At 35.4% G+C, this 67,581-nt stretch overlaps 3 protein-coding genes across 5 annotated transcripts in view; all 3 read left to right on the top strand.

The window, feature by feature from the left end:
- The first annotated feature begins 16,656 nt into the window (after positions 1 to 16,656).
- Positions 16,657 to 26,878, top strand: LOC121237349 (iron-sulfur cluster assembly protein 1). Its single transcript, XM_041134055.1, has 4 exons — positions 16,657 to 17,041; positions 25,703 to 25,757; positions 26,503 to 26,682; positions 26,721 to 26,878. Exons 1-3 carry the CDS (start codon positions 16,735 to 16,737, stop codon positions 26,660 to 26,662), a joined length of 522 nt encoding a protein of 173 aa, XP_040989989.1. The 5' UTR covers positions 16,657 to 16,734; the 3' UTR covers positions 26,663 to 26,682; positions 26,721 to 26,878.
- Positions 26,879 to 35,290: 8,412 nt separating this feature from the next.
- Positions 35,291 to 56,096, top strand: LOC121236951 (pantothenate kinase 2). Of its 2 annotated transcripts, none has more exons than XM_041133476.1 (23): positions 35,291 to 35,505; positions 36,194 to 36,564; positions 36,923 to 37,135; positions 37,375 to 37,430; positions 38,054 to 38,170; positions 39,065 to 39,184; positions 39,283 to 39,377; positions 39,494 to 39,587; positions 39,795 to 39,926; positions 45,503 to 45,615; positions 45,779 to 45,971; positions 46,990 to 47,198; positions 47,969 to 48,013; positions 48,169 to 48,217; positions 52,494 to 52,576; positions 52,725 to 52,841; positions 53,477 to 53,540; positions 53,814 to 53,960; positions 54,071 to 54,229; positions 54,555 to 54,638; positions 54,931 to 55,125; positions 55,322 to 55,393; positions 55,737 to 56,096. In XM_041133476.1, the coding sequence occupies exons 2-23, from the start codon at positions 36,276 to 36,278 to the stop codon at positions 55,824 to 55,826; spliced, it is 2,736 nt and encodes a 911-aa protein (XP_040989410.1). In that variant the 5' UTR covers positions 35,291 to 35,505; positions 36,194 to 36,275; the 3' UTR covers positions 55,827 to 56,096. The 2 variants fall into 2 exon arrangements, with proteins under 2 accessions (XP_040989410.1, XP_040989409.1); XM_041133475.1 differs by having other exon boundaries at positions 35,291 to 35,564.
- A 10,577-nt stretch (positions 56,097 to 66,673) lies between these two features.
- Positions 66,674 to 67,581, top strand: part of LOC121236515 (serine/threonine-protein kinase ATM) — a 4,305-nt gene continuing 3,397 nt past the window's right edge. For both annotated transcript variants that reach the window (XM_041132959.1, XM_041132958.1), the window contains exons 1-2: positions 66,674 to 66,886; positions 67,086 to 67,581. The exon at positions 67,086 to 67,581 is cut by the window's right edge and continues 1,171 nt beyond it. In XM_041132959.1, the coding sequence (XP_040988893.1) occupies positions 67,150 to 67,581 (432 nt within the window). In that variant the 5' untranslated portion in view covers positions 66,674 to 66,886; positions 67,086 to 67,149. The remainder of the gene's footprint in view (positions 66,887 to 67,085) is intronic.

The following is a 67,581-nucleotide window of genomic DNA, read 5'->3' as shown; positions in this document are numbered from 1 at the left end:
CTAAGTGGAGGTTGAGGAAGAGGAGAGGGAGGAGCTAAGCTCCGACAAAGATTTATGATGGAGGGTCAGAGAGAGAGAGAATGTTCAAGTATTTTGGGTAAACTTTGCAGTTAAGTTGATGCTAAGATATTAGCTACAAAGATAGCTCTCTGCATAAGTTTGAACATGAATTTTCTTGAGGATGATGCTAAAGGTGCTTAGATCCCTCAAAGATTGGCAACACTTCCCGATTAAATTGAAATATCAACCTGCCACTGTTGGAATGAGACAATCCTATCATATCCGTCTTCTTTTAATGGTTGTGTTGTTCTAAAAGTAACCATAACTTTCAAATAATTTAATGAGTTTAAAGCATTTTGAACTCTTTTATGTATTAGTGTAGATGGGTTTAGGGTTATTTCAAGCGTTTTGGGTTTGAGAGGTTTTCCATAATCTTTCATTCTATTTTTTTTTTACTAGCAAGATCATTTTATTAGTAAATAAAAAGAAATCCGTAAGGAGGAGGCTGAGATTTCAACAAACACCCAATGCATTAAATACAGTGCATGAGTTAACATCTAATTGAGAAATGACACCAACTAATTGGTCTAGTCCCATTACTAGCCATCGCGAATAGGCCTAGACGGCAGGCCCCCAAAATTTGACCCACTTGCCCAATCTGCCCAGCCCGCAAGTGTAATGGGCGAAAAATCTACCTATTAACTCAGTGGGCGAGCAAGTTTCATTTTAAAATTATGAAAGCGGGTGGGGGGTGGGTTGGGCTTTAGCCCGCCCGCCCGCCCGCTTATTAGAAACACACAGACACACATACACATACTTAAGAAAACCCTAAAGTTCTAAACCTAATTCACATCTCCCAGCCATCGTTTCTCTCTCGTCCTCCTCCTTCTTCTTCGTTTCTTCTTTTCTACTCCTCACCCTTATCTTCTCTGCACCCTCTTCTTATTTTTTTGGCTTATCTATCTCTCTTTCAAAATTCTCCCATTTGTTCTTCTTCTTCATTTCTTCTTTATTTCTCTCTCTTTTTAGGTTAGGTTCAATTGGCTAGGTTTGGTTCGATTTTCCTTGGTTATTTGGTCGGGTTTTAGTTAGTTGGTTGATTTGGTTTTCATTCAACTTTGGGAGCAAAGGGGCGATAGAGCCACGGATTTGGTGGTTTCTGTGCATGGAGAGCCACGGTCATGGATCTAGTGTTTTCCACCAAATCTAAATTAACGGTAGTACATAGGGACTAGGATACAGACGATGGTTTGTGCCACCCATTCGCCCATCAAATGGACAGGGCTAGGGAGCATACGAACGGGATAGGGTGTGGGAGGGGTGGCTGCCCGCCCATGTAGGGCAAGTAGCACCACTAATTGCAAAGATGATTATTGAAACAATCCATTGGTAAGATTACTTGAAACATCAATTGTAAGAAGATCCCCTAATAAGAAAGTATGCGCTGACTCTCGATCTCCATAAGACAATCTAATGAGCTTTATTTTGACAAAAGCATGATTCATTCATTCTTACTTTCCTTTTCAAAGATCCAGAAGATGAAGGCATAATTAAAAAGCAAGACATCGATCAAGCATTTGCTCATTAAAGAATATGGAGAACTAGAGTATACATGAAACTAATTAACTAACAAAATATATATGTTACATGGATTATTGTTATTAAGAACTCTAACTTAGTGCTAACATTGTAACGTACAACTAACAAAACAGGGAGTACGAGAGTAGTACTAATTTATCTGCATGCATGCCCAATATCAAAGCAAAGAAAACTAAATACGTACTACCTGTACACACACACACAAACACAAACATATTTAAGAAAAGAAACACTTCGATAAAATTACATGGATACGTGAGGAAATGCTAATTAATTACCTGTTTAATACTGGTTTTTGCATCAATGCAAAACTTTTGGAAGTCCTTTTTCAGTCATCGACTTGGTAATTAATTGTGTACATATATATATATATATATATATATATATATAAAAAACATGAATTCTTGTACTCGAACATGAAATTTTGGTGAGAGAAACTAATTAAGTCACGATCTTTTTGCTTCCAACCACCTGCATGCATGCAGTAGCGCGCATTGTACGTGTTTAATTAGTTTGCTTTGGGTTAATTGGTATTGTTTATACGTTTTGGATGTCTTCTTTGCTTACTTGCACTAATGACTATTTATATATATATATAAGTTGTGTTGGTCTCAAACATAATTCAAGTACGTAGTAGTGAGAGTTTTTTTTTTTTTGTTAATTAATATATATATATATATATATATTTGTTTCAATCGATTTGTGGAAAGTGATCATTGGATTTAAAAGTTGTCGTCGGGATTAATATTCCTCATCCAAGATAGACACAAAGTTGTTTAAAAAGTTGCCCAAATCATCCGAGTTACTCGATGACTATTAATTAATGAGTAATGTTATAGACAGTTGTGGAATGTGTAAGCGTTGTGCAGTCGTTTTGAAAAAGAGTACTAGAGTCCACTATTAAAAAATTAATTTTCTTTTCACGTGAGTCCTGTATTTATTCACTTTTTTCAAAATGATTGCATGACGCTTACACACTCATAATTGCAACTATTATTTCTTTTAATTAATTAATTTTGGCCAAAAAATCATGATCAGTTTTAGAAAAAAAAAAAACATAGCATGCACTCATTTTAATCTGTTCTTGCATGGCCATTAATTACCTTCTTATCCAATAGCAAGAGTGATCCATTAATTAATGTTTGTTAAACAGGTCAGATATTAAGGTAATTAACATGACCCGATTTGGATACATACATACATATATATATATATACACACACACTAGAAAACGGCTCCGGGTACGTTAGTCCCGGGATGCAACTGATATAATAATTTAAATCAAGAAAAAGTGAAAAAGTAAATAACTTATTTATCTTGGAAAATAAAATACAAATTTAAAGAAAGACAAAAAATAAGATTAAAAAAAATATAAATTTCAGCAAAGTATGAACATTGGTCTGTATCTATATTGGATTATTTACTTACTCTTTCTATAATAATAAAATATTATTAATTTTTTATTTAAAAAAATTGAAACAAAAAAAGAAAAGAAAATGAGTACATTGTCAAAATAAAAAGGACATGAAAATGAGACATCAATTCATGTGCGCCGCAGGGATATTAAGAGCTTTTTAGTAAAACATGATATTTCATTAAATTCTACAAGAGAAATACACGTCAAATGATCAAGGGTCTTACGGACGTTTTGGTAAAACAAGATCCTTTATTAGATTCTATAAGAGAGCTACACGTTAAATGATCAGAAGTTTTAAGGACCTTTTGATAAAACATGACTTAACGGACTTAAAGGAAAAACAATAAAATTAAGTTAACGAAAAAATAAAAAAAAATTATTATTCACAGTTAGATAGTCACTTATTATAATAAATTAGATATATAAACGTACGGTTAAATGACCGTTGATCAAATCGGGAATTAATAGGCGTGTCGTGTACGTTCATGTGTACTTAAAGTGATTGACTAATTTAATTATTCGTGTAAAGTTTGTGTCAAATAGAAATGAACTCTCCTACGTACGTACCTGAATTACTAATTAACACAACACGACGCAATTGACAATTCCCTTTAAATATTATCACTAGATGATGATCTATGAAATTCGTGTAAGGATTTGGCCTGTAATTTAGTCATGTGCAAGAAATTAATTCTTTAGAGGCCGAGCCATGAGCAGGGCCACGTACGTACGTAGTAATTCGCAATTTACACGAAAGAATAATAGAAAGAAAGGATGAACTGATAATCTTTTGATCTTTCTCTTTCGGGAAAAAATGTGTATTTATGTGCATCATGTTCATGTCCGGCCGGCCATGTCGTGTGTATATGTATATATTATTTTTTATATATTGCTGCATTATGCATGGTTACATCATACTAAAGTGATATCATGCATGAGCTTAATTTAATTAATGGGTGCAAAGTCTAGCAGATTAAGACGTTTGTTTATGAAAAATTAGGTCATGTCCTAACATATATATTAATGGGTCCCCCAATTCAAATAAGATAGGAGTATAAAAGTTTGATACGGGACTCTCTCTTTTTCTCTCATGTAATAAAATAAGGATGCATTTTTGTCTTTTACACGAAATTAATTAAAGCATCATGTATCTTATAATAAAAGGAATATATATGGAATATAATATGAATCGTATAAATATTTTGATTGGATGGGGCACCTAAAACCAGCCTCAAATATCACTTTCAATTGGTTAAGGATGATCTAAGATCACCCCCCCTTTTTTTTTTATACTATATCTTTTCATGTAACGGTACTACTCGTGACTATATATGCATATGCATGCACGCTAACCTTGCTAGTTGATTTGATCTTCTATCTTCTTCTTTCATGTTGTTTGACTTTGATTCTTTGATCAATAACTGTGGAGAAGTGAGAAAAAATTGCCGCCCCTTTTTCACTCATTTGCCATTTATAATATATATATATATATATATATATAACGTCGTATACTCCTTTAAAAAAAAATAAACAAATATGATACCTTTATAAAAAAATATTTTTTTAATAATAGACTTCACTTTTTTTCAAAATGAAGGTGTGGCTATTGCGCACTTTATGACTATATCTAACATTACTATATATATAGTAATGCATTTCATCATTTTTTAATCGCTTATTGATCATATGATCATATCAAATAATTGGAATATTATTTGTTATTTTTTCACTTAATTATATATCAATTATCTAGTTTCACTTCACGGGATGGTGAAAGGATATTTGATAGTTAGAAAAAGATGAATATTATTTTTTATATTATTAATTGAAATTTTGTATTCATTATTTTTTTCACAATCATACATATATATATATATATATAAGAAAAAACTATCTAGAACTCTATATCTGGATTTTAGATCTTGGATAATAATAAATATTGTAAGACTTAATGCTTCATGTATCTATTTTCCTTTAATTACTTCCAACTCGAATTCTAAATAAAAATTTGAGAGAGTCATGATCCCTATATATATTATTAATTATTATTAAAATATACAGAATTATTGGCCTTATTATTCTTGCTATTGATAAGCATGTTAATTGGCGGGTGTCCTTATGGCGCAAAGTCTTGATCATCAGTCACTTAAGCATGCGCATGACGGCATGTGGAGGAGAAAGCTCCTTTCATCACAAGTTTTAGAAAATAAAATATAAAGAAAAATATTTGACTTTTACCAAAAATTAAAAAAAAAAAATTTATAAGCTGACGTAATATAATATATATTATATTATTATTATTATAAAGTAAATCTAATAGCTGATGCGTGGCATTATTCTATATCAAATTTTAAATTTATATTTTTATAACATCTCGTTCTCAAATTATGGAGAAGATATTTTTTATTTTTTATTTTTTTTAGGTAGAGATATGCTTTTTTGAAAAGGTTGCATTGTGAAGGAGGTTAGGTCAATGGTTTATTTTCTATATTTTTTGCAAGGAGCCCATCTGGTGATCTGTTGGAAAGCTACATTAATGATCCTTCCTTACTAGATATAGTTATATATAAAAATACTCTAGATCTTTAGTTAAGTCATGAGTAATGAAATATAAAACATAGAACAGGTTTACGTTGCTCTCATGGTTTAGGACATCATATCTTAAATATTTAATTAGTATTGATGACTGATTCAACAACAAGACATACGTGCAGTGATTTTTTGGGATGAAAATTTTTATTTTAAAAATCCATTTCACTTGTATTGTGCATTAAAAAGTAGAGGATTGGAAGATACAAAGATTATATATAAACACACGGAGCTGTGTTAATTTGGTACCTGCGCTTTTAATTTGGAAAATAATTTGTACGTACAATTCTAAGGTATACAAAATTTCCGTACTCATTTTTAAGAAAATGGATAAATTTATGATCCACATGAAAAATAATTTTTAATCGTAGGTTTCATTATTCAGAAATGCTTTCGGGACCCAAAAAGTATCCCGAATGAAATTTTTTTTGTTTTACTTAATGATTAAGAAAGTATTTTTTAATGATATTGTGAATTTTTTATTTTTATTTTTTAAATGATTATGATGATTAAAAAAATACATGAAAAAAATAAAATAAAATAAAATGTACTATTTGGTGAAGTGATTCGGGCTCCTTTTTCGATACATGTAGCAGCGCTCTTCATTATTTTTTAAAGAGAATAGTGTGCAGACTTATACACCCTAAAACTGTATCAATAAGTACTCTTTAATTAATTGTGTATTTTGTGGTCATGCATATATATTAATGGTGCTTAATTAGTAATTGTTGTATATTATATTTTGAGGTTATGCATTATTAGAGTATATTGGTGCATGCTTGTATATTAGTTAGATAATGTTCAGGTTGTGATTTATTTGACTCATGCTTTTCTTATATTCAATAATTCAAGCCTCCTTTCTTTTTATATTTAATTTTCTTTTGAACTTTTAGATTTTTTTTTCCCGTCACTTTTCTCTTATAGGCTAGGGTACTAATTATTGATTTTACTATTTGGGGGTCAACTAATTAATTATATTACGAAGATTGCATTTCAGGATAGAGGAACAAAACAATGAAGATCATGCCTATATGCATGTGCGTGTGTACATATATATATATATATATATATATATAAAGAATTATGTTATAATATTCAGTCACTTTTATATATTCTTTTTGTATTTTATTGATGTGATTGATTAAAATAATTATTTTATATTAAAAAATAATGATACAGTCAATTATATTAATAAAGTGTATAAATAATACGTAAAGTGCACGGAAAAGTTTTGATATATAAAAGATGAGCATGCATGATTGTTGTTATAGTAGACAAATTACTTAATATAATATATGACAATAATAAGCTTAATAAAAAAAGTGACATGTATAGGCATCGTACGTCTAATTAATTTTTAATTGATACTAATTTACTATATTATTTCCTTGTTTTCCGTACGTCAATTTCTTGTAGAATTGGATCAATGATTTTACTATTAGAGGGTGGTCAACACCCTTGAGAGGATAAAATGATAAAATCCCTCTTGCACGCGCGCGTGTATATATATATATGTATGTAGGTTTGTATGGAAATAATTTAAATAGTTTTAAGAGGTATAAATCTCACACCTTAAAATTATAAGGACAATGCTAGGATGACTACCAAATGTACCTACCAAATGTACAACTGAGTTTTTTTTTAATCATTTTTTAAATATCCTTAATTATTCAGAAAAAAAAATGTATAAATTTATTAATACTCACTTTCTTAACTATTAAGAAAAAATAATAATAAAAAAATATGAATGGACACATTTGATAGATATATTTAGTAGTCATTCTATCATTTTTTTAAACTGTAATTAACTGACGTTACTCTTATATAGTATATGAAAGATGTATATATGCAGCATATATAGTTGCAATTCTTTATGCATGTTTTCAAATTCTCAATTATATGATAATTACAAGCTGATCGATCACGAGAATTGCAAGGTAGAGGTAGAATACTAGAAGATGATTGCAATATGGCCCCCCATCAATAATACAAACGGGGACGTCAATGATAAATGATGGTGAGTGCTAGCAACACATCATGCATGTTGTTATTGTATGCCCTCGATCTCCACACGTATCATTTTCCACCGTACGCACGTGTTGATATTCATCACTCTCATATGTCTATTCAGGCATGCAATCAAAGTTCTAGTCCTATCTGTACAAATTAATTGGCATCCATCTATATTCTTTCTTGGAAAATGATTTTTCTACAACATTTTGTACAGTATATTATACAACAATATGTTAAATAAAGAGTATTTTTATAAAATTATGTTATTTTTATAAGATGTTTTATAAAAATACCTCTCATTTAACACATTATTGTACAATATGTTTTACTCTTATCCCTATTATATTGCAGAACCCAACCCAATTAATATTGCATGTGAAGAGAAAAATACCAATTAGCTGCGGTCTCTACCATAGATTAGAAGAGTTTAATTTGAACAATACTTTAACTGATCTCATAAAAGTAAATTCACATATTAACGTTGTTTTTTATGATACGTTAGATTGTAAAATTATTTTATTATAAAATAGATCAAACATATCATATGAAAATATGTCAGGACATGCAATAGATATATAGCATAAAAATCCCATGTATATTCGTATGTATACATGTAGGACAAGATCATGATCATCATGATAATTAAAGAAGATTATCATTTAGATATATATGATCTATATATGGGGGGTACTGCTTGTTTTACTTTTTCATGGCCAACTGCATGCAGATTTCATTTCACTTGTCTTCGTTATAATTATTAATTATCAGATTGACTTTCTCTTCATGCATGCGTATCCAACTTCCACTAAAAGAGATGCAATTAAGGCCGTATGTAATTAATTTTCTTTACATTGAGCCAAACAGGCCGCTAGCTAGCTAGGACAAAAACATGTATACACTGACAAATTGATCTATATATGCATCAGTTATTATTTACTTTTACAGTTCACACTTGTAGCTTTTTTTTTTCATAAGGTCTGGAGGTATTTTTCATAAAGTGTGAGGTGTGTGATAGTGAATATATAATGACTGATGAAAATAATTTTTCTATATGTATATATATATATATATATATGTATTTATACACACACATACAGCCAAACATGAGGAAGGAAGAGTACTGTCATGATCAATAAGTGAAGGCATGCATTCGCTTTGACTCGCCAATCTCGCCATTAGGTGAAGAAACTAATGCATGCAAAAAATGTTCTATTAAAAAGTTATTTATTTTTTTGGTAAATATACACTTAAAAGCGCTGTTAAAGTTAGTTATGGTGATTTTTAAAATATTTAGCATTGTTTCTGCGATCTTTTCGACAAAAACTTCAATTTGACTCTTTTTTAAAAGAGTAGAGTTTCAGATTTTTTAAGTGCTTAAAACATTTTTTATAAATTTATCAAGCACACAAGTTTTTCTTTAAGAGAGTTTTTAGACTTTAAAAACTCTTTTTAAACTCCCAATTAAACTCAAACTCAAACTCAAACAGACACTTAATATTGTAGTATATATATATATATATATATATATATATATATATATATAGAATATGGAACCTCATGGATTAATTTGCATTTTCTATTGATCATCTTTTACACGAGAAATTCACTTTTTGTATTCGTGCTTATAATCATGTTCATACAAGGATATGTCTCTCCTTTAATTACTAAGATTATGACTCAGTGTCCTTGTTTTGTTCTTAATTAGCATTTTATGTAATTGAAACATCATAGGGAATATATTTATTGTGTCAGAATATATACAAGTCGAATAATTAATGTACCTTTTTCCTATCAACTTAATTAATTTTTTGGATGATCAATAAATGTTGTAGGGCCCACCTTATGTGTCAATCTCTATTCCATTTGAAACCCTAAAGTTTAACAACAACTCGAGAAAACATTGATCCGATATAAAAAAAGTAAAGCGAAAGATAAAATCAATCATACATAAATACAAAGTTTACATGATTTGACAACGTGCTTACGTCTATAAAGTTACAGATCATTTTATTCTTTTGAAAGTCAAATACATTGTACAGCAATAAAATGTGCGGCCACGCAAAAAATTATATATACATATATGTATGTATGTAGCGGAACCCTAATTAGTAGTGCGTAAACCCTAACTAGGGGTCAAGTTAGACTGATTTAAGAGTTAAAACCTCAATGTAAAATCCACTAAGAATTGGGTTAAAGCCTATTGGTCCAGGCTTGCGCTCCATTGCCCAAGTCTCATTGAAAATCCACAGAAAAATTGCAACGAAATCTTGTCGGATTGGATTGGGTCATCAAATCAAGCGCCACAAAACAAAATCAGGCTTCACAAAAAGCCCAACACAATGACCAGCCCAACACAATGACCTAAAACCATTGGCACACATGGGCATGCCACCTCTGTGCTAAAGTTTCTAAATCCTATTGTACCGATTTTTTGTTTACAGCCCCCTCTATAGGTACTATCTTAGCCCAATTCTGGTCAATTTGTTTTATTTTATTTCATTTTTCTTCATTTTTCGCCACACTTTTTGTACTAATGCCAAAAGTTTAGATTTGTTTATGTCTGTCCACCTATAGCCACCATGCATTCCTCCTTAGGTCTCCACATCCTCTATCGCTTCGCAACATGAAAGTGGGATCCACATACAACCTATGTGTAGTGCATGGGTGCCATGCGCATCCACCATTGGTAATATCTTGACGGTTTTCGTCTTCCTCCAAGAGACTGTTCATTGTTCTCTCTTTAGTCAGAAGCATGTGTTTGTCTTTATATTCTCTTCTAAGGTTATAAAAGATAAAAGTGTGGATTGTTTTGTTAGATTTTTCAAATTAGTCAAGTTCGTTGAATCATTATTTGTCACAACTTTTCAGCCATAGTATCAAAATCCCTCGTTGTGATTGCAACAAAAACCATCTTTTATGATTATCATTTTCTTGGTAGAATTGAAGAATATGGCTTGAACCATATCTTTGGTACCATTCTCTTTTGGCATTTATTTGTTCAATTCAATGAAATTTTGATTCAACCTCTAAGAATCTAATGACTTGAAATAAAGTCCAACTTGAACTTGAAAATTAGGGGTGTATATTTACCAGTCTAAATCGGACAAACCGCCCGCACTGAGTGGGTTTGGTTCGGACCGATAAGTATATTGGTCGGTTTGGGTCTATATAACTTTAGAATTTTGATTTTTGGTCTGGTTCTGGGGTATGGTTTTTTTGGACCAAATTAGACCGGACCGATCGAAGTGTGACGCCTCCAATTCCCCGCTTGGGATGTAACGGAATCTTGGAGCATCGAGACATGTAACACAAGGTTACATACCTCTGTTCAAGACAATTAACATGCAATACATCTTAGAATTCAATTAGCTGTATGCAATAATTGCAATAGTATAAGGGTGACTAAATATAACTCATACCAGAATGAACTAAAATGTCCCATTAGCATTAATATTCATCATGAGTTCAAACGATAAGGTAGTATATCCTCAATAAAAATACTTCAAATGATAAATTTCCATGATTAGATCAACTCATTCATACGCCCTAAGATATGAAGGGTTAGAGTTATGAACATCAAAATAAGATCTAATCTTTAATCAAGGTTCAGCTCTTCAATCAGTAAGATCCATTGGTCCATCCTGTCCATCATCATCTGGTCCTGATACAACTTCCATCATTCCGAGTGGAATGATGGTAGGTCCACAATGAGTGAGATTTCCTAGAAATCTCAGTAAGTTAGCAACCAACGTGCACAAAAATAAACTATGCATAATAAATGATAAATATAAAATACATGCTATGTAGAAAATCAGTATTTGTCTATCATCCAAATTCCTCAACTTTTTCAAAAAAACTTTGATACATAGTTTCGTACAGAGAACACTTTCAATTCAACTTTAAAAAAACATAACATTTCACCATCATTAAGCATCATTAACGATTATATTAACATTAACATCATAACGTATGGTATCACCACAGTTCCCCATATGCACTGTGAGTACCTGCTGGTGAACCATAGTATAATTCATGTTGAAACTACGTTATTTGCAGACTCGTTCTCAATACATTGTTAACATAACATTATTATCATAACATCATAATATATACACCCACAAATTTTAGGTATCATAAAATTATGATTTCGCTCCGGCATTTCTTAAAAAGAACTCATTCGAAATCCGTTGATTGTTTTTCGTTAACTCAGGAGTTACCACTCCATTTTTACTCACTCCAGAGTGTACAGAGGAGCTTCATTGGGATAAATCTTCATCTTAGCCTTTAGGGTTGTGAGAAAAATTAAGTTTTCATGATATGCTTGAGAATATTTTTCATGACATGCGCTTGTAAATATGTTTCATGTGAAAATGACAATTTTGTATAACATGCTTAAATGATGAAAATTGCACATGTCATATAAGCAAGTAGTCATGTACTCAATATATCATATAACATGATGTTTCATGCTCAAAGGACATTTATGTCATAAATGTCACATTTATCAATAAATCATAAATAATTATCAAAGTGTAAGTTAGAAGTCAACTTACAAACTATTTGAGTTTGAAAAATCGCGATGGTTGTAAACAAGGTTATACTAAGTTGGGATTTGAGCTTCTAAGGAATATGGTCATAATCAAAAGGGCTAAAAAATTGATATTTACAAAAATATCCCTAAACTTTCCAAAATTGTCACTAAGGCTCTAAATTTTTACTATTTGTAAATGAGCCCCAAAATTTACCCAACTTCGTAAACCTCATATTTTCTATGCTCTAAAACCATCTAGGCCCTTATAATTTTAAAAATCAAAACGTAACCAGACTAATCACACCCAACCTGTGGCATACATTCTATTAATGCCTAAGTGTGATTTCAACTAATTAACCCCGTGGATGCATGTGTACTCAATTTCATCAAGTGCCATCAATAATTAAAATTTTAATGACAAATTAAAAACTTAGATTCAGGTCATACAAGTTTATCTCAACACTTGAACATGGCTCAAAACCTTAATCACTACTTAATCATCCTTTAAGCGCACGTGATGTTTCTAGCTTTATTCACCAAGAGATGTTTTAAGAACTTAATCAAATCATGCATTCTCATTCTTATCCTAATCACAAGACTTTTCAAAATGCACATATTCAAGCCTAGGTAAATTAATCAAAACTTCCATAAGTTAAGCATAAACTAATCAAAACCGATGCATGGTTAGATGATCAACACAAGATAGAATTAAAGTCTATTATGGCATACTTCTAACTTCAAAATTAAACTGTCAAGATTCATTCTAAGACATTCTTGGATCATATAAAATTATTCTAAGATATGCCATAGCTAAAAATTCAACTTAAAAAATAATTTATGAAATCAATGATCCCAATTAACCTGGTTTTGAACTAAGCATGGTAACCTCAACTAAAATCAATTAAAAACTCATTCCCATGGCATAAATTAAAGCCTAACATGCTATGCTAATACTAAACAAAAATTAGGGCAAGGTTACTTACCAAGATTCGTGGTCTTTAGAGCTCTCAACACAACTTTACTCAAGCATACTCAAGAACTTTCAAGAACTCACTCGGTTTCACTCTATTGCTCACTAAGGGATAAATGCTCTCAAGACTTAAGATAAGGCTTGGAGGAAAGGTGTGGAGAAATGAGAAAGTAAGATAGGTATTTATAGGCTTCAAGAGGGGAGGAGGACGTTGGCCTTGGATGAAGAAGGGCTTGGTGAATGGTTGAGTGGGCGGTAGGTGAATAGTGTCCTAACCTTTCATGGCTTCTTCATTTCAAGTGCTGCAAAGTGCTATGTGGGTGCAGGTGCTGCCATGGTATAGAAATAAAAATGAAAAAAGACATGAAGTCATGCCATGATGTCATTGAGTAGGAGTCTAAAAATCTGGATAGATTTTCATCTCATGCTTGCATCACTTTTGTATTTTCTTCATGATTGATTTGTGCAGGTATAATGTCACTCCTTAAAGGCTTTTTCAGCTGGTGGAAGTTTCTTTGCCTTTTTTGACATATGTTGGGTTAAGATTAAACTTCTAATTTGGCCTAAGAATGATGCAATTTAGTAAAAAAAAAAAAAAAAAATTCAGATAAAAAATGTGGGAAATCATTAAAAGGAAAATAAAGCTTAAAATATAGTTTAAAGGTCACTAATCATGTATAACTTGATTAAGGCCCTTAACTCAAGATAGAAGCTTAATTATGGTCAAATGTTGACCTTAGGGCGTGGGATACTTCTTGGGCTTAAGGAAAACTGATGGTATGGTGTATATGAGCTTTAATTCGAAGTGTAAAAATGGAAGACAAGGCTTTTGGGTCTTGTTGGGCTTGTAGGGCTATTTGTGCAAGTCTCTTGGTTGTGGGCCTTTTTTGTAGGTCAATGAGTGGACCTGATGTCCAGATTTGAGGGCTCAAATAAGAACTCAAAGGTCTTCCAAGGTTGGGTCAAAATGGCATGTCTTTCTAAAATTCGGCCAAGGGCCTCTATTATTACCAAGTTAGGCCCAAAGGCTTCATGCATTCTTCATGATTGGGCCTAATTTCTAAGATTTTTCAAGAAAGACCTAAACTTCTTAAATCCACATGTGTCTTGATTTATGGCATCTATCATTAGCCCATCACCTCCTTAGTGATTAAGGGCCCTGGATAAAACACTATAGGGCTCACACCTAAATTCATCCATACTTAGCCTTTTGCTTAGCCCAATAATAATGACAAGTGTCATTCCACTATTGATTTTTTGGCAATAAAATATAATACTAGAACCCTTCCAATAATTATAACTAAAATAAAAAATGTGATTCTCATGCTAAATTTTTTTCCCCAACAATAGTATTAAACTATCACTAACTAAGATTAAGGAAGCTAATGGTTAAGGCTGTTTTTAGATATTGAGCTGAGTTGAGCTTTTTATAAATAATAGTGAGTTGAGATGGTAGAGTGAGTTTTGTGAGATCCACTTAAAATGAGTTTAAATGTGTTTGGATGTTAAGATGAGTTTGGATGTCTTTCTGGGAAGTTGAAAAAGTTGTAGGTCTATGTTTAAAGAAATGTTGAATTGAAAAGGGTTGTGGGTCCCACGTGTAAAGATGTTTTGAGTTGAGATGAGTTTAGTAATTTGAAAGTTGGGTGTTTAGATGTTAGACTTAACTTAAAATTAGAGTGAACTGAGTTGAACTCAAATGAGTTTAACAACCAAACAGTGCCTAAGTCTTAACAAGCTTTTTAGGTGGGGTGTCAGATCCTCCCCCCTTAAAATAAGATTTCATTCTCAAAATCGGGGTCATAGTAAAAACATAATCATACAACATACAATTGCTAAGCATAAGCTTACCAATGACTCTAAGGCTCGGAGCACGAAGATGGGTATTCGATGTCATCTTCTATGAGCTCGTCCTGCGTGCTAAAGCAGTAGGCATTCTCTTCGGAGTCGTAATATGCATTGGCTCGTCCCTCATTGATAATTTTCTCAACTTTTCTTTAAGCTATTTTAAAGAGAAAATTGTGTAAATAAAGTTAAATAGTTGATATTCAAAAATAAAAAAATTTGAGTTTTTTTGTATAGTTGGGTTGAAAATATATACTAGAAGTGATTTTGGATTTTTTGTATGTTTGACCCATTTTGCACTTGGACCAAATTGGACCGACTGGGGAATAGATAATGGTCCTGTCCGATCTCGGTTCCGAAAATGGGTATGCCGAAATTTTCAGTCCAGTCCAAAAATCCCTTCATGGACCGACTGGATCAGACTGATTACATCCCTGAATGGAATCAATGACACTCCTCGCCCTTCCCTGACCATAATCCTTTAAGGGCTAAATTAGGTATGCCTTCAATTTAGGACAACAAAAGATGTTTTGATTTGACCTCTAATTTTAGTACTTAAACTCGAATCTACTTATTCAAAACTGATAATTCATGTTTTTGTTAGATTTTATAATATGTCAAGTCGGATTTGTCTTGTATATAATTCAAACTTAATCCTACTCTTTAATGAAGCGTGTAAGATCTCTCAATTCTAATTCGTTAATTTCGTATCAAATTTATGCGTCAACTTAATTCGACCTATTTAATTATTCGACTTAAACCTTCAATCCTAATCTGTTAATTTCATGTAGGATTTGCGATTCGTATAAAAAAGTTATCAATCCTAAACTTGTTTAGTGCCACAATGTTAATAAGATGGATTTGAAACAAAGTTGAAAACAAAATTTAGTATTATAAGATGAGTAATGTTATATACAAACCTTACATAGACAAGCTTCATACAAGTTCTTTATAAAGAAGTAGGTTCTACTCGTAAATAATTGTTTTTTTTCATTTTTTTTAGGTAGGGTTCAATTTTTTACAAAAACTTAGAAGTTTGTCTATTTGAGGTTTGTACAAATCATTTGTTTTATAAGATAGCATGAGATGTATGGGTTTAGGACTTCATAATAAAGGTCAATCCAGTTTTATTCGGCCCATTGTTAATATGGGCTTAGGCATATACAACTCTGAACTAATGCTTTTTCTTTGGGTATGGTTTGTGTTTGTGGGCCGAACTCACAATTATGAAGAAGGATTGTTGGACAGTGAAAAGGACCATAGTCCATCGTACTTTTTTTATTTTATTTTTATTAATTATATTATAATATTAATCTTTAGTCACTCTTTAATGTTATCAGGATAATAGTCTAGATCTTAATAAATAAAGCTTTCCAAAAAAAAAAAAAAAATCTTTATAAATAAATAAATAATTATGTTAAAAAAATGGATTTTTTGAAAAGAAAAAAAAAGGAAATGACATGGCAAGAACAAGATCACGAGGCACTGCAGTAGAAGAGAAACCGTACTGATATAGAACCGGAGAGAACCAGAATCAAGCTGGTCCAGTAATTTTACTTCCGGGTTTTTTATGGCCTTTTGGGAAGTCCATTTCAAAAGAATCTCGTCTGTCCACGTGTCCCCGATCATTCTCATCCACAACGCACCGCCTTCAAAGCTAATACTTAAACCACTAGGAGGAGGAGGAGGAGGAGGAGGAGGATTGATACTTCGGGAACGAAAGCGGAAAAGAGAAGCGAAGAAAAAGAAGAAGAAGAAACAGTGTGAAAAATGCAGAGGCTCGCATCGAAGAGGCTCGTAGGGCTGCTGCAAGCCTCACTGAATGTGACGTCTCGGCCCGCACAGGTCCTGCCAGGCCGCCTCTATCATGAGAGGGTCATCGAGCACTACGACAAGCCCCTGAACGTCGGATCCTTCGATAAGAACGATCCCGCCGTTGGCACCGGACTTGTCGGTGCACCGGCATGCGGTGACGTCATGAAGCTCCAGATCAAGGTCGACGAGGAAACCGGCAAGATTGTCGACGCTCGCTTCAAGACCTTCGGTTGTGGCTCCGCTATTGCGTCCTCGTCTGTAGGTTGGTGTTTCTCTCTCTCTATGATTTGTTTGGTTTCTGTGGAATTTTAGTAAACAAAAATAAAAATCGACAGGGAATTAGGATTTTGTTTTCGGAGAATTATTATTATTATTATTTTTTTTTGTGCTTATTGCTTATATTTTGTTTGGTTGCTGAGAAATTCTCCAAGGGCTGTTGAGGTGTTTGTTTGACCGGAAAACTGAGGGAAGGGTAAAAACTGAGCTATTTAACTTTTTTGCCTTTTGGGTTTTGTTTAGGGGGTGGGGATTTTATGGTTTGTTTGGTGGTTGAGATTGTTAAGCAAAGGACTAGGTGATAGAAGACATTTACTCTCTGAATTTTTTAATAGAGCCATAAGGAGACAATAAATGAAAGCTTTTATTTTGCGTGGTGGTTTGTATTCTAGGATACGTTTCTGATTATTAGTTAACCAAGACCTACACAGCTTTGGCAGATCGCTTAGCACCGTTCATCTTCGAAATTTTGTAAAATTTAGTCGTTTAACGTCGTTGGTTACATCTTGGCATCAAAAGTGCTTAAATTAAATGATTCTCTCTCTCTCTCTCTCTCTCTCTCTCTCTATTTGGTGATCCGGCAATTTGAATTAGTTTATTGGATTGATAGATTAAATTATGTCAAATTCCATGCATAAAATTATGAGTTCTGAATTTTAAAGTGCATGTTTCTGTTATATTTTTAAGATACTCATAGTTGTTGAGAAAATATAGTTGGGTGAGTAAATGATATGGTGCCACAATTACAGAAAATTGTATTCTCCTCGGGAATCTTTTTTTTTTTTTTTTTTTTTGCCATTCTGATATGGACTATCTACTAAAACTAGTGTGCGGAATATGCATCTTGTGTATTGCCTTGACAAATTATTGAAGTAAGTTTTTTTTTAAGTTGTTTTTTTTAGGTTTGCTAATTATGAATATATCTAATTGAATGAAGAACATCAGGTTTTTCATGTTTTGATATTATTTTCATCGTGGGGGACATCATGTTTTGTTTCTTTGCTCAGCAACCACAATTCCATCCAATCTGCATCCTTCTACTTCTCTCAGTCCCTTAAACGTTTCCATGCCTTCATGTAACACCCACTTCCTGAGTGGGTTCAGAATGTTACATCATTAGGTTCCATAGCACTGGGTAATGACAGTTCCATAAACTTTTAAGAGTTTTAAATGGCAGTGAAAAATTTCTTAGACCATGAAATCTCAATGTAATCCAATATGTGGTAAAACTTAGGAGAAACATAATTTCTGGGTTTATGTTAAGGGAGGAGAAGGGCTGCTATTTTGTGTGCTAAATTGAAGTTCTGTGGGTTGAAAAGGGGCATCAGCATGGACAGATTGTGGTAGGGTTGAGATTTGAGGGATTATTATAATCTATAGATGAGGAAGCTTAAGAGTTTTGGGCTGGCTGCGTTGATACTGATGAAAATGGAAAGTTTTAGACTACTAATGCTACTTGATGTCCTTAGAAAAGCTTTTTAATCAACTCTTAACTTCCCTAAGAAAATATGGCAGGAAGTTTTGAGTCTGTCTATGCTCTGACCCAGCAAGTGATAATTGAAAAACAAACTTTCCTTGCCTGCATTAACAAAAAGGAATCCTAAATTCTAGGGTTTGCTAGCCATAAAATTGGTGGTGGATCTAATCTAGGTGGAAAATTCTTGTTCAACAAGGATTTCTAAGCTTTCTTGGATTTTTTTTTTACTATTTCTAAGCTTTTTAGGTTTTGGTGGTATGCTTCCTCCAAGTCTTAAGGCTCAAACACTTGGGTGCAAACAATTTCTAGGAACCATTGGATTGAGGGGATTTTCCCTTGAATTAATCCAGGTTCAATTACTGGAAACTCCTTGTCGGGGCCTTGTGTACCCTTGGAATTAGTCGGGGTTTTTGTTCCTAGACTAATTCAGTTCTAGGCACTAACAACTTCTTTAAGACATATTGAGCCGTTAAGAATATAACTACAAAGGTTTAAAAAGCTGAAGTTAAACATATAAATTAATGAAGTTACTAAATTACCTCCTAATGAATTTTTGGCAGTGACCCGCTGTTGTAGGATATGGTGGCCATAGAAAGTTTCTGGAGTTGGAGTTAGAATTTGCTGATAGCACTGGCACCAGAACTTTTAATGCAAGCATTTAATAGCAAGACTGCATATCAAAAGGTTTGGAACCCAAGCTTACCATAAATTATGACAAGTCCGAAGTCTGAGAAAGGGTAGTAGGTGTAGGTCTTTCCAGCTATATTCGTTAATGCAATGGAACTTAAATTATGATGCTTTGGCATGGGTGATGCCTAGAGAGGTGGTTGATTTCTTTTTTCTTTTTTTTTTTTTTTTCTTTTTTTTATTATTAAGAGTAATTATGTTAATACGAATGAAATAGGCATTGCTGTGTACATAGGAAGTATACAAAAGAACACCTAAATACATTCTAAGATCAAGAGAATAAAGAGAAGAAGTCATGCACATTGTTTCCATTTAGCACAATGGCTGAAAACCAAAGCATTAAAGTGTGTAAGAAAAAATTCTGTAGTTCCGCCATTGTGCGCTCCCTATCTTCAAAGCACCGCTCATTTCTTTTTGACCAAATACACTACATGATGCACAACGGAATCATTTTCCACACTGTTGCCACTTGAGGATAGCCCTGAATCTTCCTCCAACAAGCCAATAAATCCACTACCCTCGAAGGCATCACCCATACAACGTCGACTCTTTTAAAGATCTCATCCTACAACACCTTTGTCACCTCACAATGTAAAAGTAAGTGGTCCACTGATTCTCCATCCTTTTTTCATAAATAACACCAATTTATCACAACGCAGCCCCTCTTTCTCAAATTGTCCGTGGTCAATATCTTTCCAAGAGCAACTGTCCATACAAAGAATGTCACTTTAGAAGGCACACGAGACCTCCAGATAGACTTCCAAGAGAAATGTGCTTCAGCTTGTGATATTAATATTTTGTAGTACGCCCTGGCTATACATTTCTTGTTGCCATTAATCCTCCATTGCAGCTTATCCCCCTGTGCCGTAGTGTTTTCCGTGGCATGTATCAAGCTTAAGAAATCCGAAACAGTGGGCAATTCCTAATCATGAAAATCCCGGTTGAAGAGTACATTCCATTGAGGAGGGCCGTGAGGGGATCCCTGCACATCTGCCACAGAAGCTTCCCTGTTTGCTGCAAGACTATAGAGGGGTGGAAACACCGTGTTAAAAGCCCAATCACTACACCAAACATCTTGCCAGAACCTAATTCTTGTACCCTTTCCAACCACAAACCTAGTATGGCTTACAAAACTTGACCACCCTTCCTAATGAATTTCCATAAGCCCACACCATACCCTCCCCGCACTTCCTTGGAGCACCAACCCCCTCCCCCCCCCCCCCCTCCCCAACTTCCGTGTAAACAATAATTTCCCTCCACAACGACTCCCCTTCGAGTGATACCTCCACAACCATTTCCTCAGCAAGGCTTTATGTAAGGTCCTCAGGTTGCATACTCTCAATCCTCCATTCGAAATTGGGGAGCTAACTTCGGACCAATTGACGAGATGGATTTTCTTTTCCTTCCCCACTACTCTCCCCCCCCCCCCCCCCTTCCCAAAAAAAATAAGAAGGCCCGAAATAGTTTTTCAATCTTGTTCGCCACTCCTGTAGGCAAAGGGAACAAAGATAAAAAGATATGTGGGAATGTTAGTTAAGAGTACTCTTAAGAAGTGTGAGCCGACCCCTTTTTGATAAATACATCCGTTTCCAACCAGCTAGCCTTTTCTCTATATGCTCCACGATTCCATCCCAAATGGCTCTAGCCTTAAAAGTCGCCCCCAACAGGAGGCCCAAATATTTCATAGGCAACGAGGATACATTACAATCCAAGAGACTAGCCAAATTGTTGATGTTGGGCACTGCACCCACTACGACCATCTTGGATTTACTTAGGTTCACCTTAAGCCCCAATATAGCTTCAAAACGTAATAAGAGAGCTCGTAGAGTTTGTATCTAGCCATGATCTGCTTCACAAAAAAAAAAAAAAAAAAAAGATTATCATCTGCAAACAAGATATGATAAATTATGATTGAGCTATTATTGCCATTACCCACCGAGAAACCTGATAGAAGACTGCCTCCAACCGTCGTCTTAACCATTTGGCCAAGAGCCTCCATGACTATAACAAAGAGAAGAAGGGATAATGGATCCCCTTGCTCCAACCCAAGAGAACTGTTAAAGAAGCCAGCAAGGGTGCCATTCACTAGCACTGAGAAACGGGTGGTGGAGACACAATGTTGAATCCAAAAAATCCATCTATCACCAAAGCCACATCTCCCAAGTAGGTATATGAGAAATTTCAGTTCACATGATCATATGTCTTTTCCATGTCAAGCTTGCATAAAATGCTGAGGACTCCCTCTCGCAACCTATGATTCAAACATTCATTGGCTATAAGAACCGAGTCTAGGATTTGTCTCCCTCGACAAACGCATTTTGAGGCTTAGAAATAATTTGTTCCAAAACCAAACTCAGGCGATTGGCCAAGACCTTCGCAATGATCTTATAAACTCCACTTACTAGGCTTATGGGACGAAATTCCTCAATTGTCGTGGCCCCATGTTTCTTTGGAATAAGAGCAATGAAAGTCGCATTGAGGCATTTTTCAAACTTTTTGAAAGAGTGGAATTCCCCAAAATCCTGCATGACGTCGCATTTTATAATATCCCAACATGTTTGAAAAAATTCCATCGAAAAGCCATCCGAGCCCAGTGCTTTATCCTTGGCCATGCTAATAATAACCTTATGAATTTCATCTTCTTCAAAAAGTCTTTCCAGCCAACTTGCACTCTGCAAATCAATGGACTCGAACAAGAAGTTATCAAGCTTCGGCCTCCAACATGCCGGTTCCGTGAGGAGATCCTCATAGTACACAATATGATTTTCTAACTCGAGGGGGAAGTGAGCACTTGAGTACCTGAATGAAGAGTTTCAATGACATTGTTACGCCTATGAGAATTAGCCACTTTATAAAAGAATTTTGTACATCTATCCTCTTCTTTCATCTATAGAGCCTTGGATTTCTGTCGCCATGAAATTTCCTCCATCAACAAAACCCTCTCCAAATCTATCACTACTGAATTCTTCCTCAATTTTGCCTCCTTCGATGTATCTCCCATCAACTCCCTTCCCTCTAAATCCTGTAATTCCCCCATAAGAGACTCTTTTTGGTTGACAACATTACAAAAAACTTTCGAGTTTCACTTTTTTATGTCTTGTTTCAACACCTTAAGCTTACCTGCTAAAATGAAACTGGGGGTACCTTCAAATTGATAAGAGGCCCACCAAAGTCGCACCTTCTCTACAAAACCATCATTTGCTAACCGCATATTTTCAAATTTGAAATACCAACGTCCCCCATGAATACCTCCACAATCTAATAGGATAGGAAAATTATTCGAGCAAAGATGGGTTAGCCTCTTTTGGCACAAATCGGGATAATGGGCCTCCCATGATAGAGAGGCTAGAAATCTATCCAATCTCGACCATACCCAACTATTAGACCATGTGAATTCACCACCGACCATGGGAAAATCCATGAGATCTAGATCAAAAATGAATTCCGAGAACTCTTCCATAGAGAGAGAGAGAGAGAGAGAGAGAGAGAGTCAGCAATCCCTTGATCGCTCGCTTGGAAAACGGACGATGTTAAAATCCCCACCCATACACCATGGCACCTCCCAAGAAAAGTATAATCCCACCAAATCCTCCCAAAGTCTTCTCCTATCTCTATTCGAGTTAGGCCCATATATACTCGCAAAAGCCCACTCCCACCCATCTACCACATTTTTAAAGCGGCTAGCAACCCAAAAAGAGCCAACACCCTCCTCTACCGCCTTCACCACCCTTGTATCCCACATAAGGAGAATACCACCTGATGCTCTAGACGAAGCCAAATATGACCAAATCACATACAAACACCTCCACAAACTACGAATAATTCTTCTATCAATGACCCGTAACTTTGTTTCTTGTAAAAACACCACATCAACCTTCCATGATCATAATAAAGATTTAATGCGAAGGTGCTTATTGCGATCATTAAGCCCTCGCACGTTCCAAGAGAGAATCTTAGACTTCATAAGCAAGAGTGGGTCCCCCCTCCACCTGAGTCTACCCCTTCCACCACTCCCTTCCTTTCCTGCATATTTAATAGTACATTCAAGCCTTTTAAGTTCCCGATCTCTCTTATTGGCTGACTTCAAACTGTTTTCTTCAATGGCCACTAGAAGAGCTCTAAACTGTTCTTCATAACTTACACAAGACACCCCAATGATATCTTGAATCCCTTCAACTTTCTTAAAAACCCACTCCGATATGAATCTTTCTAAGTTAGGGCTAGGATGAAACATACTTATGGGATCAGCATCCCCCCCCTCAAGGCAATCCCCTTCAATGCCTTCACAGATGGCCAACTGTAAATTTCCAGCTTCTGACCCCCCCACAAGGAGCACCTCAAAGTGATCCCTGCCACGAACTCCGGTGGGAGAGTTACAAAAACTCTGCCCAGCCAAAGACATAGGGGATCCCGAGGGGATTAAATCCCCTACTATCACCTCTTCACTTTCCAATGTGCTGATCGCCTGGGTTAAACACATGGGAGCACCAGAAGTCACCGGTGAGAGGTTCTGTGCAGATTCCCACGTTGAAAGATCGTCGGTGCCTGAAATAGAGTTATTGAGAGAAGCACGACAATTGAGGTTTGCATTTCCATCCTCTATAAAGGTAGTCGATGCCGGCAAGGACTCCGACGGAAGGTCGGCAGCCTTCGGCGAGGTCGCTTGACCTTCCACCTATGACGGTGGCTCAGCTACAGTCACTGAGCCCATGCCCCGCTGCGTTTTCTTTCTCCATACCGGGCCTTGCTGATTATACGGTGGAGGCCTCCCTGTTGGCTTAGGCCTAGCACCAGAGCCCAAGGCCCTTTCAACTTCCTTCGGCTGGCCTGGGACCTTGCAACCCATGGGCCCTTTATCTCAGCCCGAGTAGGAGCCCAAAAGGCCACAAGCCTGGCCTAGGCCTTCCTGCAGAAGTCCCTTACCCTTTACGCACTGTTTTAGTCCCTTCACTTCATCAACTATATCACTCAGACGCTTCTCCAACTTGTTCAAAGCCATCAGTAAACTTTCTTCTTTCAGGCCAACCAATTCTTTGCCTTCCCCCTGACAATTCTGAGCCCCTGCTGAAAGAGTGGTGCCCCTTAAACTTGACCTGCCATTCCTAGCACTGCACGTCTCGAGGCGACCTCTTCTAGGTTTGAAGCACCTCAGACGTTGATGTGTGCCCCGTCGTCGTTGATGGAGGCAAACGTAGACAGCCACCTCCAGCTTCCAGCAGTTGCTTTGCAAGTTTCCTTCATCCCACTCCATTCCTATCTTTAGGAACAAAGATGCAACTCCGATGGCCTCCCCCGCCGTACTCCACTAACGCCATGAAGAAACCTATGAAGTTCGAACACCGCTGGGCTATATACCCTTTAACTCCTCCTCGGTATGTAGAGTAGAACTCCTCCTTCCTCCCAACCTCTAGGCTATCTTCCAATGCTTTAAAGAACCAACTAGCTGTCGCTATACTCAAACTCATCTATGTTGCAACTTTCCAACCCTTCTCAGACAGAGTAACTTGACGTTCATTTCTTACCACCACAAACATTTTCTGTTCTATTGTAATGCCCTTCGGAAGACCCATCGAAGTAGAAAAATTTCAACAACAAAACGAAAACAAACATTTTTTTCTCGAGTGTACGGAGAGAAAATATTTAGGAGAAGCTTATAGTGGGTTCCACAAATTGCAGCAATTTGGAATATGGATCTTATTTGATTATTGTGGTGCTTTTGGAGGGAAATAAATGATAGAAGCTTTGAAGACCACGAGTGCAAAATGATGAAATTAGAGCTTTATTTTTTAACTTACTATTCCAATTTTTAATAGTGATAGATTTTAATGTACTAAGGGTATGCCTAGTTAAGACATATTTTCTCATATGGTCTTATTCCCAAAAATCCAAACATAACATTCATCTTGCTCAAATTTTTAAAAACATAAAAAACTCAAGAAATCATTTTTAAATCATATTTATAAAATAGTAAATAAAAAAATTCCAGCCCCATGGTATCGACCAGACACTCTTGACTGTGATGGCAGCACAGATCAGGTCGCCTAGAGATCGGGCTGCCGGTGGTGTCCAGCCTCATTGTTGCTTCAATTTTTTTTTTTTTCCATTCATATATTTGTTTTTTTATTTTATTTATTATTCTAACATAACTACTTTTTTAACATGGCAAAACCTTATCTTAAAAAGATTGTACTATTCGCAAATATATCTCTATTATTCATGATCTTACCTTACATCCAAAACATGCCCCCAAGTAGCAATGAGTTTCTTGTATCGGTTGTTAATGAAACATAGGTTTCTCTTATATCTCCTGTGTAGATAGGTGTGCCTATCATTATTCATCAATGAAATCATCACTTATCAAAAGAAATTATTTATCAAGTTGCTATTGTTTTCTGCTGCAGCTTATTGTCCATTTACCTGAGTTTGTGGCTTTTTGTTTTTACAAGCAATTGTTCTAATTGCTCTACTCTACTCGTTTTCCAGCTTCTGAATGGGTTAAAGGGAAGCAATTGGAGGAAGTTGTTACTATTAAAAACACGTGAGTCCTGCTGTCTCTCTAAATTACCAGCTTCTGAATGTGTCTGCCTCTGCATTTACAATTGTGTGATCATCTTGTCTAGCATTTTCATTTTTTTGTTTACAGTCATTGTTGTTAATCATCGTGGGATGTTGTTTTCTTACTTTTTGAGTTTGAATTTCATACTAAGTGATATGATTTCTAAGACATCACCTGTCTCTCAACGTTTTACTTACTGTCGCCGGGAGGAAAAGAGAGACCTTTTGCTTGCTTTCATATACAGAGAAGTAAATTGTGGTGGATCTAGTTAGTTTCCGTTGGAGACCAACATGAATCTAGATACCATATGTGATGTTGTATGCCAGTTATTTTGAAGTAATTACAATCTTTTTATTTATAACTTGTATAGAAAGTAATTGAAATCAGATGCTGGAAGTAATGAACAAAAAATAACTTGGTTTTCTTCAATAATGGTTGTGTGTGGTTACTTACCCCCAAAAGAGAAGGAAAAAAGCGAGGTGAAGTTAAGATTGCTTGTTTAAGGATTAAAAAAAAGCTGTAGCACGGAAAGTATCCCAGTTCCCGTTCTATTCAAAGCAGGAAAGATATCTTTTAGTCCTGTTCCAGATAGATTGTTTCTAACCATGAACCATGTCTCCCAGCCTCAAGAATGTTTCTTTGTGTTTTTGTCTTGAGATAATCTTTTAGTCGTATGCTTAAAACTAAATGATTTTTTTTTTTTTTTTTTTTTTTTAAATCTCCTTAGTGAAATAGCAAAATATCTCTCTCTTCCGCCTGTAAAGTTGCACTGCAGCATGCTTGCTGAAGATGCCATCAAGGCTGCCGTTAAAGATTATGAAGCAAAACGTACCAAATCAAATGGTAGTGCAACAGCAGCAACTGCAGAGAAGGCGGCGGACGCGTGATGTGTGTAATTTGGTGATGAAAATACACGGGAGCCTGACTTAGTTGCTCTGGCCGTGTATTACATGGTGGTTGTATAATAATGGAATGCTACTTACTGAGAAGAGCTTTGGAGTATATGCACTTCCCTTGGAAGTAAACTGGATGCTGAGAAGTGCACCCCCTCCCCCCTCCCCACTTTGTACCTACACAATATAGTGCAAGTTTTATTTTAAATATTGTGTTTTTTCAGTTTGATTGTATGAAATCAAGTGTCGTTTTTATTTGAGGGAGATTCTTTTGGACGCGACAATTAGGCCTCTAGTGAGATGAGAAAAATGATACGTCAATAATGGTAAAATGATTTATGAATAATAATAAAATAATTTGAGTTAAGATCTTTATGGGGTTTTAGAAAATGAGATCAAATTGAATAAAAATATTATAAAATTAAAATATAATATTGTTATAATATAATTTTTTTAATATTAATTTTATTTTATGATTTAAAAAAATTGAATTATTTTTTGTATTTTGTCTAGAAGTTTAAAAAAGTTGTAATAATTAGAAGAAAAAGTTGAAGATTTAAAGTAAAAAAGTGTTTTGTGTTTATGATATTGAGATAGGATGAGATGATATGAGAGTATCTTGCTATCCAAATTAGGCTTTTGTGGTTTGTTCTTCAACCAATTATATTTGGCAGGCGAAGGGTTTCAATAACTAATTGTTTTAAAAATTAGATAACTAAATATGGTCTTTTCAGTATGACCTCCTTCTATTGAATTATAGGTTGTGTTCGGGTAGTGAGGTATTTTTAGTTATTTTGTGAATAGGTATGAAAAATTAATAATAGAATATTAATAGAAAACTGAATAATAGTGAAAAGTATGGAAAAACTAATAATAAAATAGTATGAAAATGATTCTCATTAAAACAACTCAGGATTGTACAAGAAACTAAGAAATCGACTTAGACTGACTCAGACCAGTCGTCGAAGCTTAGAATCGGCCGAAACCGGTGGAGAGTCGGTTGGCGTGCGGCAGAAAATAGAGAAAATCGATATCGGCCAGTTTGGTGTCGGTTCAAATTTGGTTCAAATCGTTGAACTGGCCAATTAAATAAATTATATATATATTTTATATATTTTGTACTCAAAACGATGCCGTTCTACTTAAGTTTCAGTGGAACGGCGTCGTTTTAAGCCTGTGATTGTGTTTCAAACAAAACTGAAACGACGCCGCGCCGTGTCATTTTATTCATAACGAATTAAAAAAAAAAAAAAAGTAGAATGATGTCGTTTGGTCTAAACCAAATGGCGTTGTTTCGAAATTAGGTCGTCTTCTTCCTCAAGCTTCTTCTTCCCAATTTCTCGATCTCATTTCTCATCCTCTCTCTCTCTCTCTCCTCTGCAACACTCTCTTTCTACTCTCCCAAACGAAACTCGCTGATGAATCGACTGTGAACCGCTAGAGAACTGCCGGTGTCAAGACGGCCGGTGTTTTTCCTCCCTATCGACCAGTTTCGGCCGGTTTCCTTTCCCAAAAATGAAGCATCGATCGGCGTTGATTTTGCCATAAAATCACGCAGGTCGATTTTCACCCCTACCAATATGCACTGTGACCTTATTCCTAATTTCCATCAACTTTTTAGAAAACCAATTAATTTACTATGGGCAAAATGTGAGAGGCATGGCTATCCCTTGGTTAACAATAATAAGAGGGGCCTTTTTTAGATGAATATTTTAAAGTCATTGTACCTTTGTTTTTTTTTTTTTTTTTTTGATAAAAGAATTGATCTCATTAATCATAATTGTCACTTACATCGACTCAAAGTGAAACCGAGTGATATAGTTACATCATTTCTTTTGTGACTATAGGTAAAATACATGAGGGACATGTTTCAAGATCATAGGTATCCTCTGTGCATTCAAGGCCAGTTTTTGCTAGGTGGTATGCTGCCATATTAACTTCTCGGTATGTATGTGCCACTGACCAACAAGCATAAGAATTAAGTATTTCCCTTGCATCTTCTACCAGGCAGCCACCCAAGCTCAAATTCTTTGTGTAGTGTTGCAATAAGTCCACCACTTGCTTTGAGTCACCCTCCAGATAGAAATGTGTTATGCCAACCTCTTTGCAAAAAACTGCTGCTAAGAGCATACCATAGGCTTCATCATAAAAAGGGGTTCCTTTGACGGATCTGTTTGCATGTAAACCTCCAATAAAAAGTCCATGGTGATCTTTGATAAGAACTCCAATTCCAATTCTCCCTTCCTTTTGATTTACAGCTGCATCCCAGTTTACTTTAAAGGATCCCACATCAGGCTTTGACCACCTTGGAGCCCTTACAGGAGCTGTGAGCTTGACACCTAGATCCTCTGTGAGAGCTTCCCTGTATGATACAAGTTCTGCCTTGGCCTGTTGGTGAAGAGCAGTTGGGTGTTTGAAATCTTTACCATGGATAGTATTATTCCTTCTAGACCATATGCCCCTCATAGTAGCTGCCACCTCATAAAGTTCCTCTAAACTGAGGATCTCTACGAGTCTTGACTAGATATCAAAGATCAAATCACTCTGAAAGGATAACTTTTGCACCTTTTTCACTCCCTGACTCCGCACATCCTTGGCAGCAATACATCCCCATAAAACATATCCAGATGTTTCTGGGTCTTGCTTACAAACCAGACATGAGCTGTGTTCTACAACTCTTCTTCTTCTCATATTTGCTAGTGTTGGTAGGGCCTCGTTGCATGCTCTCTATAAAAACATCTTGGTGGCAGGGGTTACTCTTAGCTTTCAAATAGTTGTCCAAGCTTGTTTTTCTTTTGCTTTGCCTGAGGTCTCCCCTTCTAGGTCACACTCCAATTCTTTGCTGAGGTGATATCCACTCTTGACAGCGTATATCCCATTTGTAGTAAATTCCCCAACTAGCTTCTTTTCTCTCTCTCTCTCTCTCCCCCCCTCCCCCAGGCTAATTGGTATTGATTTAATATCATCTATTTCCTGTTGGGTGAAAAGCTCTTGGAGGATAGGTTCCTTCCACTGCTGCACTTGGGGGTCAATCAGATCACAAACATTCTCACATCAGCAATCCACATCTCAGATGGACTGAATCTTATAGGGAAGGGAGAAAGGTAGCCATTTATCTGATCATATACTAACTTGTTGGCCATTCCCCACCCTCCATATGAGACCTTCCCTTAACAGCCTTAGACCTGCTTGGATACCTCTCCAGGCAAAAGATGGCCCTGTCCCCACTTTGGCTTCTAGAAACCCCACCTTACTGAAGTACTTCTGCTTAAAAACCCTGCCCACCAGAGAATTTGGATTTTGTAAAATTCTCCAAACCTTGCTTGGAAAGTAAGGCTAGATTAAAGCTCCTTAAATGTCGAAAACCAAAGCCTCCCATGTCTTTGCTATAGCTGAGTTGTTTCCAGTTGACCCATTGGATTTTGGAACTATCTTCATTGAAGCCCCACCAGAATTTCCTGAGTAGTTGATTTAGCTTGCTAGTTATGGATACTGGTAGCATAAATATATCCATAGCACATGTAGGTATGGCTTGGAGGACTGCTTTAAGGAGGACTTCCTTCCCTGCTGCAAAGAGAAATTTGTTTTTCCAGTTTGTAACTTGACTCCATGTCCTATCGATAAGAGAATGAAAAGATGCCACATTTGCTCTGCCCACCAATGTAGGTAGTCCCAAGTACCTTTCAAAAGTGCCAAAAGGTTTAACCCCTACAAGCTCCAGAATTTGTTGTTGTACTGCCTGGCCAGTGTTTCTACTAAAGAAAATAGAAGACTTGTCTTTGTTTAAAACTTGTCCCGAGGCCTTCTCATATATGTCAAGTATATTGAGCACATGTCTGAGTTCCTCAGCTTTAGCTTGGCAGAAAAGCAGACTATCATCTGTAAAGAAAAGATGATTCACTAATATTGAACCTCTTCTAATAGGGACTGGAGTCAACCCACCACAGGCTTCAGCTTGGTTTAAAAGGTCAGTGAGAGCTTCTGCACATAAAATGAAAAGGTAAGGGGACAAAGGGTCCCCTTGCCTAAGGCCCATTGAGGGCAAAAAAGACTTTTGAGGCTCCCCATTTACAAGTATTGAGTAAGATATAGAATTGAGACAGGTCTGGATTAAGTTAATCTAATGTATAGGGAATCCCATCTTGGTCATGATAGCTTCAACAAACTTTCATTCCACCCTATCGTATGCCTTACTCATATCTAATTTAATAGCCATAAAGCCTCTTTTGCCTTTCATTCTTGAGTTCATGGAATGTAGGATCTCGTAGGCTACCAGTGTGTTATCAGAAATGAGTCTCCCAGGTACAAAGGCACTTTGGTTAAGGGAAATAAACTTGGGCAGAATGACCTTCAGCCTGTTTACAAGGGTTTTGGAGACTATTTTGTAAACAACATTACACAGGCTAATAGGTCTGTAGTCAGTAACTCTCTTGGGGTTCTTAACTTTGGGTATGAGGGTAATGAAAGTGTTATTAACCTTACTGAGAGAACCACCTTGGTTTAGGACTTTGAGTGCAAAATTACACACTTGCTCACCCACCACCTCCCAATGTTTTTGATAAAACTGAGTTGGGAATCCATCAGGGCCAGGTGACCCTAATGGATTCATCTGAAAAATGGCCTATGTTATATGTTCTCTATTGAAAGGGTTCATTAACCAAGCCTGCATCTCCAAATCCAGTTTTGTTCCCAGAGCAAACAAATAGTTTTCAATATTAGAAGGATGTGTGGAAGCAAATAATGAAGAGAAGTAACCTGTGAAGACACCTCCAATCTCTGCTTGCTTAGTTATAATCCTTCCTTGTGAAGCCTCGACCCTTTTGATGGTATTGGTCTTCCTTCTTTGACTTGCCTGCATATGAAAATAGTGGGTGTTCCTATCTCCATGTTTGAGCCAGTGTTGCTTTGCCTTTTGGCACCACTTTAGATCATTTTCTGTCATAGCAGACACCACATCCTCCTAAGCCCGTTTCATGGAAGCTAAATGATTGCCTGAGCCAGTTTCTTGGAGGTGACCAATTCTTTGTAGCCCCTGTGTGATGGTCATTTTCTGTTATTTTTTTATTTTCTGCTTCCAGACCAGCAACTCCTGTTGGCAGGCATCAAGTTGTTTCCTCAAAACACTAGCCTCACAGCTTGTTCCATTGTCCTTTTGCCATGCCTCACTAATAGCCTTTTGGCAATCTTCCTTTAGCTCCCATGCCATCTCATATCTGAAGCACATTCTTCTTCTCCTTCTCTTGTAACTTGTTCTGCATGTTTCAATGAGAAGAGGGGAGTGGTCAGATTTTACAGCTGCAAGGGTAGTGCACGAGCCATGATTGAAAAGGTCATTCCATTCCTTATTGCCAAGTGCTCTATCTATTTTTTCCTATGTGAAATCCCTTCCAAACCTATTATTTGACCATGTAAAGCTTAGCCCCTAAGAGTGAATGTCAATCTGGCCACATAAATCTACTGCTTGCCTAAACTCCTCAATTTGTTTATAGGATCTGTTTGCTCCTCCCATTTTCTCCTTTTGGTAAAGGATCTCATTGAAGTCTCCAGAGCAAAGCCAGGCCATGGAGCTGGAAAGTTTTAGCATCTTCAAAAGTTGCCAACTACTGCTCCTTTTTCCAGTATCTGGGTGGCCATAGAAACCAGTAAATTGCCATGTTGGTCCACTGTCTTCTTCCTAAATCAGTGCACTGATGTACCATCTAGTGTAATTAATCACTTTGACATTCCAATTTTCTTTCCATAAAAGAGCAATACCACCACTTAGTCCCACACAGTCTACTGCAAAACAACCTTCCATCTTCAAATTTCTCCTGATCTATTCCATCCTTTTATTTCTACTTTTAGTTTCCACTAGGAAAACTAAAAATGGACACTTTTCCTTAGATAAATTTCTAAGGACACTAACTGACTGAGGGTTCCCAAGCCTTCGGCAGTTCTACACCAAGATATTCATTGATTATGGCAGGGCTGGAAACCAGCCTTTGCCTGAACAAACTAATTTTCATTTGTGCCATCATGCTCCTTAAACTTCTTTGAAACAGAGTTAATATGTGTCTTCCTTCTCTTGCATCCCCTCTGGTAAATAACTCTAGCTGACCTGTTGGAGATATCAGCCAGTGGTGTACCACCATTGCCTTCCTCATGGATGGCCCTTTCACGGGCCTTCCTTTTCCACCTTCTGACAGTGCTTACCAAGTCACCCCTACTAGGATTCACATGATCTTCTGTGCTAGCCAGCCTGCATGTCCCCATACTCTTTCCAGAGCCCTGTTGCCTAGAAGCATTAGGCCTCCTAGTAGGTGCCACCACACTCCTATTTAAACCTTCCCGCTTTTCAAGGTCAGATGCGGGGGGCCAGTTTCCTTCTCTGCACTCATGTGCCTTTTTTGGTATGTCAGACCCATATTCCATGCTCTTATGGGTCCCTTGTATGTCTGTAGCTTCGGTGGCTCCCTCGAAACTAAAGCACTCATGCACGTGCGTTGACTGCAAGGCTTTTGGGAGATGATCTCCTATCTGAGGTTTTAACTGGTTCACAGGATAATCACCCTGAACAAACCCTCTGCCCACTATTTCTTCTTCTGTTGGTGGTTGAGATTGGACCCCTTGATTTCTTTTTTCCTCATTTTTCACTGGGGACGTTTCCTGTTTTCCCTCCAAGACTTCCACTTTGACAAATTTGCTATTGTACTTTGAGTCCTCTTGATCAACACGATCCCTATCTCCTTGTTGTTCACCATTGCGGTGGTTGCCACCTCCGCTACCACCGTATCTACGATTATAAAAAATGTTTGTGTTCCTGGGTTGCCCTCGTAACCAGAGGCCAAACTGGTATGACGCTTGTTCATCTCCTTGTTGATCAATTCTCAGTCGTGCACAGTTTTTTCTTTGTGAGAAAGAACCCCACACTTGAAACAGAAACTCTGTAAACGTTCATATTTAAAGGAAATCCAATGCTGTTTTTCACTTAGCATTAGCCATTTCCCTCTCAACAAAGGTTTATGGAGATCCTCACTCTGAGGCACCTCCCCCAAGCACGTCCATCAGCCTCAGCTTCTACTCTGATTACGTGACCAATGGAGCCTGCAAACTGTTGCCCAAACTCTTCTGTCATGGTTGCTAACGGAAGGTTATGCAGCTGCACCCAAAAGGGTTCAAAACGAAACTGTAAAGCATGGATAGATATTGTTTCATCCACGTCCATCATGGTCAGAAGGTGTCTATCGAAAAACCATGGACGTCCACTTAAGACTCTCTCTTTATCTACCAGCTTTTGGAATTCAATTAGAAAACATTGCTCTCCCAACTCCTTAAAAATAACCCACCCCTCCAACTTCCATATTTGAGACATTGTGACCCTAAAACCCTCACTATTAACACTTTTTTCGGTTAGAGCCTTCCCCACAAGACAGTTTTTGCCTCATGCATCTTCCTCTGTGTAGTTTTCTGGATTGACGTGGAAAAAAGAACTTTCTTCCTTGGAGAGATGTAGCCTCTAAAATTGCGTTGCCAAGTCTTCTGCCTGCATTGAGAAACTAAACACAAACAATCTAAATCACGAAGCTCACATGAAGTGAGACGGAAACCTTTGAGAGTAAACCCAAGGCACTGGAACCTCACTCTTTCTTCCTAGAGAAAAGAAGGCACTCTCTTTGATCTCATTTTACCTTTGTTGAAAGGATAATGTTAGGGTCATTCAAAAAAGATTATTCTTACATTGTACGGATAGTACAAATTACACATTTTTTAAATCTCTTTGAATATTTAAAAAAAATTACAAATTCATTAAAAAATACTTTCTTAACTATTAAGTAAAAAAAAAAAAAAAAAAATTATCGATCACTTTTGAGAACCACCATTATCCATGACCCAAACATTTTCCTTGTTGAAATTAGAGTAAATTCCATGTAAGCAGGCATGTGTTATACATATTACACATAATAAACGTACTGCAGTTCAAGAATTTTTAGAGAAAATGCTTATTTGTTCAATAACCAATTAGATATTAACAGAAAGGATAAGATTTTCCTCTAAACTCGATTAACTCATCTATAAATATGACAAGTATTCATTAAACATATAATAATTACATACTTTCTTAAAAAAATAAGTTATGACAAATTCCTTAACTAATAAAAAAAAAAGACTTATATGTAAAATTACTATTATCAAGATTTGTGCAAATTTTTTAAAAAGTTTCATCTAATCCAATTTGAAATAAGAGTAATGTTATTTAGAGGCCTTTACACCATACAATATTCGTATGACATGATTTGATTTGTAAGATTCTAATTTTAAAATTTATTTTTTAAATAATATTATACCACGTGAATAATATTTGGTATAGACACTTTCAAATAAAATTATTTTTAAAATAAAACTATTTCTTTAGCGGAATATTAATAACTTTTTAATATCGTCCTATCATAAATTATCTTGTCATTAAAGTTTATTACGGTATATCTCGAAGAGAAATAATATTTGTAGTCATAGAGTATACAATCACTATATAATTTCTTTAAAAAAATACGAAATATACATTAAAAAAATTAATTTTTTAATTTTCAAAACAATTCCATGTCACTTATCTCCTGCGTGACTGTATAGCATTATCATATCCTGAAGGAAATTCATCGTCAGCGAAAGGCAGCTGAATTCTGGGATGGGCGTAACTGTCACGCGCACAACCAGTGCGACTGCGCGAGTACGACTAATTACTGTAAGAGGCCGATAGACCGAAACGATCGCAATTCACAAACACGACCGGTTGCTTTGAACTTGTTTGCAAAGTTACGGAACCAGTTTTTGCGGGACGAAGACAATCTTTGGTTACCAAGGTACGAGCCAGTATTGGTGGTCACCAACCAGATCATCAAACCGTTCACACATATTTACGGTCGACGCTTTTATAACACCGGTTCATTTGTCATTCTTTGTTTTTTTTTTTTTCCCCTTTTTGTTTTTGTCGTTTGTTTGTTTCGGATTCAGGTCGACTAGTCATTCTCACTTCACCTAAACCCAGTGTTTATGAACTATTATTGTTTTCTTTTATGGATCTTTGTTCTTTGCTCGTTTAAACTTCCAATTTTCATGGGGATGCAGTAGTATATTCCTACTGTTTCAAATTATTTTTTTAGTTAATTTTGAGCCCCTGTGTATATTTCTAGCATTAATGTAAACTGTCTTTTCGGCTCGTCCCGAGCTAATCTTTAGACTCAGTAATTTTTTCCAGTTTTTTACTGTGTCGTCATCATTTTTATTTATTTATTGATAAGTAATGTCGTCATCATATTTATGATTTCAAAAGTTATTATTTTCCTTTTAATTCAAGATCATTTCAAATTGAGTTGTCTTTTCCTTGGCAATACTTGTAGTTGCCAAGTTGAATTTTAGTGCATGGGATATTGATTTGTAATTGCTGGATAACCAATCATTTTATCCAGATTTATTTTCATGAAAGTATTTATTTATTTTCAGCTTTTGTGCCCTATTATTGACGAAAATTGTTATGCTTTTTGAGTATAGGACAAGAGAACATTAGGCCTTTGACCAAAAACTGTTGGGGTTGGGTTAGGCAGATAGCTTAGCGGCGAGGGATTTTGGATTAATGGCTGGCCTTACAGAGGAACCAGAACTTGGAATTAACAATATAAAGGAAGAGACAGAGAGGAACAACAAGCATATAGACAAGGTGGTCGGTGTGGTTGCAGAGGAGAGTGTTCTGGGTGAGAGAGATATGGCCCCTCCAGCCGGCGGTTTGATTCACCGGTCCAGTTCAAGGCCTCAGCTCGACCTCAGCAAGGCTGCAATTCAAGGGAATTTCGAGGAGAGGAACCCCACAATTCTGTTGCCTAATCAATCTGATGATATATCCCATCTGGCTCTTGACATCGGAGGTATATTTCACTATTATGTTTTTTTCAGGCAATTATTCTTATGGTTTATTGGGTATGCTTTTTTATTTTTTATTTTTATATCACTGTTATGATTTTCATTGCATTGCCTTATTTGTGACTTGTTTCACTCTCTCTTGGGTTGTGCCTTATGCTTTTTGTGTTTGGGGGACGGTGTAGAAGGAAAATGAAGGCTTGTTTTGTGTTTGGGTTGTGCCTTTTGCCTTTTCTGTTGCTTTTTTTGGGTCTCTTAAATTTTTTTTTTTTTTTTTGGGTTTTATATATGCCAAAGTTTGATAAAAGTGTGGTGGCCTCTTGAAGTTTGATTGGAATGTAAGATTTTTCAATTGTTTATCGCCAGGATCACTCATTAAGTTGGTCTACTTCTCAAGACACGAGGACCAATCAATTAATGATAAGAGGAAGAAGACTGTGAAGGAGAGATTGGGAATCTCCAACGGTAATAGGAGAAGCTACCCTATTCTTGGTGGGAGGCTTCATTTTGTGAAGTTTGAAACCAGCAAGATTAACGACTGTTTAGACTTTATTTATTCCAAGCAGCTTCACCGCGGTGGTATTTCTAAGCATTCTTTTTATCTTGATTGGCTTCAAAGTTACGTGATTACTTATTTATTGCTCCTAATATTATAATTGTTGTTGCTGCTGCTGCTAAACATTGTAGTTTGTTCCACTTGTATCATATTTGTTGATTTCTACAAGTTTATGTGACTATATTGGAGTTACTTACATTCATGTTCATTACTTTATTTTTCTCCTCTTTGGGTGTTAATTCTGGAATTCTCATATGGACAGGAATGGATGCTCGTTGGCATTCTGAACTCCCGGCCAATGAAAACACTGTTATAAAGGTAAACTTGTGTTCATGACTGCTTTCAACATTTCAATTGCTTGTTTACCTTTTGTAATCCCTTTTGCAGTAAACCATCTTTGGGCTATGCTTACTTTTGAGAAACTAATATTTGTAAGGACTACGAAACATAGACTATCATATTTGGTTTTCTAGATAGGAATACAAAACAGAATGAAATGGGACCAATTTTCTTCTAGACCTGGATAAACATTGTAATATTCTTCCATTAAGTGGTTGTGCATTTGCACTCTTTATTAAATTCATTTTGCCCATAATATGCTTCCTGGCTTGTTATAAAAGGCCCTCTTTGAGTTCACGTCCATTCATTGGTCTAACAGTGAATCGGTCTTACTTCCTCTCTGTCCTCTTCTTTCCAATTGGCATTAATGTGCCTACTCTATGAATTCTTTATTTCAGAATCCAGCAAACATTGTCAAAATGATCCCTTTATCTGCAATTGCAAGTTCTTGCTTCTTCAGTCATGATTGTGAATGTAGAGCAGGGCAGTCCTGAGTTTTGTTGTTGGAAAACTGTTTGATTAAGACATAAGATGGTTTTTGCTTTGGTGGACTTTTATTTGGCTACCTTTAAGACATATCAACAAGTTGATTCTGTGCGAAGGCTACAGGTGGGGGAGCATATAAGTTTGCTGACCTCTTCAAGGAAAGGCTTGGGGTTAGTCTGGATAAAGAAGACGAAATGAATTGTCTCGTGGCTGGAGCAAATTTTTTGCTTAAGGTGGAATTTTTATTTGAAATTCAATGTCTTTCTGATGATAGGATTACTTATCTCTATATTGTGCTCTATGCATATACGTAAATCTTTTACTCCTTAATCTTTTATATAAAATTAATGAAAAACTTTAATTGGAAATCGGATATGGGTTTTTAGTTGGATTATAATTTGTTTCACCTTTTAGAACATGAAAAAACAGAGTATACATATTTCTTATCTATGCTCACTTTTCATGGAAAGTTCTATTAGAAGTGTAATTGATGAGGGCTTAAATTAGTAGTTTCTGGGATAGATTAATAATTTACACTAAGTAAGGTTTGGATTTCTCCCCTTTTTGGCCCCTGCCGTGGGGTGGGGTGGGGGTGGGGGGTGGTGTTCCGGAGGAAGAGTTTAACCTTGACTATGCCCCTTAGTTTACAATGCAGTGCCTGCATCAACGTATCACAACAGCTACAGCGAATAGCTGAGGGCGTTCACTTTCCTATTAACAACTTAAGTGCACTAGAAAGTGCATAACAAACAGTTTGCCTCCGTAAAATTTCATGCCATTATAAATCAGGAATAAATTTTTTTTCACCTTTTGATTGAAGGTTTAGCTTCTAAGAGATCAAGATTTTATCAGATGATTCATATTGTTGCTTTCAAATTGTTGGCATGGCAATGAACGAAAAAAAAATATGATATCATGTTTGACAAAATATTTCGTTTGGGGAGTATATTAACATAAATTACCTATAAAAAAAAAGTATATTAACATAAAAAAATACTTCTATGAAGAGAAAAAAAACATATTTTTGACTATTTATCCTTTGGTGCCATTTTGTGGTTGTTCTTTTCCTCCATTAATCCTACAATTAACTAAATAACTAATTAGATATTTTACCATGTGTTTAGTAGGCTATTCGCCATGAAGCTTTCACTCACATGGAGGGTCAGAAAGAGTTTGTGCAGATTGACCACAATGAGTTGTTTCCTTATCTTCTCGTTAATATTGGATCTGGTGTTAGCATGATCAAGGTATATTAGCTTTCTCCCTTGGTTTTTGAACTGCCGAGCTAAAGTCTGATAGAAAATTATTTGATTATTATCTATGCTTTTGATTTGAATTGTGATAGGTTGATGGGGATGGGAAGTTCCAGCGAGTTAGTGGGACAAATGTTGGCGGTGGTACTTATTGGGGCTTGGGAAGGCTGTTAACAAAGTGCAAGAGGTCATTTAGATTCCCAGTCTTTTTTTCTTTGGTATTCTTATATATCCACTTCTCTGTCAAGTATTTTTGTTAAAAATGCTTCATAGTTGGATTCTTTTTTTTTATTTTATTTTTAGTTTTGATGACTTGCTAGAGCTGAGTCAAAGGGGAAATAATAGGACCATAGACATGCTTGTTGGAGACATTTACGGTGGTATGGATTACTCCAAGGTGTGTTTCAAATCTTGACCTTCACTGCTTGTATTATTGGGATATATTACCGTCATATGGGTAGAAAATCCTCAGGGCTTTGAAGTAGTCCTGACTTTTATTTGTAGATTCTATTAGCATGAGTTACTTTAATTTTTATAATCAATCTTACTTATAAAAAAAATCCATTAGATTGTCTAAGTATGCCCTAATCCAAAATCTTTGTAGATTGGTCTCTCTGCGTCAACTATTGCTTCTAGTTTTGGCAAGGCTATTTCAGATAACAAGGAGCTTGAGGATTACAGACCTGAAGATATATCCCTTTCACTCTTACGAATGATTTCTTATAATATTGGTCAGGTGAGTTGTACAATCACATGATTTTATCATGTATTTCTCTAATCATGAAATTGCAATGGTACCTTATCCAAAGTATATGGGATAAGAAAAGAAAGAAAAGATGTTCTGCCAGCTCATTCTGTCATATTTGCAAGGTTCATATGTTAAGTACATATATGTATTATCTAAGAGAAAATTCTCGGGTAATTTTTTTGTTGTAGTGTTTCTCCTGTGTTAGATTCTAGGTTATCCTGCAAAGGCATGTATCTTGGTCTCGAGCCACTTTTAAAGCAAAGGCATTTGGGATGAAGTAGTAGAGAAGCTTCAACATCGGGCTTGCCACTGGTATTTGCCCCAAGGAGGAAGGTTACATTGATTAAAAGCACTTCGTCAAATTTGTCTACGTATTTCATGTCTCTCTTTCCACTCCCTGCTGATTTGGCTAATCGTATTGAGAAGTGTAACGACCTAGAGGCCCATACTCCAAAATTAGTAGCCAAGGTAACAATTTAAACCCCTTGGAATCACCATAGAGGGCTTGAACTTCTCCCTTTCAAGCAGTATGGGATCCCATTAACCACCATCCTATACACAATAAAAAAATCTAGGGTGTTACAATCATCCTCCCTCAGATCCCCAATGTCCTCTGGAACCAAATCTATCATTGGGGGCACAGCTCAAGTCCCAAACTTTTGGTTGGGATTGGCTCTAATACCATTTGTAATGACCCAGGGACTGATCGAGCAATATCTAGCCCTATACTCCAAAGGGGTCAGTTAAGTTTACAATTGGACCCCATTGGAATCATTATAAAGGGCTTGAACTTTTCCCTCCAAGCAATGTGGGATCTCATTTATTGCCTTTCATTACACAATCACACAATTCGGGTTATTACAAGAGGATGCAACGAGACTTCCTTTATTTGTTTTTATTTTTTTTGGGGGGGGAGGGGGGGCGGTGTTAAGGGAAGTGTCAAAGTATCACTTGCTGACTTGGTCCACGACATGTTATCCAATTGTTGAGGGTGGACTGGGATTTTGAAATATGCTTAGGTTTAACTACGCATTATTGGGGAAGTGGCTTTGGTGTTACCAGAATGAGAGTCATTGTGGAGAGCAATGGTAGATTCTAAGTATGGAAGCATGTTGGTTGGATGCTGTCAAATGAGGTCCATGGAATCCATGGAGTGGGATTATGGAAGAATATTAGGAAAGATTGGGAGAAGTTTTCTAAGATCAAATTGAGGTGGGAGATGAATTTAGGATCAAATTCTGGCATGAAGTATTGTGTGGTGACACAACCCTCAAGGAAGCTTTCCCCAATGTTTGTGGTGTTGCTTGTTTTAGGGACGCATCATTAGTAGCAAACAATATGGACATTAGTATTGACCCTCTTTGATGGAACATAAGCTTCATCAGGGTGGCTCGAGATTGGGAGGTGGATGCATTTAGTGATTTTTTTTTTTGATAATTAATAAGAATTTTATTATCACGAATAGGCATAGCCCAAGTACACAGAAAGTATACAAAGGAAATATCTACTACACTCTAGAAAACAGGAAAAATAAAACAGAAACAGATTCAGTACATTCTCATCATTCCTTATGAAGGTCTTAGCCCACAAACTCAAAGTAGAAAAGAAAAAGTTTCGAAGATCTTCAAAATAGCGCTCCTTGTCTTAAAAAAACATCTCTCATTCTTTCCAGCCATAGACACCACATTAAACACAAAGGAATCATTCTTCACCTAGCTGCAACATCTTTCCTCACCTCACAACCACGCCAACATGCAAGAAGCTCCACTACTTCCTTAGGCATCACCCAAAATAAACCCGTCTGACCAATAACATCATACCACAAAGAGTTTGCCACCTCACGTTGTAAAAACAGATGATTTACAGATTCTCCATCCTTCTTGCACATGACGCACCAATTGGCTATACACAAACCACGTTTTCTAAGATTATCCGTAGTCAATACTTTCCCTAGAGCAACCACCTAATTGAAGAATGCAACCTTAGTAAGTACCTTCACCCTCCAAATGCTTTTCCATGGAAATACACAGCCAAAATGACAATTAAGCACCTTATAATAAGAATTGACTGAAAACCTGAAATTTCCAGCATAGTCCCACAATAGCCCATCCTCTCTTCCATGCATCAGTTTTGAATTATAAATTCTTCCCAAAAAATCTGAAACAACATTAACTTCCCAATCATTTGGATTTCTAATCAAGTCAACATACCATAAAATATTATTTTATTTTTATGGAAGTAAACACTTCCCAGCTAGTGTTTGTTCCTTCTATAGTACCCTTATTTTATTTTATTTTTTTATAGGTAAACGATTATATTATATTAATACGAATAGGCATAGCCCAAGTACACATAGGTATACAAGAGATAACACCTATTTAGGAAGAAGAAATAGAAATAAGAAAATCGAGGTCATTGAAATCTACAACTTTGGTCCAAAAAAACAAAGTTCTAACAAAAAGTACTCTAATATTCTCGAATGAACGCTCCCTGTCTTCAAATGTCTGGTCGTTTCATTCCTGCCAAATGCACCAAAGAATACAGATAGGAATCATCTTCCACAAATACCGCCTAGGTTCATCCAACATGCTAGAAGTTCGACCACTGTTACAAGCATAACCCAGGCTAGCTCTACCTGTCTGAATACATTGACCCATAACACTCTAGCAACGTCGCAATGTAGTAGAAGATGGTCACAGTCTCACCACTTTGTTTGCACATATAGCAATAGTCCACCATTATCACCTCACGTTTTTGTAAATTATCCATCGTCAAAATCTTTCTCAGAGACACTGTCCAAGCAAAAAATGCCGCCCTAGGAGGCGCCTTATTTCTCCAGATTCTTCTCCCTGGAAAGTGATTATTCTGCGGTTGTGTGAGGGGTTTATAGAAAGAACGAATTGAAAATATACACTTTCTGGCAGGTACCCTTATTCCTCATAATAATAACCCCTTTTCCTTGGAAGAATATTTGGCAGATAAAGGTTCCCTTGACAACTATGCTCTTTGTTTGCACAACATCATTAGGATAGACTGACGCTCCATTTGGACCATTTGGATACTAAGAGTATCTCAGATGTGAATAGTAGTGAAATAGTTTGTGAATGATAATGCAAATAGTAGTGAATAGTTTCTAATTAATAGTGAATAGTTTGTGAGTAGTAGTGAAGTAGTCTAAGAATATCTGAGAATATTGTGTTCCCAAACAGGCCCTCGTTGAAAAATATAGGGAAGAGACATACTATGGTTATTAATTGGTGTTGTATGTGCAAAAGGAGGGAGGAGTTAGTTGATCATCTTCTACTTCATCGTGAGATTACAAGTGCAATGTGGGGCGACTTTTTCAGTCAGGTTGGATTAGCTTGGGTCATGCCCAGAAGAGTTGTAGATTTATTAATTCCCTTAGAGGATTAGTTGGCAGCCCTCAAATCGCAGCTGTGGAAGATGGTTCCTATTTGCTTCATTTGGAGCATTTGGAATGACAGAATCTTTGAGGATTGCAAAAGGAGGGTTGTAGGATCTAAAATTTTTTTTTTTTTTTTAATCAGTATTCTTTTATCTTGAATTGTCTCCATAGAATTTAATGGGCTTAATCTACATGACTTTTGGTATCCTTATGTTCTTCTAACTAGGGCTTTCTTTTGTATACTTCCTCTGTACTTGAGTTGCGCCTTTTAATAAACGATTAATTATAGGGGAGGAAACCAAGTTTCATTTGGTTAGTTGGGATAAGATTTGTACTCCTTTTTCATGTGGTGGGTTGGGGTTTTGACAATTGAGTATTTTTAATAAAGCATTACTTGGGAAGTGGTTATGGAGGTATCATCAGGACTACAATTCCTCGTGGAGGGTTGTGATTGATTCAAAATATGGGAGTACCTTTTGGTTGGGGGGGGGGGGGGTCAAGTTCTAATGAGGTAAGAGGTACTTATGGTGTGGAGGTGTGGAAAAATATTAGGAGTGTGGTTGGGATGCTTTTGTAAAACATGTTATTTTTGTGGTTGGTGATGGCTCCTGAATTCATTTTTGGCATGATCCATGGTGTGGTGGTAGGGCTCTTAGTGCTGTTTTTCCAGACCTCTTTCGTCTTTCTCAGAATCCGGAGGCTTCCATGGCTGAGATTTTGGATTGTTCTAGTGGTGCATCCCATTGGAATGCTCAATTTTGTAGAGCTGTAAATGATTGGGAAATGGAGGCTGTTTCTGAATTGTTTGGTTTATCAGCTTGGGCAGGATGAGAGTGATAAGATGGTCTGGATGCATACTGGTAATAAGAAGTTCAATTCGATCTTTGTACAAGATGCTGGCTAGGCCTAATGGGGTACACTCTTGTCCTTGGAAGAGTATTTGGAAGAGTAAGGTGCCTTCAAAGGTTGCATTCTTTGGCTGGTGTTCTTCTTTAGGGAAGATTTTGACTTTGGACAATCTCAGGTAGCGTGGATTAATTGTTTTGGATTGGTGTTTCTTATGAAAGAAATCTGATGAATCAGTAGATCATTTATTATTACATTGTGAGGTGACTAGGGTGTTATGGTATGAAGTGTTTAATAGGATTGGGATGGCTTGGGTGATGCCTAGAAGGCTGGTGAATCTTTTTGCTTGTTGGAGAGGTTTAATGGGTAGTTTGCAAATTGCTGCTGTTTGGAATATGATCCCTTTATGCCTTGTGGTGTATTTTGGTTGAGAGGAATGGTTGATGCTTTGAAGATAAGGAACACTCGGTGGATGAATGTAGACGTTTTTTGTTTAATACATTATTTCAGTGGGCTTTGGCTATTGTGTTTAATGGAACTAGTGTCCATGATTTTCTTGTTTCTTTTTCTAGATCTTGACTTGTAACTAGGTTCAGTTTTTGTATACTTCCTGTGTACTTGGCTTTGCCTTGTTACTTGTTTCAATAAAATTTTCTTATTCATAAAAAAAAAGATTAATTATGGATTATTACTTATCAAAGAAAAATACATCTGAAGCATCTGACAACATGCCTAAAGTGTTAATGACTAGTACACTTTCTAACTACATGCTGTAAAATTGCTTTACAAAAGCTAGAAAATGGCATTGCTCAAAAGAATCTAATAGGAGTAGTGTTAAAAGTTCATGCCACTTGTGAATATTCTTTGATTATTGTTGCAATTCTTTTTATTGGAACTGTTGTTAGATTGAAATCTAAAGCATGTTACAAGGGTGTTTACTGTTTCTGTGAATGAATTTGCTCAGCTTTGTTGCATGAGACTTTATTCCCAACTTGCTCTAAATTCTCCGTTAGGGAAAAAAGAAAAGCATATTTGGTGAACTCACTGCTGTTTACATGCGCTCATGACTTCTAAGGGCGTACTATTTGATATTCACTGGTATAATATTTGGTTTATTATTAGATAGTTTTGATATTTGATATTTATCTTCTTTTTTCATGAAAAAGTTCTCTCCATATGTGTTCCTTCAGATAGTTATGGAATCTTTAGATTAGTTAACCTATCAAATAGTTAGTATTTATATGTTAACGGTTGCTCGATCTGATTTGAAAGGAAAAAAAAAAAAGGATCTGATTTGACTCTTGCTGTGCAGATCTCTTACTTGAATGCACTACTATTTGGGATAAAGAGAATCTTTTTTGGAGGATTTTTTATCAGGGGGCATGCTTACACCATGGACACTATCTCCTTTGCTGTTCATTTCTGGTATTGTGTTCCTTTATTAACAATAAGATTTTTATCTTCGATTTAAAACAAAAAAATGTGACCAAGGCTGAAACTGTTTTTCTTACGGAAATTCTTGTCTGAGATGTTTCATGAATCCTCACTTCTTTTTCTTGATATTTTAAAATATGACTTTTTGTTTTAGGTCAAAAGGAGAAGCGCAAGCAATGTTCTTGCGACATGAAGGGTTTCTGGGAGCTTTAGGTGCATTCATGAGCTATGAAAAACATGGTCTTGATGACTTGATGGCCCATCAGCTAGTTGAAAGGTTCCCAATGGGTGCACCATACACAGGAGGAAAGATTCACGGTCCACCACTTGGGGATTTGAATGAGAAGGCAAGTGTATTAAGAGTTTGCAAAATCTGACATGGACTTGCCAGCCCACTTGAAAATGATGAAGCTGGGTTGGGTATTCTGCATACTACAAAGCCTTGATGGTAGATGAGTTAGGTTTAGTTTGGCTGTTAACCAATTAAATATTAAGACGGCCCTACCAATTGTAGCATAATGTTGTACAGGAATGACACCAATAAAAGTGGGCAAAAGTGACTTCTCTATTGTGATTCTCTGGAGCCACATTCTCTGTTCTGGAATATATTCAGCCTCCACTTGCATAGCTATTAGAGGTGGAAAAGAAAAAACACTAATAAGTGACCAAGAGAATCCTTAAAGTTGAGGAATCCAATTGTGGCTAACTAATCTGTTTTACAACTTCATAGTGCAAAGTGAACCTGTTTAGGAAATGATGTTAGTATTGTAGATTTATTCATTACTTCCACTCCACTCAATATAATTAGGGTTATCATGGGTTTATATATTGATTTTTTCCTCTCTTTTAAAAGTACCTGTAAGGTTAACTTTAGTTTTCCTCACTCCGTGTCTAAGACATATGCTGGGGCTTCCCAGTTCCTATTGGTAAGCATGGGCTTTGCTATGTAATCTGTGTGTTCTGTTGGATTCATATAGAACTAAAAAAGATAATTCTTCATGGCAAAACTTAATTAAAAAGAGTTGGATCCTTTTCATAGCAAAATTAGCTCCTTTTCTTGCCTTTTTAATTATGGCCTAACATTTTATTGATGTGTTAGATGCGGGGAAACTTTAGACAATCATATAAGGGGTCCAAGCCAATTGTTCTGAATTTTGTCTAGATATGTTTGATAGTCTAGTTCTTGAAGAGAGAGGCCTGTAGATGGTTGAAGTGCCAATGTTCTATTTTAACTAATTTTGAGTTTTTCCTCCAATGCTTTGTTCTTTTAGCTCAAGAAGTCCATGCCTCTTCTGAAGTATTTTGGTTGAATTTTTTGTGTTTCTTACAACTTCTCATATACCGTTCACATCGTTTGAAATGCAGATTTCATGGATGGAGAAGTTTTTGCAGAAAGGAACTGAGATTACTGCCCCTGTTCCAATGGCTCCACCGGGAACTACTGGACTTGGAGGGTTTGAAGTTCCTTCATCCAAAGGAGGTATTCTGCGATCTGATGCAAGTGCTCTAAATGTTGGTGTTCTTCATCTGGTCCCCAGTTTAGAGGTGTTTCCATTATTGGCTGACCCAAAAACGTACGTGAAATTACATACTATTCGACTACTTTTAGTTAGATAAGCTTCATGGTACTTTTAAATAGTTTGCACTACTCTTTTTAAAACTTGTCACATATTGGATTAATGAGCGTTTGTTTAATTATCTTTGAACCTTTAAAATTTTTTTTGATCCTTAATAGTGGATTAGTTCTCTTCATTGATGGCAAAAAATAAAAAAAAAAGTTTCATTGAAGTAATTAGGCAAGGTTTATCACTTATAAAAAAAAAAAAAATTGGCAAGGTTTATTATCTGATCTTGTGATTAAGTCAGACTTAGTCTCTTGTTCCTTCTGTTGCTGTATTCTTAACTGGTTATGCTTTTCAATCTCTGAGTATTATTATCTACCAACAAAAAAGTAAATTCATGTACATGAATGAACGAAGAATTAGTACTTCTTCATATTCCTAGATTGCATCACTCCTTTCGCCATTGCCACTTTTTAACTGGATATTATTTTGTGCACTTTCAACTGATCAACTGTTCACATCAGAGAAGTAGCACAAAAAAAAAGAGCCTAAGTAGATTTGAATTGTCAGGTAACAGTGGCATTGGTAGCGTCAAACTTTATGCATAGAAACAGTTTGTTTAAAAAAAATGTTTGTCGCCATTGTGGACTTCAGAATCTCAGATGCTCATTGTGCTTGTCGAGTAGTGTTTATTTATGCTGTAATCGGTACAAGTAATCGGTTCTGTTATATCTTTTTTCTTTGTAATATTCTGACATATACATTGACTTACATCCCTGTAGGTATGAGCCTAACACTATTGATCTCTCGGATCACAGTGAGTTTGAGTAAGTACAGACATTAAACATGCCGCTTATCCAGGAATCCCTGAAAAATATTTTTTGAAGAATAAATGATAGTATTGATTGATGCCCAATCATTGCTTCCAAAAATATGAATCTAATGCCTCTTTCGCTTATTTAAGATGCTTTTCTTGATGTAGGTATTGGTTCACTGTGCTGTCAGAGCATTTGCAAGACCTTGTTGATACGGTAAATATAGCTAAAATCATGATACCCTGAATATCTCTCACCCTCCCCCTCGCGTGATTCCCATATGCTATGCAATAAGTGGAAAAAGGTGAAATATCTTCTAATTACTGGTGTACCTTTGGAATTGATGAACACCAATATTTTTTTGTAAGTCATCAATATTCATTTTTTGTAAGTAATAAAATTTTTATTAAAAACACAAAAGGTGCATTTCAAGTACAATGATAAAGTCATCAGTATGCATTAAAAGGCTCTAGGGTTGTGACACAACTACACTGGAAGTATGCATAAGAGAACACCTAGTTAAGAATGCAAGAACTACAAAAGGAGGAACAACTCAAAGGAATAAGAGTGAGTCGTTGTGGTGGATAATTACTCATACAATGATTTAAGCATAGATGTTTTTTACTTTGATAAGCCACAATCTTCAGATTGTGGGCATTGCTTTCATTCAAAATACAAAGGAGCCGTCTTCCATTCATTTTTTTTTAATAAGTAATTAGTAGATTTTATTCATACAAATGAAATAGGCATAGCCCGTGTACACAGGAAGTATATAGAAGAACACCTAACTACATTCTAGGTTAAGGAGCCGTCTTCCATTCATTTAGACTCAGATTACCTCCCGGTTTACTACCCCATGCCGCCATTAACCCCACCACCTGATGGGGCATTCCCCACTCAATCCCAAAAAGATGGAAGCTTGATGCCCCCAAGACCCTCACCACTTCACAGTGAAGCATAAGATGGTCGACTGTTTCCCCTCTCTTCTTGCATATAGAATGCCAATCCATCACCAATCACCATTGTGTCTCTTCTTAAATTGTCCATAGTCCGAATTTTTCCTAGAGCCGCTGTGCATACAAAGAAGGCCACTCTTGAAGGGGGATCTGTTCTGCCATATACTTTTCCATGGGAAGGTGTGCTCTGGCCTTGGATGTAGGATTCGATGAAGGATCTGACCTCAAACTTCATTCTAGATGAATTTACCTCGCAATATCATCACGATTCCCCCCCCTCAATCTGAGAGAATACAAGAAGTGTAGAAGCAAATAGATCAGTACCATCTCCCAATCCTATACTGTTCTGATGAAGGAGATACTCCATCGTGGAGTGCTGTTAGTATCTTGGTGAAGTTCAGCCACAAGATCTTTCCTATAATAGGAGATTCCAAACAAATTTGGATAAACTACAGTTAGGGCTTATGGTTAGTTTGGAGACTCTGGTATTCTCAGATATTTCCTTCCCAAACATCACTCAAACACAACACTTTTTAATTACAAATCTTCAACTTTTTCATCTGATCATTACCTAATCATTAACCAAACACAAAACCCAATACAACTTCCCCAAACTTCCAAACAAAACACAAAAAAAATACAACTTTTTCAAATTTCAAAACAAAGATAATATTCAAACAATTTTTTAACTTTATAATATTTTTATTCAACCTTTTGTCTCTCATTTTCCAAAACCCAATAAAACATCTTATTCAAATAATTTCACTACCATTCACAAATATTATGAGATATTCTAAATGTCCAAACGAGTCCTTAATCTCTGCATTACATATCATGCCAGAACCTAACTTTTGATTAATCTCCCATCTCAAATCTAATGGACCTGGAATATTCTCCCCATCCTCGCAGAATGTTTTTCCACGCCCTTATTTTGAAAGGCCTATTGACAGGTTAGAGCACCATCATCTCACATGCTTCCATAATTTGTGTACACAACTGATCGCTAGAAAGCCTCCTCTCCATTGCATAACACCACAACCATTAGCCTAGTGGAGCTTGATTAAAATCCATCACCCTAGACCTCCTGAAGAGATTGGCATACATATCATTGGCCTATTAAATAGATGACATTTGATATTACCATCTGCACCGTCCCACAAGACCCCTTTGAAGCTTCTTAATTAGCTTGGCGACAAGTTAATCTTCAAGCGAGGGAGCACAGCAAAGCAAAATGATTTAATGAGCAATGCCTACCGGGATGGGAGAGATAAGAAATACGAAGCCAAGTTAGAGAGTGCTCTTAATCAATGTGACCCGACCCCCTTTTGATGAATAAAGACACTATAAATCTGCCAATCACCTTTCCTTATTTTTAATGATTCCATCCCATATTGACTTTGCCTTTTATGGTGCCCCAAAGGGGATCCAAATACTTTATGGGCAAGATGCCACCCTACACCCAAGAATACATGCTAGGGCCCGAATGTTTTCCACATTGCCAACAGAGACCAATTATTCTTCGGCCAATTTAACTTCAGCCTTGAAGTAGCCTCAAAGCATAGGACCAAACAATGCAGATGTTGGAAGCGCTTTGGATATCCTCGCAGAATAACAATGTATCATCCACAAAAAGGAGGTGAGTCACTACTAATTTGTTGAAGTTTCTTTGCGCCATTGAAAATCCTCCCCATTCACTGTTCCATCTAACATTCGGTTAAGAGCTTCCATTACCGTGACAAAGAGTAACGAGGATAATGGTTCCCCTCGGCACAAACAACAGGAACTTTGAAGAAGTTGGAAGTCGTTTTGTTAATCAAAATGGAGAAATGCACAGTAGAGAGACAATATGATATCCACTTGGCCTAATACCACATCCTCAATAAGTACAACATCAGTACCCAATTCACATGATTGTAGGCCTACCCTAGTTTCAATTTGCGTAATACCCCTGGTACCCCTGGACAGATTATGGTACCTAGGCATTCATTAGCAATCAAGAACTGGTCTTGAATATGTCTTCCACTGATAAATGTGTTTTGGGCCCAATTTCCCCTTTTGCAATGCCACTTTCATCCTGTTGACTAGGACCTTATAAAAAAAAAAAAAAAGTGTTTTGGGCCCAAGATATCCCCTTCTGCAATGCCACTTTCATCCTGTTAGCTAGGACCTTATAAATTACAGGTCACTTTCCCTTAGATAGCATTTTGTTCACTTTGAGAACACCAATATTTTTTTGATAGGTAAAATAAAATTTTATTGCTAGAATAGTAGGTATAGCCTAAGTACACAGGAAGTATACAAAAAATGCACATAACAACAACTAGGAACTAGAAATTGATACAAGCAAATCATGAAAACTAATTCCGTTACAATCAATGACAGAAGCCCAAGATAATAGCGTGTTGAAAAGAATCTCTTTTGCCCTTAGAATGATCCCGGTCTTCAAAACACCAACCATTTCTCCACATCCAAAGACACCACTTGATACAAAGAGGAATCATTTTCCAAACAGCAGCTATATGGATGTTACCCCTAAGACCTCTCCAGCACTCCAAATATCCACCACCCTCTCAGGCATAACCCATGCTACACCCGTCCAGTATCCCACAAAAACCTGGCCAACTCACAATATAATAACAAATGATCCACAGTTTCCCCATTATTCTCACACAAGTAACTCCAGTCTATCATGATAAGACTGCACTTCCTCAAATTGTCAATGGTGAGGATTTCCCAATAGAAGCAGTCCACCAACCAAAGAAAGCAACTTGGAGAGGTACCTTACATCTCCAAATGCTCTTCTAAGGAAAAATGATTACTATGTTGCACCGAATGAGCCTTGTAAAAAGATCATACCGTGAATGTCCTACTCCTGCCCTAGTCCAGATCATCCTATCCTCCACAGCAATACCAACATTCGTAGCATGCAACCAGCTGAAGAAATCTGCAATGAATCCAAGTTCCTAATCCTAGGCCTCTATGAGGAAACAAATGTTCCACTGAATAGAGCCATTGGAGCAATCCAATAAATCAGTCACCATGGCCTCCTTATCACTTGCTATCCGGAAGAGTGGGGAGTACACTCTTGAGGGCCCTAGTTCCACACCAAACATCATGCCAAAAAAGAACTCTAGAGCCCATACCTACCTCAAAACTGAAAAACCTAGAAAGCCCCCTCTTCCCCATCCACTTTGTATATTTTTCCACAACCCCACTCCATGAGAATTTCTGACTTCATTAGAACACAAGCCCCCCTAACACTTCCTTACTTAGAATCGATCATTACCCTTGACAGAGCCTCCTCCTCCCGATGATACCTCCACAACCACTTCCCAAAAGGGCCTTATTGAAGTCCTCAAATTATTATCCCCCAATCCACCACTAGAGACTGGGGAACAAACTTGAAAACACCTATATTTTTTAAATGTCATGAAGTAAATCAAAATGTGAAAACTTTCTACATTTATTGTCTAATGTGCAACCTCGATGATCATATTGTCACTTTATGATTGTGAGATATATGTGAAATATGATAGGCGGTAGCAAGTGAAGGGGGAACTGATGATGCTAAAAGAAGGGGCGATGCTTTTTCTCGTGCGTTTTCTGCACATCTGGCAAGGTAATTTATGGTTTGATAAATCATATCTTATACATTTTATTGTGGAGTTTTACTTTTTCAGGGAAAAGATAAAAAGGAATTCAGTTTGGGAATGAGATTTTTTAAGCAAACTCTTGTACCATTTACTAATATCCAACTGGCTGAATAGGTTGCTGGAGGAGCCTGCAGCATATGGAAAGTTAGGCTTGGCCAATCTACTGGAGCTGAGGGAGGAGTGCTTGAGGGAGTTCCAATTTGTTGACGCCTATAGAAGCATAAAACAGAGGTAACTGCATCTTTATTGGTCAAGCTTTGAAGATTTTATGATTCCTTTTATGACCTATTGCACTGATAGGGAATGGATTCTTTTTTCTTTTTCTTTTTTCTTTTTCATTTGGAATACATGGAATGAATATTTACTTCTGCATAGCAACAGGATATTTGTTGTATCTGTGCATTACTTCCAGATGGTTTTTATGTTCTCAATTTAAGCAATCTACATTGAGCAGTGCATTTTGTTTAGTTCTACAAGCATAAAATAAGTTGCAAAATGCATGACACGATGCTACTCTTGAATGTATGTGTTCAGTTACATAATGTGTTGCCCTATGTAAGATTGTTTTCAGTAAAACAAGAACAGATACTCCTTATCTTCTCATGTGCAAGACAGAGATGTATCTTTTTCTTATATGATATCAATTAAGCGATTTTTAGCCATGGAATTTCATATATCAATATGAATCTACAAAATAATTCAATGAAATGAAAGAGAAGGCCCACGAGACATTACACATGCACCTCTCTCTCTCTCTCTCTCTCTCTCTCACACACACACACACACACACACACACACACAAAAACTAAAATACTCCTTAGCACTACGTGTACTTATTTATTTTTCCCACCTTTTGTGACTAACAGGGAAAATGAGGCATCGCTTGCTGTTTTACCCGACCTTTTAATAGAGCTAGATAGCATGAGCGAGGTATGTGTATTTATGATTTTTCTGTTCAGTGCTTCTTATTGCTCTATGGAAAGAGGTGAAGGGTTCAATAGGAAAGTTACTGCATATTGTAGTATTGATTTTACTTTAAGTTCACTTGTAATCTCTGTACAATTAGTTGAATTTTGAATTATGCAAAACCTTCCTATTTTTTACGATCATCCAGTTCCTGCCAGCACATTAACCCGGCTGTACCTGGCAGCCTGTGACTCTGGTTCTGACCTTTTGTAATTACTCTATTAAAAAATCTTACAGGAAACAAGGCTGCTAACTCTAATTGAAGGTGTTCTTGCTGCGAACATTTTTGACTGGGGAGCCCGTGCTTGTGTGGATCTCTATCATAAAGGCACAATCATTGAGATTTATAGAATGAGTCGCAATAAGATGCAAAGACCTTGGAGAGTAAGTGGAGCCAAAAATAACATTTAGCAAACTTAATGTGCTATATATTGATATAACTTGAGACCTGCTTAGAAAACTCTTAACAAAAACCTTTTGTTAACATCATTTAGGTGGATGATTTTGATGTATTTAAAGAGAGAATGTTAGGGTCTGGAGACAAGAAGCCTTCCCCACATAGAAGGGCTTTACTCTTTGTAGACAACGCAGGTGCCGACGTTGTTCTAGGGATGCTTCCCCTTGCAAGGGAACTCCTTCGACGTGGAACTGAAGTAAGTATTCTACCTCTAATGCTAACAAAGCTTTTATATCAGTGTGTTGAAGTAGGGCTTAGTCTACCAGCCATGGTAGTAGCGCTTCTTGCCCAGTTTGTCTTGTGTTTATTGGTTAATAATGGGGATGATGTTAACCAATCAACAGAGTCTCTGCAGGAAATGGTGTTTTAGGTCATGTAGTCAGAGTGTGTGGGTGTGTGTGTGTGTTTTCTAAGAGAGAGAACAGTCAATATGAATGGTCATTTTCATGTAGGCTCAGTTTCGTCTGCCATATTCTAATAAATCTATGTTGCCAAATGAACCATGAAATTTTTCTTTGCAGGTTGTTTTGGTTGCAAACTCACTCCCTGCTCTAAATGATGTAACTGCCATGGAGCTTCCTGAAATTGTAGCTGAGGCTGCCAAGGTCTGTCTATATACATGAGCACTTCTGTACACAAACTTTCTTTTATTCAGGTGTCCCCTATAAAGATTCATATCATTGTCCCTAAAACCATTTAGTTGCCTTCTACATATCTTTCAATGGATTATGGTTAATGTAGTGTTTATATATTTTTTGCAAATTGAAAATGTAATCTGAGTTACTCCATTTTGTTGTTCGACTAATTTGGTATTCATGGTTATATCATACACTACACAGCATTCTTGATATCTTCTCACTTAATCAAAATAATGAAACTGATTATTCTAGTCCACAGCATTGTGACATTCTTCGCAGAGCTGCTGAAGCAGGAGGCTTACTTGTGGATGCAATGATCAACACCTTAGATGGTTATAAAGAAAATTCATCTTCGGTTCCATTGATGGTTGTTGAGAATGGGTGCGGGAGTCCATGCATTGACTTAAGGCAGGTCAGCTCTGAGCTAGCTGCTGCTGCAAAAGATGCCGATCTGGTATGATGCTTGTTCCACTAAATTGAAATCCTCGCAAGCATTACCTTGTGTATGGCCTTAATACAATAATACATCTTTTTTCTCTTTTATTTCATATTTTTATTTCCTCTATTGGTTAGATTTTTTTCTGGTTTTTGCAAACATAATAAGAAACAAAGAGACAAGGCACAGAATAATAAGAGTTTGTACTGTGCAGATTATTCTAGAAGGTATGGGTAGAGCTCTACACACCAACTTCAATGCTCAGTTTAAATGTGATGCCTTGAAGGTAAGACTTTGTGTTCGTGTCTCATTTGGTATGTGAAAGAGGGGTGGAATTATTTGTCTGGCCTTAATAACTTACTTGGAAACTCCACTGATTAAGTAATAGCCCGATAAATTTTTCTGAGCAAATGCGCTACCAAGTTTGATGACCCCCACTATTAAAATCTTTTCATACCTTGATGAATTTGAATATCAAAAGAGGTATTTCCTTTTTTTCTTATCAAAGCAATATCCGTGCTTTCTACCCGCATGCATGCCAGAAAACCGGGAAACCATGTTGAGAGCTGGAAATGAAGTTTAATGTTTTCCTTTGACACTTCACATAACATGAGAAACTCGTCTTGCAGCTTGCAATGGTGAAGAATCAGAGGTTGGCAGAGAAATTGATTAATGGAAACATATACGACTGTGTTTGTAGATATGAACCGCTCAGATGAAAGCTTCTATTCACAATGTCGGAGAAGGAAAATTGGAGGTTAGAAACGGGATGCAATGTATTACATCCACATTTATTTTACCTATACAGAATCCTTTCCACTTGGCTATGAACTTTTATGTATCGTCCCGAATCTGTCAGGTGCTATCCATTAATTAGTTATGTAATGGAGATTTTATAATGCCACTTTCAGGTTTGTTCTACTTTCAACTTCATGAACATGACCTGAGAGAATAAATTTAAAACTGAAACATACTCTTGGCCTCTAAAATTTAAACTGATCATCTTCATTTAACCATGGAAGTAGCGATCATGGCATTATAATATTTAGTCATATTCCTTTTTATTTGGTGATGGCTCTTCATAAATTAATTCCAACAGAGTCTAGTGACTCTGAGTGGCCTTTGGTCAGGTACTGTTGAGGAATTATAAACTGCAGAAAAGTCAATGAAAACTTGAAGCCCTTGCATATACATGCAAATTTAAGAAAGCACAACACAAGTTAGTTTCAGAATAAGGTCCCGACTCTCCTGAGACACATACCCCCAATGCCCAAACACCTCTCCCTGCTGATTTTTCTGCCGGAGAGGAGGGAGTCTCCCCTCCTCTTTTCCTGTCTATCTACCCTGTCCATGGAGTCATTTTCAGTTTTTTAATTGCTTTTGCCATCACTTTTCCTCCAAGGTTGAGAGAGATTGATCTGCAACTTTTCAGCCAACTTTGAGATGCATGTGTAGTAGGAGAAGACTCCCAGCTGCCGATCTTTTGTATAGAAATGGCGGTGTGCCGAAACGATGCACGCGTCTCTCATGCCCCTCCCTTTTCCGGAACCCGATTTGTCACACGTGCTGGATAATAAGATTTTCCACCCTTAGATCTTCTAGATCAGACCGTCGTGGCCGCAATGTGGCAGGCATGTGAGTCCCACGCGTTGGTGTAGATTTCAGCGTCTCTCAAATCTTGCTCAAACTCCAATTCGTCCATCTTCATATCTATCTTATTGTTTTTCCTTAACCTAGTTGCTAGGCTATTCTTATATCTAAAAAGTAAAGAATTTGGACACCTGAGGATTGCCATTCCTTCTTTAGTTCCTTGGCGGTCACTTTCTTTCACAACTTGTGAGCTCCGTATTTTTTACTTTTGTCCCTGCCATAAGGATCACATGTATTCTTTTGGGAGAATGTGGAATTTAGTGACGATGTATAATGCTGCGATGGAGTTTTGATTTTTATTTGGTTTTTTAATATAAAAGTTTTCTTACTTTACCATAGGATCGAGAAGATGAGAGGATGTGGATCTCCCCAACAGCCATTCCAGAACAAAATGTAGATGCATAACCACCATAGCCTCCGACCTTGGATTTACATACAATCTGCTTGTCGGATCGTATAAAAACCGTCACTTTGTATGGCTTCCATTAAAAATAAGTTGTGGAACTCATTAAGAATTTTGTTTAGATTGTGAAAATGTTTTAGAAATATTGTTATTGGCGTTTCAAAAAATGGTGGAACCCATTTAAAATATGTTAAGAGAGAAAAATCTTAATGTGAGGTTTTTTGAGTTTTGTAAAAGTTGTTTTAATTTCTATTTGCTATAAAATATATTGATGATTGAAATTATTTTGGTGTAAAGATGTTTGGACTAAGAACAAGTAATTTTGGAACTTTTTCACAAAAACCCACTCCATCCAAACTTGTCCTATTATTTGTTTGGCTAAGAAAACTTTCCAGTTTTTGGAAGAGGGCAATGTTACTTACAGTGCATTTGTAATCTATTTGAAAAAAAAAATAGTGATCACTATTAAAAAATACATATATTTTTTTTCATGTGAACTACTGATTTATTTATTTATTTCAAAGAGAATATGCAGAGTTTGCAACGTTAGAACTGTACAAATAATTTATCTTTGAGAAAAAGGGCATGCGTTTGTTATCTATTTTATAAAAGAGTGATGCTAGATATAATTTTAGGGTATGCAAACTCCATGCTCTCAATTTGAAAGAGAAAAATGATATTTACAGTCATATAGTACGCAAGCGTCGTGTACTTATTTTAAAAAGATGAATAAATATAGAATTCACATGAAAAAATTAATTTTTTAATAATGAATCTCACTCTTACAAAAAAAGTATGCAGCTTGCACAAATTCCATAATTGTATCCAACATTATTTGACTTGTATATTTCTTTATGAAAATAGTGAAATTTGTAGAAAATATGTTTTTTTTTCAAAGTGTGAGATTCACTGAAAATATATTTGGAAAAAAGTGGTTTTGACTCCATATTTTAAAGGTTGAGATTCACATATATCATGCAAACTTACTTCTTCTTCTTCTTCTTCTTCTTTTTTTTTTTTTTTTTTTTAATCTCAGATAAAAATTGATTTTAGGGTACCAGACCTTCTCCAAAGGTAAAAGATCCAAGACTTTCAAAGAATTTCAAACAAGTCTATGTATGCATGTTTGAGATTGCGGTAGAAAAAATAATTTATAGTTTTAGAGCTTATAACTTACTACTGCTACAATCACAAAAAGATTATACAAAATAATCTCATGAACTAACGTAGTTTCTCGTGATCCGTTAGATCTACTTTACAATAAAAATAACTTTACAAATTGATGAATCACATCAAACTATATGAGTTTGTGAGATTACTTTTGTGTAATCTTTTTGTGGTTAAAGTATTTTCCTATAACTTATAGCTTAAGTAATAAGTTCTACTATTAAAAAGTTATTTATTGTTTAGTAATCATATGTTTAAAGTATTTTCAAACATGTTACGTTTGTTTGGAAACAAATTAAAAAAAATACTTTCTGAGATAGAAATGATAATCATTTATTTTTTAAAAATTATGATAATATCCTTAAAGAAAAATGATAGGGATACCAATAATGGGTCCCAACAGTATTATTTTTTTACTTAGTGATTAAGAATGTTTTTTTTAATGATCTTGTGAATTTTTTTTAAATGTCTAAGATGATTAAAAAATACATGAAAAAAGAGAATAAAAAAGGAAAATACACATGTCCTGAGAATTCCCATCCTTAAAAGTTTGAATGTTGTAATTATTTAAAAGTTGTATGAGTATTTTCGTTTATTGATAGTCTTTTTAAAACTTGAACTGCATTCCGGATTATCCGAAAAAATACGTTTGAGTAATTTTTAACTTATTTGAGATTAAGAAGTATTCTAATATGTAACACCTAAACAACCTAATTTTTTTATTAAAGTGTTTTAAAAGATATTTAACCACTTTTTAAGACTCCTAACGCAACCCCAAACAAGCCCACACCAACTCAATTTAAGATTTTCTATAATATATTTTGTAAGTCTCTAAAATTTACTTTAATCATCTAAAAGGACTAAAAATCTATTTTTTTCAGTAGTATTACGTATACTTATAATTTTATTTAGAAAAAACTTACAAAGACGCATTTTATCAGTTTCTTTTTGAAATTCAAATTTTAAATTTCAGAATTTATGATTTTTGAAATATCATTAAACCGACATGTGGATAAATAAGTTTTTGTAAGTTTTTCTTAAATACAGTTAGCATTTTTTTTTATTAAGTACTAAATTGAAGTTTTTTTTTGAATAGTTTGCTTTTAATAGTTTGTTTTTTTTTAATAAGTAATAACTCTTTTTTTTTATTAATTTTTTTTTTAAAAAAAGAAAAGGAAACCAAACTTTTGTTAGAAAATAACCCTTAAAGCAGGAATGAATACATGCAGGATAATCTTCAATGTCTACAACATCATGTTCTAATCCTAAGATCCTAAGCATTCTTAGCAAGCTCATGTGCTACATTATTAGCTCCTCTAGGAACATGTTGAATCGACCACTGCTTGTTCATGTGGGCAAGGGACTTCCTGATATCACTTGTGATTAATCCAGCACTGCTCCAGCTCTCCTCTGCATCTACTACCTTGATCGCCCTTAGAGCATCACCTTCCAAGCCCAGGTCTGAGCTAAACATCAAAGCTTGGAGAGCAGCTACTATTTGATCAGCTAGATAAGCATCAAGATAGAGGTTCCTTATGGCTTTGAGAGAACCCTAACTAACTTTAAAAAGCCTATATTTATCAAATAATAAATAATTTTTTAATAGTATATATTTTTAAAGAGATGCTTTAGTCATAAAAAGATTTCACAAAAGTAAATTCATAAACAGAAGTAGTTTGATATGGTGCATTAAATTGTAAAACTACTTTTATTGTAAAGTAAATCTAACGTATCATATGAAACTATGTTAGTTTGTGAGTTTACTTCTATAAGAACTTTTTTGTAACTATTAAAACTTCTATCACCCACTATACTCTCAAACAAACAGCTCGGTTTGAATTGAGTTAATCTCAACCCATCTCATTTCATCATTATAATTTTCACAAATTCTCACATAAAATACAATAAAAAAAAATCAATTTTTTCAAATCCCAAAACAATAATAATATTAAAATATAATATTTTAATAATATTTTATTTAATTTTCAATTTTTATTTCAACTTATCTCATCTCAACACAGTATCTAAACCTAAGAGCATTGGCACTGGCCATTGCCAAGTCTAAAATTTGGCTAGAATCTTAACTTTTGGCTATAGTATTAACTTTTGACTAGGTGAGTCCACATTAAACTAGCTATCTTAAAGTGAAAATAATAATATAATATTATATATTTTAATAATATTTGAATTTTTTTTTTAATAGTTTACAAATACACTTCATATATTTTAATAATATTTGATAATATTTGACAAAATTAATCAAAGTCACTTAATTAGCACATCAACTTTACAGAGACTGCTATGCTACATATATTCATAACTTTGTAAGTGGAGATTCACAAACCAACTACTCAGTGTTAGCCAAAAAAAAAAGAAAAAAGAAAACAAAAAACAAACCAAAGCTTTGTCAAGTGGAGATTCATAAATTCCTGATCTCGTTCTCGTCAAGTGATGAATGATGCACCTCATATAATTTTCTAAGTCTAGTGATACAATCATAACATCCCATGGCTCTGCTTCTATTAACACATACCCTAAGACTATGGCTTAAAGATGGCCCAAATCATAATGGAACACAAAAATAGTATAAGATCCACAACTTAATTAGCAAGACACGCCAACATCTCCAACTTCAAGATTCCAAATTCAAGTATAACACATGGCACCAACAGTCCATAACATCCCTCTTTATATACCAAAAGAGTAAATCAAAAAAGTCCACAAATTACCAACACAAACTACCAACATAGTTTAGTTTCTAGTACAAAGATAATATCCACAATCCAAGTATTTAATTGCTACTCAGCCACATATTTATTTAGCCGACATGTGGCTGGGTAGCCATTAAATTTTTAAAAAATTTAATACTACCAACATTAGAAGTTAGACACCTTTATAAGGTGTCGAAGGAGATGTAGATATACCTCTAGAATGAGACTTCGATTCCTAAAAAGTTGTTAGTTGAATATTACGGAAATATTATTGTTGCATGGCATTTATGCCACGTAGATCTAGCACCATCATCTTTGTTCAAACTTCTTCTTCTCTAGTTCAAAATGTGGTGAAGAAGAGGTGCTATTACAACCTCCTCCTCTACTTTGAAAGAGAGTGATGAAGAATGGGTCATCATCAAAATGTGTTTCCATCCTTAAAAAAGATTAAATTTTCAAAGAGCTAGAAAAGTTACTCAATATAAGTCCAAATTCACGAGATTCTAATACATTCACGAGATTCCAGCTTCAGTTGCCTTGATTTTTAAAAGTAATTTGTTTTTAAAAGTTAAGTGAGAGGATAAATGCAAAGCAAATATAAATACATACCAGTTGCCTTGCAAACCAACAAAAACAACATAATATACTTTACTTTGGTTTTCCAGAAATGATAGATATCACAAATAATTGAACTGATTGGAGGGCAACAAATAAATAGCAACCAAATAGCAACTACCATTTTATACTTGACCAATCAGAAAGATGACTCAGTTTCACACCAACTTGAATTAAATAAATATAAAAAGTGAAGTAGGTTGATGTTGATTAGAAAGAGGACCAAACACCCATAGCAGGACAGCCAAAATAGGAACTCCATATAGAGCTACCATGAAAAACTAGTTCTTTTATTTTTACCTTCTTTTTGTTTCTTTACATATCCAGAGCCATAGGAGATAATATGTGAGAATATTTGCATGAAAGCATTGTGCATGACAAATACTAATATAATAATAACTTCACTAGATTGCAAAATGTGATTGAGAAGTATTTAAGACACGGGTATCTCAACCAAGCATAAATAGAAAGGTATATTAACGTAAATACTTTCTGTATTTTCAATAACAATTATCGATTCAGAAGAAGCAAATTCACAATTACACATGTTGAGACGAATGGAAGATGAAGATACTTTAATCATGATCACTCTCCAATAGTTATAAGTGCACAATAAACAAATGCAAGTATAACTCATGGCCTGTTTCCATAGCAAATTCATAGCAAGTCACAATGAAGCATAACATTTGTGAGAGAAACCCAACAAAGTGACAATGAACTCATGAACTCGTGCCCTGCAACAGAGTTTTTGTCTGTCTAGTAATGTTTGCAGAAAGAAACCCATCCTCCCAAACCTCTCATTACAACCTTCCAAGCAAATCAAGTCACCCAACTTTCAAAACTTGGAAGCAAATCAAGTCTCCAAAAATGATAACTTCCAAATTAACATAGACCTTCTTATCTAATCAATGAGAAAACATGAAGCAAAAAACCACTTTTTATTTTATTTGCCCAAGAAAATAAAAACGTACCAAGTATGGGGATAATTGCAAATCAGTTTGTCAAGAAACTAAGAAAATGTAAATGTAAAAAACTAAGAAAATCTAAGCAAATCACAGAGAAAAAGTGGAAATGCTTCTTGATAACACACTACACATGACTTCAAAGAAATACCCAAATTGCAAACCAAAATACCGAAATCGCAAATTAGTTACACGGAAATACTTGAATCAGAATTTTCTTGTGATATATTTGTGGAGGAAATGCGCAACCTTTTGGACGACGATTCACCAGCAAGGCAACCTTGCGACAGACTGGTCCTTGCAAACTTTAATACATGGTGATTCAATCACTTGATGAAGAGGAAATGAGAGAAAATAGAAATAGAAGAGGGAGAGGAAATCTAAACATAAAAGAGGGAGAAAGGAGCGAGGAAGAGAAATTACCTTTTGGGCTGGAAGACGATGACTACGTGGACTCACGATGGAGAGAAGGGTGCTTGCGGTTGAAGAAGATGAAGGACTCAAGACAGAGAGAAGGGTTTGTTCGTTTCGGGATAAAGAAAAGAAAAACGAGGGAAATAGGATGAAGAAAGAGAAAAGAACGAGAGAAAGTAGATGAAATAATAAAATATAGGTTTCAATGGTGAATAACAACTCGCTATGTTTGGAGATGAGTTTAGATTTACTGTAACTCAAGTCTTAAACTTTAGATTTTTAGCTAGTCCAATGTAGATGTTTTTTCTCACAAAAAGTTAAATTATGGACTTAGAGCATTGCCAAGTCTAAAGTTTGGCTAGAATCTTAATTTTTGGCTATAATATCAACTTTTGACTAGGTGAGTCCATATTGGACTAGCCATTATAAAGTTAAAATAATAATATAATATAATATTTTTTATTTTTTATTTTTTACAAATACAATTTATATATTTCTTAGATCTTCATGCTTTGTAGAAATAATGTGTCTATTCTATCAATCAGTAGAAATAATGTGCATGCCATGCATGTTTTATCATTCAAAGAGAGAGGGAAGTGATGAAATAATTAAATATTGCTTTCCATTGTGAATAGTAGCTTGCCATGTTTGGAGATGATTTAAGATTTACTATTCATCAAGTCTTAAGCTTTGGACTATTGGCTAGTCTAATGTGGAGGCTTTTTCTCACATCTAGCTAAAGTTTGGACTTGTATTAGCATTTAGCTAGTCTATTGCCAATACTCTTACATTGGCATTTGGTTAGGCTATTGTCAATACTTTAACCTTATTTATAAAAGAGAAAAAAGAAAAAGAGGTTTTATTTTGTATTTTTTTTAAGCAATTGCTTTTAGATAAGCACTAGTGCACAAGATTCTGAGATAACTTGGTCGTTCATTAAAGTGACTTGTGTGGACCCTTGGGTTGTAGTGCGTGGTATGTACAAACAAAGAGATCATGAATGCTTTTAAAATATCTTTAAGCAAGTTTGCTTATTGATGCATGAAAACTGTTAACACATTATTGATAATGAATCATTTTCCTTAGAAAAATTATAGACATACAATATTTTTTACAATCATATTTTAAATGAAGAATATTTTAGTAAAATAACTTATAAAAATTTAAAATTTAAAATTCAAAATAAATAAAAAAAAACTGATAAAATGAGACTACCAATCAATAGGTATATATATTGTACGTAAAATTATAAGTACATATAACGCTACTAAAAAAAATTGATATTTTCAATAATAATTATAATGGACCCCAATGTAAATTGTATATTTACATATTGAATTATAAGTAACAAAACTCTTATTTTTTTTTTTTTTTTACTTTGACTCGCAAAAAGGACAAATGATGCAGGCTAGAGGTTAGAACTTTGAAGTTTTTTCTTGAATGTTCTTCTTTATCTATGAGGAGTTGCAATGTTCCACTGTAAATCTCATTTTGGATAAATGAAGAATAATAAAGAAGAATGAATATGATAAGTGTTTCTTGAGAGCCAAGTCTAATATAAACTTATTATTAGGTGGATTAATTAGTCTTTATAATAATTTCAATGAACTCCAATTACAACATTGACGAGTTATTTCGTTGTATAAAATCATATGCGAACAATTATACAATCATAGTTGTAAAATATGTAATATTCATAGATTTTCAAATATAATATATGTAACTCTTATATAGTCATATTAATTATATAAGTTTAATATGCTTATGTAATTTGCTATAAATTATCAAATTATATGCATATGCATTGACATATATATATATATATATATATATGCACATGGTACTGAACTATACTTATGTTATTATATTATGCACAGGCATATCTTATTTAGAGATTGTACCTTATCAATCTTATGGTAGTTTTCTAGCTATTTTGTGCAGTGTAGTCGGATCCACCTGGTTCGGTTTGGTCTAATTTTAAACAAATTTTGAGACTTAATTGGTATACACTGATTTTACATTTTCAAAAACGGATATCACATTGGTTACCCTTCTAAACCAGTACTTCCAGTCTTATAGATTCTGGTTCGGTTCAGTCCGATTTTCTGATTTTTAATATATATTAAATCTTTAATCTCTTATACTTATATATATAAATATTAGTAATACACTAATACTATTAGTATATAGAAATACTATTGGTATAGTACTATTACTATATGTTAGTGATAATATAGTAATTAATATATTAATATATATTAGTATTACTAATATATTTATCAAAAGGAATATGTTGAGAATTTATTAACTCATAAAATATGATCAAATAAATGTTCATATTTAAGATTAAAATTTTATGTTATAAATTATAATATAACATTATTTTTATATATAATTATAATTTTAAGGAATTATATATAATATAAAAAATATTATATATAATATTAAAAATTAATTAAAAATATATAATATGAGAACCAATTCGATTTGGTCTTAGAAAACATAAAATCGAGACCAAACCAATTATGACCGATTTTTAAAATGGTGGAACGGGTCCTGAACCAATCCGATTCAAAATTGAACCGAACTGAACCGAACTGGTCCCGATGGGTTCAGGTCGGTTTTCCAATTTATTTTTACAACCCTAGTTGGACCACCCCTTCGAAGGTGCATGGTCATCCTATTTTTTAAAATTTAGATCTATGTATTTATTTATTATTAGAAATGATTAAGTGTGAGTGTGTTTTAATTTATTTCTTAATAAAAAGTGAATAAAAAGAAATATCTTGTTCAAATTTTTATTCAAGGAAAGTTATTTATACAGCTATAGAATTGTAAATTTTGTGCATTCTCTTTAAAAAAATGAACAAATTTGGAATCCAGAACCAATATTTTTAAAAGAAATATGCGGACCTTGCAAACATTAGGACTATATTTAGTATTACTCTTTACTAAAATGTGAGATTCTAAATTCTTCTCTCTTTAAGTAAAGTATAATTAAATATAATACATGTTGGTGTGTGCATCAAGAGCATAGAATATTTAAACAGTAAGATAGAGGGGCGCCCACATGGGCAAACCCCTCTTGTGCTAGCATGTAACAAATGACTTAATGGTTATGTGTTACATGCTTAAGAATTAAAGTGACCGTTTGCCACTTTATTGTATGACTTAAGGTTGACTTTTAAGGCCAGTTGTATGAGATATACAAGAAAGACTATATATAGCCTCCTTAAATGGTTCTCAAAAAATTTCAAAAAGTATAGAATCTCTATTTTTTTTTTCTCTTTTGTGAAAGTATTTAGATTGTGAATTTGTTGAGTATTACTCTACTTTATTCTACTTAATTATTTCATTATTAAGAAGAGACGTTTGAGACTTACTGGATTATTTATTCAAGCTGGATAAACTTATAGAACAATTCAATACGCTGTACTTGATGTATTCCGCTATATTCTCTAACATAAACATTATATATAAAACAAGTTGAAATAGATATTAAACATGTTTAAACATCTTTAATGTGACATATAAAATGCTAGTTCTACACTCAAACAGAGTAACGCATGTTAGTTTTTATGTTTTTACCACTTTACCCTGCCATGTGTCATCCATCTAACATTACCCTAATTCTCTCTTATCTCCTTCCCTTTCTCTCTCTGACTCAACTCACTCTCTCTCCGTGGCCATATCAAGCACAATGAAGACGTGATCGTCGCTACCGACAACGGTGTTCTTAATCTTATGTACCCATTATAATGATCTCTTCAAGAGTTCTAATATCTCTGAAGGATCAAACTTGTTCTTCAGCTTGGACGGGTTGGATCAAGCACTAATGTTAATCCTTTGTTCTTCAGGTACTTCTACCTTTTTCCTTTCATTTTTATTTTTTTATTTTCTTGGCTAATTTTGCATCTATTACTGAAGTATTCTTTTTGGCCTTTTGTTTTTTTCCCCTTTTTTTCGTGTATTGCTCGATTGGGATCTTTCTATGAATGGTATACAGTGTATATAGTAACAAAGCTTTCATTTTTATGTTTGTTTTCTTTTGATCAGTGAAGTTGTTGTGAGATTGATATATTCGGCAAAGGAAAGAACTCTCTGGAACCTTTTTTGACATATGGAAAACCCAAAAACCCCAGAAACCCTAGAAGCTAAAGAGCCAGGTCATAAAACCCTAGAAGAAGCTTCTGAGTGTGCTGGGATGTCTGATCTGAGTGAGAAATGTGCTGGGTCAGAATCCATTCCGGAGATTTCGGTTGAAGAAAATGGAAAAGTGGTTGATGTAAAACATAACGGTGTTGGGGTGGATAATGTGGGACTGCTAGATCAAGTGGTTGAAGTTGATGAAATCAACGGTGGTATTGAAGATGAAAACGTGGTTGCGGTTGTGGAAACAGTGGCCAGTATTGAGGAGAGTTGCATAAATGGTGTTGGTATTGAGAAGGGTTGTCTGGTAGAAGGTGGGATGGATAGGGATGATGACGCACCAAAGGGTTCCAAGGACTCAAAATTGGACCGGGGATTAGTGGGTTTGGTTAGTAATGGAAGT

Source organism: Juglans microcarpa x Juglans regia, chromosome 6S, assembly GCF_004785595.1.
Source record: "Juglans microcarpa x Juglans regia isolate MS1-56 chromosome 6S, Jm3101_v1.0, whole genome shotgun sequence".
Taxonomy (NCBI): domain Eukaryota; kingdom Viridiplantae; phylum Streptophyta; class Magnoliopsida; order Fagales; family Juglandaceae; genus Juglans; species Juglans microcarpa x Juglans regia.
This window is presented reverse-complemented; position numbering and strand designations above follow the sequence as displayed.

Bases quoted from the DNA above. Each gene is read 5' to 3' on its own strand.
- LOC121236951 (XM_041133476.1), top strand. From the start codon at position 36,276: ATGGCTGGCCTTACAGAGGAACCAGAACTTGGAATTAACAATATAAAG. The intron at 38,171-39,064 runs GTGGAATTTTTA...TGTGTTTAGTAG, and splicing joins GAGCAAATTTTTTGCTTAAG to GCTATTCGCCATGAAGCTTT. The intron at 54,230-54,554 runs GTAAGTATTCTA...TTTTCTTTGCAG, and splicing joins TCCTTCGACGTGGAACTGAA to GTTGTTTTGGTTGCAAACTC.
- LOC121237349 (XM_041134055.1), top strand. From the start codon at position 16,735: ATGCAGAGGCTCGCATCGAAGAGGCTCGTAGGGCTGCTGCAAGCCTCA. The intron at 17,042-25,702 runs GTTGGTGTTTCT...CTCGTTTTCCAG, and splicing joins TATTGCGTCCTCGTCTGTAG to CTTCTGAATGGGTTAAAGGG. The intron at 25,758-26,502 runs GTGAGTCCTGCT...AAATCTCCTTAG, and splicing joins GTTGTTACTATTAAAAACAC to TGAAATAGCAAAATATCTCT.